General features: G+C 44.1%; 1 long non-coding RNA gene across 6 annotated transcripts; it reads left to right on the top strand.

The window, feature by feature from the left end:
• Positions 1-18,248: 18,248 nt before the first annotated feature.
• Positions 18,249-68,028, top strand: LOC148147162 (uncharacterized). 6 transcript variants are annotated; one of them, XR_015760074.1, is made up of 12 exons: positions 18,249-18,320; positions 21,033-21,115; positions 22,842-22,933; positions 23,836-23,922; positions 37,292-37,390; positions 38,640-38,717; positions 40,937-41,045; positions 61,196-61,300; positions 61,851-62,167; positions 63,374-63,798; positions 67,000-67,253; positions 67,572-68,028. It is a non-coding gene; the product is annotated as an uncharacterized LOC148147162 (long non-coding RNA). The 6 variants fall into 6 exon arrangements; XR_015760073.1 differs by having other exon boundaries at positions 67,000-68,028; XR_015760072.1 differs by lacking the exons at positions 63,374-63,798; positions 67,000-67,253; positions 67,572-68,028 and having other exon boundaries at positions 61,851-62,439.
• The last annotated feature ends 4,061 nt before the right edge of the window (positions 68,029-72,089 follow it).

The following is a 72,089-nucleotide window of genomic DNA, read 5'->3' as shown; positions in this document are numbered from 1 at the left end:
TATCTACTAATCTAACCTACAACTAACCAGGGTGTATATTTAAGTCTCTTACATGCTCGGGATGTGTTAACATCAGATATGATAAAACCCGTATTCGTGCGGGATTCCTCCCCCGAGGGGCCGCGGACCAGCCAGGTTCGTAGTCTCAATTAAATAAAAGCCCTTGTTAGGATAGCCGAAATATCTGTATTTATGTAATTCAAAAAGGGCTGCCATATTTTATAAAATAATTCGGTCTTTCGGTGCACCATATTTGTAAGGAAGTCAAGGGGAATACATTCCATAATTAGTCTGTGCCAATTTGAAAGTCCAGGGGGGCCCTCCGCCACCCAGTTCATCAAAATATTTTTCCTTGCACAGAAAGAAAGAATAGAAAATAGTCTCTTCCTGTACGTGTCCAGGGAGGGAAAGTTCGTAAAGCCCAAGAGGAGAAATACGGGGTCCACTTTTATTTCCGTTCCTAAAATTTCTGTCAGGGTACTTGCTACTTTAGTCCAATATCCACGGATCTTATGACAGGTCCATAAGCAATGTACAAGAGTGCCCACCTCTATTTTGCATTTAGGACACATTGGAGATGCTCCTGCCTTAAATTTTGCCAATCGAACCGGTGCTATATGGGCCCTATGAAGTATCTTCAGCTGGATAGCCTGGGTTCTGTTACAAATAGTAATTCTTCTAGCATTTTCCCAGATATCATTCCACGTTTCTGTGGAGATTTCTAGTCCCAGATCCTGATCCCATGTTTTAAGCAGATTATCCATATCTCCCGATACTTCATCATGTAGCAAATGATAAATATTACTGACGGAAGATACCCCCACTGGTCGTAGGACACTACATTCTCTATCGGATTTATAAAGACTATCTAATAACGTAGTCTTCTTCTGTATAAAATCTCGAATTTGGAAGTATCGAAAGAGGTCTCCATTGGGTAATCCGAATTTCTGACGCAGCTGTCCGAAAGACATCAGGACCCCATCTTTAAATAAATCCCCAAGACATGAGATACCCCTGGCTCTCCAAAGTTTAAAAGTGGCATCTGTTAACCCCGGTTGGAATCCCCATGCTCCCACTATCGGTGCATAGGGGGATGTTTTATGTGAATTACCCTCATTTTGCCGCATTATATTCCAAGCCTTGATTGTATTCAGTATTATAGGGTTTTTACAGTGATCTGTAATGATTTTCCTCTTGTCTGAGAATAAAAGGTTAATAAGTGGGTATTTTACTTGAGAAGCCTCGATGTCCAACCAGATTGATTGTGGATCAGACAAGACCCAATCAGCTATATAACTTAATAGGGAACTTAATTGATATTTCCTAAAATCTGGGAAGTCCAATCCACCCCTTGCCTGTGGAAGCTGTAGCTTCTTCAGCTTAATGAGGGGTCGCCTATGGTTCCAGATAAAGGAACTCAGCCAGCCGTATAATTTACATAAAGCTGTCCTCGGCAGCATCACCGGAAGCATTCTCATAGGATATAGGAGACGGGGCAGGATATTCATTTTGATTAATGCTATTCTACCCAGCCAGGAAATTGGCAGGTCTCCCCATCGCTGGAGGTCCTGCCTTATCCTTTCCAATAAATACACAAAATTAGCCTTATACAACTGACCAAATACTGGAGTAATAAAAATGCCTAAATATAAGAAACCCTCCAGGGACCAGCGAAAGGGAAAAAGGGAACCGTCCGCTAAGCGGGGTATCACAGCAAGGCCACCCATTGGCATAGCTTCCGATTTTGAAAAATTAATTTTATAGCCTGAGAATGCACTAAATGTATTAATAACTTGGATTAAGCGAGGTATGGACATCAAAGGGTTACTGAGGAATAGAAGAACATCATCTGCATAAAGGGTAATTTTATGTTTACCTGTACCAATCCTTGGGGCCACTATATTAGGATCAGCTCGTATAGCTTCTGCTAGTGGTTCAATTATTAGCGTGAATAACAATGGCGAGAGGGGACATCCCTGACGGCAGCCCCTACCCACACTGAAGCTATCCGAGCCTAATCCATTGGTAACCACAACTGCTTTGGGATCACTATACAATGTTGAGATCCATTTGGTAAACACCTGTCCAACACCAAACATCTCCAATGTGTAAAACAAATATGACCATTCGACCCTATCAAATGCCTTTTCCGCGTCTAATGAAACCACTACTCCTGGTATCTTTCCCTGATGACAAGCTTGAATCATATTCAGAGCCCTTCTAACATTATTGGATGATCTACGGCCCTTAATAAACCCCGTCTGATCCTCCTTTATAATATGTGGCAGTATCCTTTCTAATCTCAGTGCTAACGTTTTAGAGAGGATTTTAAAATCTACATTTAGCAAGGATATTGGTCTGTATGATGTACAATCTTCTGGGTCCTTTCCTTTTTTGAGGATAAGAGAGATATTTGCCTCTTTCAGCGAAGGCGGGAGACAGCCCTGACTATATGCATAGTTATACATGTCCATAAGTGGACCAACCAGTATTTCTGTAAATTCTTTATAGAATTCAGCTTGAAAGCCATCTGGGCCCGGCGTCTTACCATTTTGAAGGTGCCTAATTGCATCAACTATTTCTTGGGGTGTAAGAGGAGCATTTAGGACCGATACTTGTTCCGGAGTTAGGTCTGGAAAAGTCAACTTTTTTAAAAATGACTGCATCCTCTTCGCCCTATCTTCACAATCCTGTGATTTATATAACTCAGAATAGAATTTTCTAAAGGTCGCATTAATCTTTTTATGATCATGAGTCAAAATACCCGTACTTTCCTTGATAGACATAATCGTCTGAGGGGCCTTTTTTTTCTTTGCAAGAAATGCTAAGTATCTACCCGGTTTGTCGCCATATTCATATAATCTTTGCTATGCAAATAATATTTCCCTCTTAGCCGTTTGAGTAAGTGTAGTATTTAGAGCTGTCCTAAGAGCTGTAATCCTTTGCAATTTAATAATAGAGGGTCTATCAGTGTATGCTGTTTCAGCCGCTTTTAAGCGGGCTTCAAGCAAACGCTGTTGTTCTCCTTTTAATTTCTTCTGGGTCGCTGAGTAGGAGATGATCAAGCCTCGCGTGTAAGCTTTGATGGTCTCCCACATCATTGACGGGTTGCTAGCTGTACCTGAATTAATTTCTAAAAAAGTTTTAAATTCTTGAGAGAAGTACTTTACAAATTTACTATCTTTCATTAAGAAGGGGTCCATACGCCAATGCCGAGGGGATGTCCCACTGTTCCTCGCCTTAGTTTCCATATATACAGCAGCGTGGTCAGAAATTGCTATATTACCTATTTTACAGGATGATATGGAATTTAAAAAAATTGAGGGGGCAAAAAACATATCAATTCTGGTATGACATTTATGTGGATTAGATTAGAAAGAAAAATCTCTACCCTGTGGATGAAGACATCTCCATACATCTACTAATCCTAATTCTTTGTTCAGATCCATCAATTGTCTAGATCTGGGAGATACTCCTGCAGTACTCTTGGGAATCCTGTCTATTTCCGGATCCATAATACAATTAAAGTCTCCCCCTATAATTATATGACGGGCATCAAAAGCCATCAATTTTGAGAAGGCTTCTGTTATAAATTTAAAGGGGTGTGCCGGGGGGCAGTACAAATTTAAAATCCCATATTCCTCTCCATTTATGAGAGCTTTAATCAAGATATATCGTCCAGATTCGTCTTTTATCTGCTTTAGGATTTTGAAAGGGAAATTCTTCCGAACAAGAATAACAACTCCCCTGCTTTTTGAGCTAAAAGAAGAAAAAACGGCCTGATCAAATCCGCCCTGTCGTAATTTCAAGTGTTCTTTATCTGACAGATGCGTCTCCTGTAGGAGAGCTATATCAACTCTTTCCTTCTTAAGATTTGATAATATTTTCTTCCTTTTAAGTGGCGAATTACTCCCTTTGACATTCCAGGTGCACCACTTAACCGATTGATCAACCATAATCCTCTGGGCCAATCCTAGACCCCTCGGGAGGGGGAACCCTATCCAGAACATCCCGAGCATGGAACATGTAAAATTTACAAAAATAAACCCTCTTTAATACACCCACAACAATACAGTAAAAAACTATTTCTAAATAAAAAAAATATAAAACGTATCTAAGTGGAGACTTTCCCCCTTGTTCCCAGGGGGCATCACTTCCTCTCCAAAAATCCCTCATATCCTCTCCCAACCAATGCCCCACCCTTGATCCAGGCACTCCTCAATAAAGTGAGGAAAATTCAAATATAATACAAAGCTAGAGTTAACAGTGAGCACCCCACCCCCACCCCTACCAACACCTGGGTATATTTGGTAATGTTAATACCATATATAAACATATAACTATAAAATTACCAGTTCAACAAATAATAATTAAATATGATAATACAAAATAACGAAGGGAAAAACAACCCCGCTCCTAAAGACAGAGGTAAAATCGAATAAGGTAACCACCTCCCCCCACCAACATTAACCAAATCCCCCAACTTATATATACATATATATACATACACATACATATATATATATATATATATATACATACATACACACACACACGCATATACATACACCCCTCATATATACATAAAATAATAACAGAAAACAACTCCCAGGGGGGGGGTGGGGAGAAAATCAAATCCCTCTCCCCACCCCCCATAATAATATTAAGCAATAAGGTAAGAAAAAAAAAGGGAGGGGATATAAACCAAAACGGGGGGGGAAGGCAGACCAACATCCATTATGTCCTATAGTTTATCTAAGAGAGTCCAAGAATTCCTTAGCCTTTTCTGGTGATCCAAAGTTATATACAGATCCTTCATGGTTAAAGCATAACATCGCTGGGTAGCGTAAGGAGTACTGTACATTTAAGTCCCTTAAACGCTTCTTCGCCTCGTCGAATGCCTTCCTCTTTCGAACCAGAGCCGGGGAAAAGTCCTGAAATAGCATGATCTTGGATCCTTTGTAGATCATAGCTTGGGGGTATTTTCCGAGATTTCTAGAGGCTTCTAGGAGTATCTGCCTCTCCCTGTAGCTCTGCAGCCGGAACAGGACCGGGCGTGGGCGCTGGTTCGAGCCAGGCCCGCGTATTGCTACCCGGTAGGCCCATTCCACCCTTACCTGGCCTGATCCAGCTTGCAGATTTAAAAGTTGTGGCAGCCACTGCTCCAGGAATGCTGTAAGCTGGCCTTCCTCTTCCTGCTCGGGAAGGCCCAGCAAACGAATATTTTTTCGGCGACCTCGATTATCGAGGTCGTCAATATGATTTTCCAAGGTCCGGACTCGCTGCTCGAGAGTTCGGACCTGTTCCACGGCCGATTGAGCGGTAGTCTCGGAGGTCGCGGCCTTTAGCTCCGCCCCTCCGACTCGGCGTTGAATTTCTTCAATTTCACGGTCGTGCTTCTTCAGCGCGGCCGACAGCGACTCCCAACGATTCCTGGATTCGACGATAAAGGCATCGATCTTCGAGTCAAGCTTGGAAAGCATTTCTGCAAGGCTTGTTACTGTCGGTAAGTCCCCCGGGGCGGCTGTGGACGCCTCTGCTGCAGCTGGAGAGTGTGGGGGAGGGGTTCCTGCTTGCTGAGAGCTGCGGGCTCCCTTCCCTTTAGTCATTTTAACTTAGGATAAAGTGGCTTAAATGTAATATTACACCACTAATTCAGTTACTAAAGTATTATAAATGATTTATAAATGATTTGGTGAGCTTGGTAGGGGGTAGGTGACCCACTGTGCCCAAGTCTTGGGAGGAGCACTATAGACTCAGTCTTACTGGGTCGCCGCCATCTTGGATCCCCTCTATCCTCCTTTAAGATGTATGTTAAAATTATTCTCTTTAACCAAAGTTTTGATCATCCATGAAACACCTTAGGAGATTTGCCATTGTGAAAGATTCCATACAATGCAAGTAGTTGTTGTTATTGCCGTACATTAGGAGAAACAGGAAAGATGCATTCAAAATTCTAACAAGAAAGTCATTGACATGTGTAGTGTGCAGGCCACCAAATAATAACATCACATTGGGATGGGCAATAAACAAAGAAATAACTATTGCCTGTAAAAATAGTATAGCTATTACCATGGGTGATTTTAATCTACATGTAGATTGGTCGAACCAGCTCAGTCAAAGTAGCCTTGAGTTTATTAAGTCTATCCATTATAGTTTTCTTGAACAGTACGAAATGGAACCGACAAGAGAGCAATCTATCCAGGATCTGGCCCTGTGCAATGAGACAGGAATAATTAATGACTCAGAGTTAGGGATCCTCTTGAAAGAAGTGATCACTGTATGGTTGAATTTAGAATACATATGGAGAGTGTGAAGATAAAATCTAATACCTGGGTCCTGTGCTTCAACACAGGGAACTACAATAGAATGAGGGAGAACCTGGATAAAGTAGACTGGAAACAAAGATTTTCTGGTGGGACAGTTGATGAGCAGTGAAAGATTTTCAAATGCACTTTACAAAGTGTTCAGCAAGGGTATACTCCAGTGAAAAGGAAGGACTGTAAGAAAAGACATACTCTGCGATGGGTATCTAAGGAAAGCGATCAAATTGAAAGAGAAGGCATGCAAAGTGGCCAAAACCAGCCTGACACGAGAACTGGGAAAACTTTAAAGGTCAACAGAAAGCCACAGAAGAGCTATAAAGAAACGTAAGATAGAACATGAGAAAAATAAACTAGCATAGACTATAAAGACAGATAGCAAAATTTTATATTGAATGAGAAAAGAGTGGCTAAAGTAAATGTTGGTCCTTTGGAAAATGAGTAGAAACATTTAATTATGGGGTATCACAGTGGATGAAACTAATATCTTGCCAATAATTAGCAAAGATAGGCGAGGATTTGGAAACTATCATTATTACGGAACAGCTAGTGTTGGACTGTTGGAGGTAATCGAGCTAAGACAGAAAAGTCTTCTGACCCTGATGGAATGCATCCCAGGGTACTAAAGGAGACGCCAGGAGAAATAACAAATGCACTGGTAGTAATTTTCCAAAATTCACTGGACTCTGTGGCAGTCCCAGCAGATTGGAAAGCAGCAAAAGTGATGCCACGTTTTTAAAAAGGAGGTGGACAAAAGTGGGGAATTATACACAAGTTAGCTTATTCTCTGTAGTGGGAAAGCTGCTTTGGTCTATTATCAAGGAAGAAATAGCAGGGAATCTCGATAGAAATTGTCCCATTGGACAGACAGAGCATGGGTTCATGTAGGGCAGGTCATGCTTCACAAATCTTTTGGAATTCTATGAAGACATTTCGAGCAAGGTGGACAACGGGGACCCAGTGGATGCGGTGTACCCGGATTTCCAAAAGGCCTTCAACAAGGTGCTGTTCAAGAGGCCGTTGCATAATTTAAAGGTGCATGGCGTTAGGAGTAGAGTATTAGCATGGAGAGAAGAGTGGTTGACTAACAGGAAGCAAAGTGTGGGGATAAATGAGTATTATTCTGGCTGGCAATCAGTGACTAATAGTGTGCCTCAGGGTTGGGACTGTGATTATTTAGAATTGATACAGATGATTTGGAGTTGGCAACTACATGTAGGGTGTCAAAGTTTGCATATGACACTAAGATGAGTAGCAGAAGAAAGTGTGTGGAGGACTGTGAAACTTTGCAGAGGAACATAAATTCATTGAGTGAGTGGGCAATGGTCTGACATTTGGAATAGAATGTTCATAAATGTAAAGTCCTACTGTTTGATTGGAGTAACATTAAAAAAGAGATTATTACTTGAATTTTTAAGAATTGCAACATTTGCTATGCAGGGGCACCTGAGTAACCTTCTGCATGAAGATTGGTCACCATTAACAACAATCAATTCAAAAAGCAAATGGAATTTTGGCCTTCATTGCAGAGGTTGTATTCCAGCTATAATGGGTGCTGGTAAGGCCACACCTGGAGTACTGCATGTCGTTTCTGTCTCCTTGCTTGCTCAAGGATGTATCGGCACTAGAGGGGGTGCAGAAGAGGTTAACTAGGTTGATTCCGGAGTTGAGGGGGTTGGCTTAACAGAGACTGAGTAGATCGGGATTATATTCATTGGAAATCAGAAGAATGGGAAACATATAAAACAATGAATGGAATGGATAAAATAGAAGAAGAGAGAATGTTTCCACTGGCAGATGAAGCCAGGACAACAAGGGCATCACCTCAAGATTAGAGGCAGCAAATTTAGGACTGAATTGAGAAGGAACTTCTTGATGTCTATGGAATTCATTGCCCAGGGAAGTAGTTGATGCTAGTTCAGTCAACGTTTTTAAAGCTAAGGTAACTTTTTTTTAAAGAAATAACTAATTAATTAAGAGATATGGTGAGAACGTTGGTAAATGGTTCTGCGTCCATGATCTTAATGAATGGCAGAGCAAGCTCAAAGGGCGGGACAGCCTTCTGCTGTTCCTAGTTCTTTTGTTGTTATATTTTGTTGTTGACTTTCAGGTGCTGGTGTTGGATAGGATGGACAAAATTAAAATTCACAGAACACCAGGTTATAGTCCAACAGGTTTATTTGGAAGCACTCGCTTTGCAGCTTCTACATCAGGTAGTTGTGTGATTTTTTAACTTTGTGCCTCACTCTTGTAACTGATAAATAGCAACAAAAGCCATGAAGCAGTGCGCATGCTCCAAGCAACAATGGGCCCCGGTGATTGATGTCAGCGGAAGACCAATGGAAAGGCAGGGGCAGGGCTGGAGGACCTGGCGGGGCAATTGGTCCTCCGACCAATCAGAGTGAATGAGGGACGGGACTAGACTATACCACGTGATTATCCTCACGGTGGCCGCGGATGTGCGGGACGTGTGGAAGGAGAGCTGTTGGTAAAGAAAGAAATAAACAGCAGGAAGTGGGAGGGAAATGGTGTTGGTATGGGCTGAGAGGTTTTACATACATTTGGTGCACATCGGAAAATACAAATTTGAAACTTACAGTCCTGTTTTTGCAGTAAACGGGAAAATAGCCTAATCGTGTGATCGCCGCCATCTTTATTTGGGGCAAATATTCACTGGACACGTGGGCGGCCGCCAGCTTTGTCGGGGGCAAAGTTCAGAGGTGTGTATGTGCAGCCCTCCCTGGTAGAGAGACATAGGGCAGAATTTACCCAGAGCACATTCAAACCCAGAGAAATGGACGTTTTATTTCTAGATTTGTTTCTTCATCCATTTAAATGATTTGGATGTGAATACAGCCGGTACGGTTCGTAAGTTTGCAGATGACACCAAAATTGGAGGTATTCTGGACAGTGATAAAGGTTGTCTCAGAATACAATGGGATATTGATCAGATGGGCCAATGGGCTGCGGAGTGGCAGATCAGGTTTAATTTAGATAAATGTGAGGTGCTGCATTTTAGCAAAGTAAATCAGAGCAGGATTCACACTGAATTGTAAGGTCTTGGAGAGTCTTGCTGAACAAAGAGACCTTGTAGTGCATGTTCATAGTTCCCTGAAAGTAGAGTCACAGGTAGATAGAACAGTGAAGAAATTGATTGGGATTCTTCCCTTCCTTGGTCAGAGCATTGAGTAAAGGAGCTGTACAGGACATTGGTTAGGCCACTTTTGGAATATTGTGTGCAATTCTGGTCTCCCTCTTATCAGAAAGAGGCACTGAAACATGGAAGGTTTGAGAATTGATTTTTTTTAAGGATGTTGCCAGGGTTCGAGGATTTGAGTTGCAGGGAGAGGCATAATAGGCTGGGGCCATTTTCCCTGGAGTGTCATAGGCTGAGTGTGATGTTGAAGAGGTTTATAAAATCGTGAGGGGAATGGATAGCGTAAATAGACAAGGTGTTTACCCTGGGATGGTGGAGCCCTGAACTAGAGGATATAGGTTTAGGGTGAGAGGGGAAACTTCAAAAGGAACCTAAAGAGCAACCAAAATTGTAACATTTAAAAGGCATTTGAATAGGAAGGGTTCGGAGGAATATCGGTCAAGTGCTGGCAAATAGGAATAGTTTAGGTTAGAATATCTGGTTTGCAAAGATGGGTTGGACTGAAGAGTCTGTTTTTGTGCTAGACATCTCTGGCCGTGGGATCATAAAAGTGAACACTGCTCTGATTCACCTCTGGGCTCCTTGATGTCCACTTGTTCGTTATCTAGTTTCCTCAGTCTCACATGTATTTTTGCCATGTTTAGATTTTACTACTACGTTCACAGACCTTTTTGGAAATGGATTGTCCACTGCTGCCCGACTCCTGACCGTATGCTGCTCCATTACCAGGTTATTTTTTCCACAATATCGTTGACAGTCAAGAATTCTTTTTTCCAAAAGTGAGTGAATTTTTCTTCCATTTCTGACAGTCAAATTCTGCACCATTTTCATTCCCTATAATTCATATTGCACTCCCTGAAACATCATGTGTATTTGTCCTTCCACAGATACCAGTGATCATTGCCAAAGCCCTATTGCCTGTGGAGAGGATGATGTTTGACTTCCTTGTACAGCTGCAGTTTGAATGGTGAAGGCACTCCCACAACGTGGTTGGGTAAGAGTCATTACAGATTATTCACTCAGCGATAGTGCAAAGTAGAAGATATCTGTACAAATCAACATGTTTTTAATTTCACAAAAATAATGAGAACTTTTGACATAAGGGCACAGCTCGAGAATATTATGTCCAGTGACCAAAACCATTGCCAAATAAGCAATTTTTCAGGAATGCCTTAAAGGAAGAAAGCAGATCTTAGAGGGTGGGAATTCCAGACCGTGTTGCCTTGGAATCGATAGAAACAGTCACACAGCTGAACTCAAAAATAAACATATCATTGGGAGTCTAAACTAAAATGAGTTATTGAGATGTGAAAGGGTGTGTGGTGCAGGAAGATAGGAATGATTACAGCCAGGAATTAAGTCAAGGGTGTGAAAGTAAATTGCTGTTGCTTATAAATGGGAACCTTTTGATGGATCAGCATGTTCTGGTACAAGTGAACACTTGGGCGGTAGAGTTTTCAATATTCTGAAGACTATAGGGAGGGTGCTTGTGGGATTCTGGCCAGGGGTGGGTTTAGATAATGAAATCTAGAGTTAACAAAATGAATGAATGAGAGTTTCAGTAAATGAGCTGAGACTGTGGTGAGGTCAGGTGAGATCACTGAAGTCGAAATAGTGGTCATGGAGTGGGACTGGGCTATACCCTCACCTCTCCTCTGGAATTCAGCTGTTTGTCAGTTTGTGAATCGGGTCTGTGACAAGATCAGGAACTGAGTGGCCCTGGCAGAACCTAAACTGGGTGTCACAGAAGGTTATTGCTGAGCAGCTGTGTTACAGCACTGTTGATGACACCTTCCATCACTTCACTGCTGAGCGAGTGTCGACTGATGGAGGGAAATTGTCTGGGTTGGCTCTGTCCTGCGTTTTTGTGTTGAACATCCCTGGGAAATGTTCCACAATGTCAGTAGGTGCTAGTGATGGACTTGTTTTGGTGGGCAGCAATTTCTGGAGCACAGCCATCAGTATTATTGCCACAATGTTGGTCGGGCCGACAGCCTTTACACTACTTCTCCATTTCTTGATCTGATTTGAAATAAGTTTTCAACCAAGTTGATTCACATCTGTGATGTCAGGGACCAATATAGAAGGCTCATCCACTTGGCACTGCTGGCAGAAGATTGCTGCAAATGCTGTTGTCTTGTCTGTTGCATGGATGTGTGAGACCCTTCCATCAGTAAGGGTGGGGATATCTGTGATGCTTCCTGCAGTGAGTTGTTGAATTGCCCATCATCATTCCTGACTAGTTGCGGCAGAACTGCAGAGCTCAGATCTGATCCATTGGTTGTTGGATCACATAGTTCTATTTGGTGTTGCTTGCGCAGTTTGGCATGTAGGTTGGGTAGCTTCACCAGGTTGGCACCACATTTTTAGGTATGCCTGGTATTGCTCCTGGCATGCCCTGCGGAACTCTGCATTGAACCAGGGTTGATCCCCTGGCTTGATGTTAATAATTGAATGGCGGATATACCAGGCCATGAGATTTCAGATTGGGCTGGAGTACAGTTCTGCTCATGTTGGCACACAGTGAGACAGATTTTGCAGTGTCAAGAGGGCTGATTGTGTTGTTGTATTTTCCAGTGCATTGGTAGATGTAATGTGGTCCATCCAGTTTCATTCTTTTGTTGAGACTGTATTAATCACTGCACAATGAGTAATTTGATGGGCCACTGACAGGAATACAACTTTTCAAAAAAGGTTTTGTGATTTACACATGAAAGAAGTGAAACTACCATGGTATTTGAACAGATGAAAGACTCAAAAGACAATCAAGGTATTTTTCAATGGGATAATTGCAGTTACATCACACTAAATTTTTGCTATAAATTCTGTGCCTTAGAATTGTGCCCTCCACAATCACCTGATGAAGGAGCGGCACTCCGAAAGCTAGTGTGCTTCCAATTAAACCTGTTGGACTATAACCTGATGTTGTGTGATTATTAACTGAGAATATTACAGCACTACTAACAGGGCTGCATGTAAACAGGATCAGTCCAGTTAATCAATACATTCGGAAGGATTTCCTCCAAGTTTGATGACGCAATATTCGTCAAAACCGTCAACTTCAACCTGCAATGTTGTTATTAACAAAAACTTCAGGTTGACACAAAGCTCCCCACCCCACTGCAATGTGGTAACTGGGCCCGGCCCACGAATTGGAACTGGGCCATTTGTGGACTGTGATCTCAAAGGAAGCGAGCAAACGCAATTCTGACAGAGTAGTCCTCAAAGATGAGTAGCAGGTTTGAGACAAGGCAGGTGGTATATCATCTTGCAATTGGCTTAATTGCATTTCTTATTTACAGTCATGTTTTGCAAAGTATAAAGAACTATGTGTCTTTTTTTCATGGGTGGGGAGTTTTATTCTAGTGGATCACAGTTGCTGCCTCTCGCTCCCCAAGTCAAATCATAGGATCGATAACAAAACAATAAACTGCAGGTGCTGGAGATCTGAACCCCAGAAACAAAGTGCTGGAGAAACTTAGAAGTTCTGAGGGCATTGGTGAAGAGAAAAATAATGTCACATTTCAATTTTGGTGACTCTTCGTCTGAACGAACAAATGGTCATGAGACTTGGAGCTTACAATGCTTTATTCCCCTCCGAGATGCTGCTGGACCTGCGGTTCCCCAGCACTGTGCTTTTTATATTGAACTTTATTTACAAACAGATCGGAAAAATACTAATCTCCAAAAGTGAAAGGTTCATAGCAAACATGAGCATAGTTTCCACACTTGAGTTACACAAACACGTCTCAGTTTAAAAACAAGATTTAACTCCAAAAAGTATTCCATCTCAAAATTAGCTAAGTTACACCAGTAATAAAGCTCACCCACCCAATGAGGCACTTCAGCACAACATCCTGCAGTGTTGCACACAGCCACCTTTAGCAAAGAATGATCACATGTCACAAAATTGAAAGCCAAGAGCATGTCTCTTTAAAGCAGCTGAAGTCAAACTCAATTTTTGGAAGGATTGCATTAAACCTGATTGAACATTTAAATCTCAGAGCATAATCTTTGCTTTTTTAAACAAAGTGTGTGGGAAACATCCCACATCTTGCTAAAGGTTCAGTTCAGTCTGATACCGAGACCCAAAGGTCAGGCAAACATCACACTTTCCATTCACTTCTCCAAAGGGCTGACATCACATTTCTTCAGGATTTAAAGTATTTTATAAATTGTTTGTAAAATCATTTGTCACATCAAAGAACTGGACAATAAATGTCATTGTATACAATAAGAGTGAAGCCTGTGACAGCAGATTTAGCTTTGGAGGGCAGTTTATGTGCTTTCTAAATTCTGGGAGCACTTTGGGAGACTGCTCCCAGATGGTGATAGTGAGCATATCCGGAATATACTGTTTATATTTGGGAATCCATGGAAAATAATCTGTGGTTTCACTAATATTTGGCTTGCGTTGTTGGTGTACAGTAAACAATTCATAAAGTTACTTATGTATTGTTGTTGACTACCTGAATGGTGTTCAAATCTGCCAGGTTGCCTTCAATAGTGTGAATGCATCTATTGTAAATATTTGGAATATTCCAGAACTGCCCAGTGCTTGGCAAATTCAGGGGGACAAAAAAAAATCACTGAGTAATTTGAAATTATGAATCCAAGAGGATGTAACCACTGAAGTATACAATTCAAATAGTTAAATGGAGTGCACACATCTAAAATACCTGTTATCCATGGGAATGGATGGACTGACAGAATTGGGATCACATTCCTGGCTGCGGAGTGTGAAATGCGCTTTGATAAAGTCACCTGCATTTACCAACAATAATTTGGCAAGCTCGGAAATTTAAAAAAAAACAATATGAGCTTCATTGCTGCTCCAGTCGGGTCCCAAGCTCTGTGAAAAAAAAACAATGTTCAGGTTTATTGCATACACTCTGAAACACGTGTTCCTTCTACAGATCCTGCAAGTTTCCCCAATGAGCATAGTCCATCCACATGATTTTGCTAACTTTGGCCAACTCATTTCTTTCCGAGCCTCTATAACCTGAAGAGTGACCAGAAGCAATTACTCCACATATGTGGGAACATTACCGACGAGGATTTTTTCCTTCAGAATTGACTTCCATATATTCAGTGCCCAGAACAGATAAAAAGATTGTTACCTTTTATAGAGCAATGATTCAGTGGGAGAAAAACACCAACATTTTCTTGCTTAATAATCACACTGCCTAAATTTTAAACATGAACACTTCTTAATAGTTCACTAGATCCTAACGAAATATTTTGTGCGAAACAAATCACATGATACATAGTTATTCAGATAATAAAACAAGTTTGTTCATTGAAGAATCCAGAGGAAAAGGTCATGAAACAATGTGAGTTTGATAAACCTCAATCATCGTTTCAAGTGCACTCTCTGCATAAATTCTCCTTTTCCTCCTCGAAGTATTCAACTTCTTGAATAATTGAGAGAATGAAGTCACAGTTGTACAACACAAAATCAGACCCTTCAGTCCAACTTGCCCATGCTGACCAGATATCAAAAATTAATCTAATCCCATTTGCCAGCATTGGGATTAAACCCTTTCTACTGATTATCAGTTTATTTTACTTTATCAGCACTTGAAATACTGACATTTTTTTCTCCCAACATTGGTTAAAGAAATCATAAGTTCATTCATCCAGGTTAGTTTTGTAAACGTTCACAAAGAAACAAGTGAGAACAACATATAGCTGAGTGCAAATCAAAATACTGCAGCTGCGCGATATCTGGGAACACTCTAAACGTGAGGCACTGATACTGCACAAGTTTGTCAGCACGGTTTCAATTACTGACAATAATTTAGTAATGTCTTAGCCTTCGCATTGTAAAGGTAAATGTGAGATATCTGAATTTCATGAATTGGTTCCTATTGCACTTTGAGAAGATTAAACCAAGAATATTTTTTGTTGATCAAAGGAGAAAGTGATGACCAAAGAAGCTGGACATTGGTGTCGAAAAGTTTCATGCTGGAAAAGCACAGCAAGTCAGGCAGCATCCGAGAAGCAGGAGAGTTGATGTTTCGGGCATAAGCCCTTCATCAGGAATCACAGGCTTCAGAAAAATAACTGGCATAGACTGATACCAATGCATATGTAGAAGGGTCAGAACATGTTACTATCAGATTAGAGATTAATTTCAGATTTGGTACCATTCAGTGCAACATTTCAGTATGATATTTACATATGTACCTAAAGGGGAAGTTGTCTAAAATTATAAGCTCTAGAATGATTATACGATTAAACCTGGAAATAAAGCTGGTGAACAAGAATCGCAAAGTGAAGTCCCATCAGTATCACCTTGGGCAGTGTCAAGTAAGAATTTGAGAGCAGAGTTGCCACTTTGGTGTAACCTGCAGTCTGGCCAAATTGCAGCAAACATCTGTTCAATTTTATCGGCAAACTATTGAATGCAAAATCCTCCTTGCACAATAATGAGGCAGCATTCTGGGATGTCATTTTTAAAATATATTATTTTCAAAGTTACTCACAATTCAGAGTGATCACTTCGTGCTGTCTGCATAACACAGGACGAAAAGGAATTAACAAAAAAAAATTATAACCCAAATTCAGAGTCACTAATCCATTGATATTGCATGTGTCCAGCATTTATAAGTAATCAATTTTAAAAAATAAACACAGATACATTTAATAAATATACTGAAGTACAGTGAAGTTTCTTACTGAACAGTGACGGGATTGGACAGAGTCCGCATGGATTTAAGAGAGATGAATCATACTTAGCAAATCTACTGAAAGAATCTACAGAGTCAAATATTAAAGACAGAAATTGCAGGACATTTAGAAAAGCTTATGATTAAACATGGTAGACTGGGTTTTGTGAAAGAGAAACTATATTTGACAAATTTACGACAGTTCATCGAGGAGATAACAATCAGGGCTGATAAAGGGCAATCCAATGATGTTCTGTATTTGGATTTTAAAAATGTAAATGATAAGGCGCTACATAAAAGGTAATTGAACAATTTAGGAGCTCATGATATCGGGGTAATGTATTAGCATGAAATGAGGATTGGTTAACCACACTGGCTGTTGCTGAGTCCTCACTTGGAGTACTGTATACAATGTTAGCTCCCATATTTAATAAAGGATAAAGTAACATCGGAGACCATTCAAAAAAGATTACTTAGCTGCTTTGAGGACAAAAGGGTTGACCTATCAAGAACAGATAAGCAGGGTTGATCTTATGGAAACAGGATTCTGAGGAGCTTGACAGAGTAGATGTTGACTAGATCTTCTAGCACCAGTGGAGTCTCAAACCAGGGGACATTACATAAGGGAACATTCATTTTAGAAAAAGTAAATAATGTTTTTTCTCAGTGAATGGCTAGAATTTTCCCGCCCAAACAATTGTGAAAGTTAAATGTGGGAGGGAAATGGTTGGGTTACTCTTCGGAGGGTTGTTCTGGCTTGTTGGGCTGAAGGGCCTGTTTCCACATAGTAGGGAATCTGGGATTCTATCTCAAATTATTTTAAAAGAGGGCAGATAGATTTTTGAAATATTGAGCAGTTGAGGGCTATGTGGATCAAGCATAAAAGAGGTGTTGAGGTCTGGGTTGATCAAGCCATGATCTGATAGAATGGGGGAACAAGCTGAAGGCGATGAATGCCCTCCTCCTGCTCCAATTCCTTGAGGTTCCATTTCATGCTTTTTTGTCTCCAAAGAAGAGAGTGATACAATGTGCTAAAGATCTCAGATGTTGTGAAAAGGAGTGAAAAAGTGGTGTTTATGTACTGATTCAGATGGCATTGATTCATCATGAGTAGGAAGGCAATTCCCTCCATGAATAAAGGAAATCGACTGCAGAGCTCACACAAAGGGAATTCTTGCCCTCAGCAAACTCTCCCATCACATTACCCAACAAATCAGCTTAAGCAGGACACACTGCGCATGTTCTCGCCAACAAAGGACTCCGGGTGATTGATGTCAGCACCGGACCAATGAAAGGACGGTGGGCGGTATTGGATGACCTAGCGGGATGTTGGTCCTCCAACCAATCAAAGTGAATGAAGGGCGGAGCTAAACTAAACCATGTGATCACCCTCGCGTGCGGCGCGCACAGTCGCTGTAATGAATGCTCGGGAAGTTATGGAGAGAAAGGATACGGTAAGGAAAGAAATAAACAGGGAAATGGGAGAAAAACTGTTGCTATTAGCGGAGAGGTTTTACAAACAAATTGTGCACGTCGGAAAACACAAATTTGAACGTCCAGTCCCGTGTTTGCAGTAAATGAGGCGTGAGCGCCGCCATCTTTATTCGGGACAACGATTCACTGGACATGTGTGGAGCCGCCATCTTTGTAGGGGGCAAGGTGCAGCCAGGCGCATGTGCAGCCTTTCTCCAGTATAGAGTCATTGTGATCATAGCAGCCAATACTGCTCTGATTCATCTCTGGGCTCCCTCATCACCACTTTGTCAATATCTAGCTTCCTCAGTCTCGAACCATGGGTGTATTTTTGGTCTGTTTACTACTGTATTATGACTTTTATAGACCCTTTGCAAATGAGTTTTTCATTGCGGCCCAGCCCCTGACCATGTGCTGCTCGATTATCAGATTACTTTTTTCTTGAATATTTTTGACAGTCAAGAATTCTTTTTTCCAACAAGCAAGTGTCTTTTCCTTCCATTTCTGACTATCAAATTCTGCACCATTTTCATTCCCTGTAATCCATTTTGCACTCCATGAAACATCAACTGTGTTTCTCCTTCCACAGATACCAATGATTAATGCCAAAGCCCTGTTGTTTGTGGAGAGGGTGATGTTTGACTTTCTTGTACAGCTGCAGTTTGTGTGGTGAAGGTGCTCCCACAATGTGGTTGGGTAAGAGACATTATAGATTATTCATTACAGCAACAGTGATGATTTGAAAGTAGTGTCAAATCAACAACAGTTTGTATTTTTATTATCATGCTTATAATTTCACAAAAATACTATTGAGAACTTTAGACAGAAGGCCAGAGATGGACATATTAGGTCAGGTGACCAAAAGCAGGTTTTGAGGGATGTCTTAAAGGTGGAAAGCAGACCTGTGAGATTTTGGCTGCGACTTTCAGACCATGCTGCTTCAGCAACTGTAGAAACAGTCACACAGATGAAGTAATGAATTAACAAATGGTTGGGAGTCTCAAAGAAAATGGGTTGTCGAGGTCTCAAAGTGTGTGTGGTGCAGGGAGCTAGGGATTATCACAGCCAGGAATTAAATCAAGTGTGAGAAATTTAAATTGAGGGATATTGGCCACATGCTGGTAGGTGAGACTAGATTGGGTTGGGATATCTGGTTGGCATGGATGGATTGGACCGAAGGGTCTGTTTCCATGCTGTACATCTCTATGACTCTATGTTGTTGCTTATGAATAGGAGACTTTTGATGAATCAACAAGCAGATATTTAGATGTTCTTGAGATTACAGGGAGGTTGAATGTGGGAAGCTGGCCAGGGAGTGAGTTTGGATAATGAAGTCTAGAGATAACACAATGTGGATGAAAGTATATGAGCTGAGACAAGGGTGAAATCAGCTAGAAATAGTGATCTTGGAGTGGGACTGAGCTATCACCCTCACCTCACCTCTGGGATTCAGCTGGTTGTCAGGTTGTGAATGAGGGCAGTGACACAATCGGGAGCTGAGTGGCCCTGGTGGAGCCTAAAGTGAGTGTCGCTGAGCTGGCTGTTGCAGAGCAGCTGCTGCTTGGTAGCCCTGGTGATGACATCTTCCATCACTTTACTGCTGATCGAGTGTGGACTGATAGATGGAAATTGCCTGGGTTGGATTGTCCTGTGTTTTTGTGTTTAACATTCCTGGGCAATGTTTTGCATTTTTGGTAGATGCCAGTGCTGGAGCGGTACGTGGCTCGATGGGTGGCAAGTTCTGGAGCACAAGCCATCAGTATTATTGCCAGAATATTGACAGGGCCCGTAACCTTTGCACTACTTAACCATTTCTTGATGTTATTCAAACTGAATCGAACTGGCTTAAAACTCACATCTGTGATGTTAGAAACCACTAGAGAAGGCTGAGATGGATCATCCCATTTTGCACTTCTGGCTGAAGATTGCTGCAAATGCTGTCATCTTGTCTGGTGCATGGGTATGTGAGGCCCCTCCATCAGTAAGGGTGGGAATATCTGTGATGCTTCCATCAGTGAGATGTTTAGTTGTCCATCACCGTTCACAACTGGGTGTGGCAGAACTGCAGAGCTCCGATCTGTTCCATTGGATGTTGGATCACTTAGCTGTGTTGCTTGCTGCTGATGCTGTTTGATATGCAGGTAATTCTGTTTGATAGCTTCACCAGATTAGCACTTCATTTTTAGGTCTGCCTGGTGCTGCTCATGGCATGCCCTCCTTTACTGTCCATTGTGATGGATGAGAGCAGGATTTACAACCCCATGAGATTACAGATTGTGCTGGAATACAGTTCTGCTGCTGTTGATGTCCCACTGTACCTCATAGATACCCTGTTTGAGATCCTACATCTCTTTGTAGTCTGTCCCATTTAGAACGGTGATAGTGCCACTCAACACAGTGGAGGTTTTCTCAACTTTAAGGCAAGGCATTGTCTCCAAAAGGAACATGTGATGGTCGTTCTTACCGATACTGTCATGGTCAGACATATCTGCAGCTGGTCAATTCATAACAATGAGATCAAGTATGTTTTTTACCCTCTTGTTGGTTCCCTCAGCACCCGCTGCAGACTCAGTTGAGCAGCTGTGTCCTTCAGGACCTGGCCAGCTCAGTCAGTAATTCTGTTGCAGAGGTAGTCTCGATTGTGGACATTGAAATCCTGTACCCAGAGTACGTTTGACACCATTTTGTTGCCTCAGTGCTTCCTTCAAATATTGTTCAACACGAAGGAGAACTGATTCATCAGCCAAGGGAGGACAGTACGTGGTAATCAGCAGGAGCCATGAGACTCCCAGGGCGAATCCTCCCTGTCTGTACACCACTGTGCCACCACCTCTGTCTGGTCTGTGCTGCCGGTGGGACAGGACATATCCAGAGATTTTAGGAGAAATTGAAGACTGCAGATGCTGGAGGTCAGAGTCGAGAGTGTGGTGCTGGAAAAGCACACCAGATCAGACTGATGAAGGGCTGAGGCTCAAAACATCGATTCTCCTGCTCCTCTGATGCTGCCTGACTGTTGTGCTTTTCCAGCACCACACTCTCGATATCTAGGATGGTGATGGTGGTGTCTGGTCATTGTCTGTAAGGGATGATTCCGTGAATATGACTAAGTCAGGCTGCTTCTTGACTAATCTGAGGTACAGCTCTCCACATTTTGGCACCAAAAACTAGATGTTAGTGAGGAGGACATTGCACCATCGAGAGGGCTGATTCTGTGGTTGTAATTTCTGGTGCCTTGTTAGATGCCACATGGTCCATCCAGTTTCATTCCTGTGTTGAGACTTTGCAGTGATTAGTACAGTGAGTAGCTGGATGGGCTGCTGTCAGGTTGGCAGGATTTTATTTACCATTGACAATGGTTTCATGGAAATCAGGAGATTCCTAATTCCAGTAATTTTTTCGTGAATTCAGATTCCACCATCTATAAAGATGGGATTCGAACCAGGACTTCAGTCGTTTGTTTTAATATTCTGGATAAAAGCTAAACACATCAGGTTTGTTCACTCATTTTAAATATCACTAACCCTGGATTTGTTTCTTTGTAAAACACTGTCCATCATCCTGTCTCCTCTATCCTCCCCTCCAATAACATGAGTGAGGAGCACATGGAGTTTCTCTGTCACCATGACTGAGATAATCCGATCTGCTGCTTCCCTCCCTCCCACTAGCCCACCGAGCCAAACTGCCTCACGTGGTGTTCCTGGTTTTTGTCCTTAACCTACATCTTTCTCCAGTCTCTTGTTAAGCCTTATCAGAGCTCATCTTTACAATTTACCCAAAGCTTGCTAAACCACAGACTTTCCAACACTCTGTCTCCTCCTCCTCCTCACCGATTCACAGATATTGTTCCTTGTTCTGGCTGTCTGTCTTTTCTGGTTATGCCCTTCTCTCCCCTTCTTTGAAAAACTTCCTTTTGACCTCATGGTTTTTGGAAAATCCTGCTCCATTTCCACTCTCCCTTTCCTTTCTGAATTCCTTGCATTTGGTGTCCCTCCAGTATCTATCCTTGCTCTCTCCTGTATCTCACCTACATACTGCCAGGAGTTGATGTTGTGAAAAAGCACCATGTTAGGTTTCACATGTACATTGACACTGCCCAGCTCTCCCTCCCCACCATCCCTCTCCATTGTTCCACTGTTACTCAGTTACCAAACTGCTTATCACATTCCCACTACTTGATTAGCTGCAGTTTCCTCCAATGAAACATTGTAACGGTTAAACCCATTGCCTTCAGTTGTTATTCCAAACTCCTTTCTCTTACTGCTGAGCCTCTCCCTCTCCCTGGTAACTGTCTGAGGCAGAAATACGTTCTTCACAATATTGCTGTTATATTTGACCCTAAGGTGACCTTCTGATCAGACATCTGCACAATCCCAAACACCAGGGAATTCCAATCTCTTAAACATTGTTTGTCTCCACCTCACCCCAGCTCCATTGCTACTGAAACCCCTTACCCGCCTCTGTGTCGCCTTAAACTTGACGAATCTGAAGCAGAACCCTTGATTCCGCGACTGACCCAGAATCTGGTTCCAGACTCCCTTTTCAGTATTAACACTCGGAAACATCCACTCAGTATTTATCCTGTCAAACCCCTTAAGAATCCCATCTGTCTCAATGAGATCACCTCTCTTTCTCCAAAATCCAGTGAGTAGAGTCCCAACCTGTTCAGCCTTTATTTAAAAGATAATCTCTCCAAACCAGGGATCATCCCAGTGAATCTTCCCTGCTGAAAAATGTGTTGCTGGAAAAGCACAGCAGGTCAGGCAGCATCCAAGGAGCAGGAGAATCAATGTTTCGGGCATAAACCCTTCTTCAGCTTATGCCCAAAACGTTGATTCTCCTTCTGCTTGGATGCTGCCTGACCTGCTGCGCTTTTCCAGCAACACATTTTTCAGCTCTGATCTCCAGCATCTGCAGTCCGCACTTTCTACTAGTGAATCTTCCCTGAAATGCCTCCAATAAAGTGACACATTTCCTTATCTAAAGGGACCAAAACTGCTCACATTACTCCAGATATGGTGGTCTCACCACCACTTCCTCACGTTACTCTCAGGTATATACTCCAAACTCTCATACTGAAAACCCTCTAAACAAAACATTCCATTCCCCTTCCTGATGACCTGTTGTAACTATGTACAGTAATCCTGCGCCAGGAGGAGGGGATGGTGTGGGTTTCTAACTTGAACTGAGAGTGACAGATTGTATAAACTTGTATTACAGGATATTACAGGTGGACATTCAGATGGTAATCTCAGTAAATGTTCTGCCAAACTCTGAATTACTCAGTACATCAGGACCTGGATATTCGCATTGTGAGTATTGCGTTCCAGATCAATCCTATTTGCTGCTTAAAAATTCTCCTTTGAATCATCACATTTTCTCAAAAGGTCTCCCCAAACCATCATGTGTTATGTAATCCTTTTATAATGATGTGATGAGTATAAGGTTTATTATTCGAATGTGTAATTTTTGTATAAGGATGCCTCAGAGAGGGAGCAGAATATTCTTAAAGGGGAGAATAACCATTTTGAGGGGAGGCTGTTGTTTATTGGTATCAATGACATAGGAATAGAAGATTTCACATTGTTGGATCATTCAAATCTCTTGTGGGGTAGAATTGACCTTCATCAGAAGGTTGGATTGTACCTGCACTGAAAGGGAAGAGTTGCTAGTTCTATTCAGGAGGCATTAAACCAGTGAAGGAATGGAGGTAAACTCAAAAGAGTGAGGAAAGAGCCAAGTCTGCGGCTGGTACAGTTCAGGTGTCAAACAGTCAAGGCAGGCAAGGGCAAGGCACAGAATGAGGTAGGACTGAGCAGTTACACTGCATTTATTTCAATGCAGGAGGCCCGATAGGTCAGGCAGAGGAGCTCAGGGTATGGTTTTGAACATGGCACTGGGATATTACAGCAATTACAGAGGTATGACTTAGGAATGGTTAGGACCAGGAGCTTATTGTTCCAAGGTATAGATGCTATAGCAAGGATAGAAAGGGGGCAACAGAGCAGGGGGGTGAGATGGTTTTGATGAGGGATAACATTATGGCTGGGCTTCAGGAGGATAATCCTGGAAGTACATCCAGGCAAGTTGTGCAGGTGAAACTGAGAAATAAATAGTCAGCCGGGAATTGAGAAGCAAATTTACTAACAGATCACTTATCTGTAAGAATAGTATGATTGTATACAAGACTTGACCTTTTTTAATTCATTCACAGGATGAGGGTGTCACTGGCTGGGCCTCAAGGGCAGTTAAGATTCAACCATGTTGCTGTCGGTCTGGAGTCACATGCAGGCCAGACCAGGTAAGGATGGCAGATTCCTTCCCTGAAGGATATTAGTGAATCTCATTGTTTGTTTTTGCAACAATCAACAATGGACTCATGGTCTTTAATATATTCTTACTTCCAAATTTTTATTGGATTCACATTCCACTGTCTGCTGTGACGGGATCCAAACCCTGGGACCCAGAACGTTATCTGGGTGTCTGGATTATCCATCTAGCGATAGTATCATTAGACCATTTGGGAAGGGTGGTGGGGTCTGACTGTAGGTAGCGGAAATTGCAGAGGTTAATGTGCTGTATCTGGAGATTCGTGGGGTGGCAGGTGAGGACCGGTGGATTATATTCTTATTGTGGTTGGAGGGGTGGGGGGGAAGGTGGAGGTACGGGAAGTGGAGGATATGCATTGGAGGGAATTTTTGATCACGTGGGAGGGAAATGCAGTCCTTGAAATAGGAATCCTTTCTGGGATGTCCTGGAGTGGAATTGCTTTTCCTGGAAGCAGATATGGCAGAGGCGGAGGAATTGGGAGGACAGGTTCATGTTTTTACAGGGATATACTCAAGGGAAATCAGATGAGCAAAAAGGGAACATGAAATATCTCTAGGAAATGGTTTAAGTAGAATCCAAAGCGATTCTACAAATATATCAAGGATAAAAGAAAAAACAGACAAAGAATACAACTTCTTAAAGACCAAGAAGGCCATCTGTGGAACAACAGGAGGTGGGAGAGATACTATGCTACTCTTTTCTGGAGAGTATGGAGAACTTGATAGTTAACAACAGTGATAACTTGAAAAGTGTCCATGTTACAGAGGAGGTGGTACTGGATGTCTTAAATAGCATCAAGGTAGATAAATCTCTGGGTCCTGATCAGGTGTATCCCAGAAATTTGTGGAAAGCTAGGAAAGCAGTGCCCCTCCCTGAGGTATTTATATCATCGTTTGTGACAGGTGAGGTGCTGGAAGCCAGGTGTTGTTATTTTAAAAAGGTGGTAAGGAAAGGCCAGGGAACAAGAGAACTGGCAGCCTGAGGTCAGTGGTAGGCAAGTTGTTGGAAGGGATTCTGAGGGATAGGATTTACATGTATTTGGAAAGACCAGGAAAGATTAAGGATAGTCAACATGACTTTGTGTGAGTAATTCTCTCTTTCTAACTTGATTTGAGTTTTATTGAAGATGTGACAAAGATGATTGATGAAGACAGACTGTGGACGCTGTCTATATGGACACTGAACGATGTTCCACAAAGCTGACTGGTTAGCAAGGTTAGATAACATGGAATGTTGGGAGAACTAGCCATTTGGATACAAAACTGGCTTGAAGGTAGGAGGCAGAGGGTGGTGATGGAGGGTTGCTTTGCGGACTGGAGGCGTGTGAGCAGCAGTGTGCTGCAGGAATGGATATTCGGTCCTCAAATAAATGACTTGGATGTGAATATATGAGATATAGTCAGTGGTTTTACAGAAGACACCAAAATTGGAGGTGTAGTGGACAGCGAAGAAGGTTAGTTCAGAATACAACAGGATCTTGATCAGATGGGCCATTGGAGCAAAGAATGGCAGACGGAGTTCAATTTAGACAAATGCGAGGTGCTGCATTTTGGAAAGGCAAATCAGGGCAGGATTTATACACTTAATGGTAAAGTCCTTCGGAGTGTTGCTGAACAAAGAGACCATGGAGTTCAGATTCATTGTTCGTTGCAAGTAGAGTTGCAGATAGGCAGACTAGTGAAGGTGGTGTATGGTATGCTTATATTTATTGGTCGATGCATTGAATACAGAAGCTGGGGCATCATATTGTGGCTGGACAGGAAATTGATTAAGCCATTTCAGGAATTCTGTTTTAAGTTCAAAATCCCCTGTTCTGGGAAGGATGTTCTGAATCTTGAAAGAGTTCAGACAAGATTGACAAAGACTTTGCCAGGGTTGGAGGATTTGGGCTACAAGGAGAGGCTGGGGGTAATTTCCCTGGAGAGTCAAAGACTGAGAGGTGACTTCATGTAGATTTGTAAAATCATGAGGGGCATGGATAAGGTGAACAGCCAGGGTCTTTCCCCCCCCCCCAGGTTAGGTGGTTCCAAAACAAGATCACGTGGGCTTAAGTCAAGAGAGCAAAGATTTAAAAGGGATCTGAGGAGCAAAGTTTTCAAGCTGGGTGTGGTGTGTGTATTGGATGAGCTGCCAGATGAAGTAGTGGAGGCTGATACAATTACAACATTTGAAAGGCATCTGATTGGGTAATGAATAGGAAGGGTTTTGAGGGATAGGGATCAATAGCTGGGAATAGGATTCCATTAGTTTAGGATTCCTAGTTGGCATGGACAAATTGGACCAAAGGTCTGTTTCTGTGCTGTACATCTCTATGACACGAATAAATGAAAATAAGATGTGTTCCTCTTTTGTAGAGAGCTAGCAGAAGCACAGATAATTGTATTTGGAGCTGAGAAGGTTAAGCAGTGAGTTTGACCAGCTGCAAATTTGTGTCTAGGATATTTAATTTGCAGAGAGAAGGGAATTGTTAACAATGTCACAATTTTTGTAACTATTTCAGGTAATTGGCAAATAATATGTGAACATGTGAACATTATTTTATTCAGTAAGGTCTGAGCATCTGGAACAGTCTGATTGGCAGCTGGACACAGACTCAGCAGTTATTCATAAACAGATTTGGAATTTTACTTTTTAGGGGAAGATTTGGGGGGCTATGGGCAAATGGGAAGGGAATTGGGACAGATGTGCAGCATCTCCAGAGGGAGATAGTACAGTCCCAACGGGCTGAATAGCCCCCAGCCCCTGTGCTCTGTGATACTGCACCATTCACTGAATGATGAACCTCATCCCATGGCAGATAGAGGGAGGATCCCACCACTCACCTCACAATGGGTCTCGTGTGATTGATGTCAGCGCAGGCCAATAGGGGGCAGAGGGCCGTACTGGAGGACCAGGTCGTACCAGTTTGTCTTCCAACCAATCGGAGTGAATGAGGGCATCCTCAAGGCTGGAACTAAAGAAAGGCACATATCGCAGAGATTTGAGAAACTGGAGGACATGAGATAGGGAGCGTTCTGTGGCTGGTGAGGAATTATATAAATAAAGAAGAGTTGTGAGGCTGGATGAGGTGACAGTGATCGGGAGAGTTGAGGATGGAGGAATTTAGAGTTAGTAAGGGTTAGAGTCATAATGTTATTCAGCAAGGAAACAGGCCCTGAGGTCCAACCAGTCCATGCCAACCATAATTCCAAACTGAACGAATTGTACCTGCCTCCGCTTGGTCCACATCCATCCAAATATTTCCTATTTATGTACTTATCTGAATGTATTTTAAATATTGTAATTGTATTCACAGCTACCACTTCCTCTGAAAATTCATTCCACACGTATATAATTTTTTAAAACCCTCATGTCTTTTCTCAAACCTTTCTCATTTCTTCTCAAAATGGATGCACCCGAGTTTTGAATCCCCCTCTCCCCCGGCTATTCACCTTATCTACACTCTTTTTTTCTGATTTTATAAACCTCTAATAAGGTCACCCCTCAACCTTGTGCACGCCAGTGAAAAAAATTCCCAGCCTATCCAGCCTCTCCTTAGAACACAATCCCTCCATTCATGGCAACATGCAGGTAAATCTCTTCTGAACCTGCTCCAATTTAATAATATCCTTCCTATAACAGCACAACCAGAACTGGACAGAGTATTCCAGAAGAGGCCTCCCCAACGTCTTGTACATTCTCAACATAACGTCCCAACTCCTGTACTCACAGGTCTGAACAATGAAGGTAAGTGTGCTAAGCACCTTCTTAACCATCCTGTCTACATGTGACACAAACTTCCAAGACGTGAAGCCCTCGGTGTTTTCGTTCTCATATCACTACTCAAGGCCCTACTTTTATTGAGTGTGAGTCCTACCCTCGTTTGTTTTGTCAGGATGTAATATTTTGCATTTATTCCAATCCAAAAGTCCTTCAAGTATAAAGGCAGTAGGAGTATAATTAAGAGGGAAATCAGGAGGCAAAAAGGGGACGTGAGATAGCTTTGGCGAATAAGGTTAAGGATAATCCAAAGGGCTTTTATAAATACATTAAGAACAAAAGGCTAACTAGGAGAAAATAGAGATCAGCAAGGCAGTCTTTGTGTGGGGCTTCAGGCGATGGGCGAGATAGGGAAACAAGTACTTTGCATCAGTGTTTACTGTGAAGAAGTACATGGGCGATATAGAATGTGGGGAAATAAATGGTGACATCTTGAAAAATGTCCACATTACAGAGGAGGTGGTGCTGGATGAGTTGCTAAGGAGCTGGTGCAGGGGAAAATGATTCACATTTTTGGATCATTGTGATCTCCTCTGGAGTAGAGTTGACCTGCATAAGAAGGATGGATGGTACCTGATTTGGAAGGTGTCTAATATCTGGGCAGGGAGATTTGTTAATGCCACTCAGGAGGCATTAAACCAGTGAGGGAGTGGGTGTGATTGCAAATAGATAGTGAGAAAAGAGGTATGTCTGAGGCTGGTACAGTTCTGAGGTCAAATAGTCAAGGCAGGCAAGGGCAAAGCAGAGGATGAGGTCAGACTGAGTAGTTACACTGCATTTATTTCAATGCAAGAGGCCTGACAGGGAAGGCAGATGGGCTTAGGGTATGGTTTTGAACATGGCACTGGGATATTATGGGTATGACAGAAACGTGGCTCAGGGATGGATAGGACTGGCAGCTTAATGTTTCAGAGTATAGATGCTATAGGAAGAATAGAAACGGGGCCAAGAGAGGAGGGGGAGTAGCGTTTTTTATTAGGGATAGCATTATGTTTGTGCTTAGGGAATATATTCATGGGAGTACGCCCAGTGAAGTTATTTGGGTGGAACTGGGAAATAAGAAAGGGATGATCACCTTATTGGGGTTGTCTGCGTGGATTTCATCCGGGTTCTCTGGTTTCCTCCCACAGTGCAACGATGTGCAGAGTACATTGGATTATCCAGGCTGAATTTCCCGTAGTGTTCGGGGATGTGTAGGTTGGGTGGCCCTGGAAAATGCAACGTTACAGGGGGAGGTTAGGAGGCTCTGAGCGTCAGTATCGATGTGATGGGCTGAATGGTCTCATTCCACACTGTTGGGATTCTGGGATTCTCTGATAATTCTACTAGTTTTAAAATAGTTATAGAAAATAATAGACCAGATTGTCCAATTTAGAAACTTAACTTTTCAAAGGTCAATTTTGATGGCACAAGGCAAAAACTTTCATCTGACCCCTCAAACCTGCTCTGCCATTCAATAAGATCAGGGTTGATCTTTTCATGGCCTCAGCTCCACATTCCTGCTCTCTCACCATAACCCTTAATTCCTTTCCTGTTCACAAATCTACCTTTTGCCTTAAAGGCAAATAAAGTTGATAGCTCAACTGCTTCACTCAGCAGGGAATTCCACAGATTCACAACCCTTTAGCTGAAGAAGTTACTCCTAAACTCAGTCCTAAATCTGCTCCACCTTATTTTGATGCTATGTTCTCTAGTTTCACCCACCCCTGGTGAAAATAAACTCCCTGCTTCTATCTTACTTACTCCCTTCATAATTTTGGTTTTTTTCCCATCCAACCTCCCATTCTTCTAAATTACAATGAGTATAGAACTAGTTTTCTCTCCACATAGACTAACCCTCTCAACTCCAGGCCCAAACTAGTGACCCTCCTCTGCACCCCCTCCAGTGTCAGTACATCTTTGCTGAAGTAAGGTGATCAAACCTGTACACAGTACTCCAGGTGTGGCCTGTACAGCTGCAGCATCACCATCCCTCGAGCAAGGAAGCACAATATTCCGTTCACTGCCTTAATTACCTGCTGCACCTGCAAACCAACTTCCTGTGATTCATGCACAAGGACACCCAGCTCCCTCTGTACAGCAGCATGCTGCAAGTTTTCACCATTTTATCATCCAGTTTGCTGTTAGTTCGACCAAAGTGGATGACCCCACATTTCCCAATATTGTCCTCCATCTGCCAGATCCTTACCCACTCACTCAACCTATCTGTATCCCTGTGCAGACTTACGGTGGCCTCTGCACACATTGCTCTACCTCATCTTTGTATCAAATCTGAACTCTGACACCGTACACTTGGTCCTCAACTCCAAAACATTTGTGTAAATTGTAAACAGTTGTAGTGCCAACACTAATCCAAACGCCCATTTATCCCCATTCTTTACTTTTTGTTGGTTAACCCATCCTGTATCCATGCTAATACATTACCCTAACGCCGTGCAGCCTTTATCTTATACAGCCTTTCATGTGGCAACTTGTCGATTACTTTCTGGAAATCCAGATACACCACATCCACTGGGTCCAATGCATTTGTGATGTCCTCAAATAGTTCAAGTAAATGCGTTAAACATGAGCTGCCTTTCATGAATCCATGCTGTGTCTGCTCAATGGGATAGTTTCTGCCCGGATAACTCGCTACTACTTCCTTGAGAGGTTCAAGCATTTTCCCCACTACAGAAGTTAAACTAATAGGTGTTTTTTTTTAAATAGTGGCATCACATTTGCAGCTTTCCAATCTGTCAGATACGTCCCAGAGTCCAGCAAATTTTAGCGAATTATCATGAACACATTTGCTATTTTCCCGGCCATTTCTTTTAGCCCCTGGGATGCATTCCATCAGGGCCAGGCACCCCTTTTACCTTTAGGCTGTTACCTTTCCCAACACTTCCTCTTTACTGAGAATGATTGATTCTCTGTCCACATCTGCCATTGCCTCCATAGGCCTGTAAAAATGAGACAATGAGAGTACACAGACAGTATGTTCCTGTTAAGGCCAAGGATGGGAGGCGTAGAGAATGCTGCCTGTCGAGAGAAATTGAGGCTCTGGTCAAGAAAATGAAGGAGGGATATGGCAGGTACAGACAGCTGGGCTTGAGTGGATCCCTGGAGGAGTATAGAGACAGTAGGAGAATACTTGAGGGAAACCAGGAGGGCAAAAAGGGGACAAGCGATGGCTTTGGGAAATAGGTTTAAGGAGAATCCAAAGAGATTCTAGAAATACACTAAGGACAAAGAGTGATCAGGCAGAGAATAGGGACTTTCAAAGATCAACAAGACTGACTATGGAACCGCAGGAGGTTGGAAAGATTCTATATGAATATTACACATTGGTTTTTACTGAAAAACGATATGGAAGCTAGAGAATTTGCACAAATAAATAGTGATAATTTGGCAAGTGTCCATGTTAGAGAGGAGGATACTCTGAATGTCTTAAAATGGATAAAGGTGGATAAATCCCTGGGATCTGATCAGATGTATCCCAGAAATTTGTGGGAAGCTAGGGAAGTGATTGTTGGGCCCCTCCCTGAGATATTTGTGTCATCAATAACTACAGGTGAGGTGCTGGAAGATGTGTGCCATTATTTGAGAAAGGAGGTAAGGAAAAGCCAGGGAACTATAGAACGGTGAGCCTGAAGTCAGTGGCTGGCAAGTTGTTGGAAGGGATTCTAAGGGACAGGATTTTCAAGTAATTGGAAAGGCAAATAATTGGGGAGAATCAGCATGGCTTTGTGCATGGACATCGTTAACTCGGACTTCAGGAAGACACGATGTTCCACATAACAACAGACTGGTTAGCAAGTTCAACATCATAGAATACGGGGAGAACTAGCTAGTTGGATAAAAAAAAATGGCTGAAAGGTCATTCATCACAGAGATATACAGCACAGAAACAGACCCTTCGATCCAACCCATCCATGCCAACCAGATATTCCAGCCCAATCTATCCCACCTTCCAGCACCCGGCCCATATCCCTCCAAATCTTTCCTATTCATATACGTATCTAGATGCCTTTTAAATGTTGCAATTGTACTAGCCTCCACCACTTCCTCTGGAAACTCATTCCATACACGTACCACCCTCTGCGTGTAAACGTTGCCCCTCAGGTCTCTTTTATATCTTTCCCCTCCCACCCTAAACCTATGCCCTCTAGTTCTGGAAGCCCCCACTCCAGGGAGGAGACCTTGTCTATTTACCTTATTTATCCTATCCATGCCGCTCATGATTTTATGTACCTCTGTGAGGTCACCCCTCAGCCTCCGACACTCCAGGGAAAACAGCCCCAGCCTATTCAACCTCCCCCTGTCGTGATTTCGACCAGGAGCAGATTTGTCTCCAGGATATTTAGTTGACAGAGAGGTAAAGTAGAAAGTTTGTCACAATGTTTAGTAACTACATTCATGTAACTGGCAAATAATGCAAGGTTAAAATGAGAATATTATTTTACTGAGTCAGTTCTGAGCATCTGGAACAGTTTGAACAACAGCTGAATGCAGATTCAACAGTTACTGTCAAAACAAATTTGGAATTCAACTTTTTAAGGAAAGATTTGGAGGGCTATGTCCAAATGGGACGGGAGTTGAGACAGATTTGCAGCATCTGCAGAGGGAGAGAGTACAGCCCAAATGGGCTGAATAGCCCCCAGCCCCAATGCTCTGTGATAATGCCCCATTCACTGTGAATGATGAAGCTCATCCCAGGGCAGAGTCATCGAGCCATAGAGATGTACTGCACAGAAACAGACCTTTCGGTCAAACTCGTCCATGCTGACCAGATGTCTTAACCTAATCAAGTCCTATTTGCCAGCACTTGGCATATATCCCTCTATACCCTTCCTATTCATATACCCATTCAGATGCATTTCAAATGGTGTAATTGTACCAGGCTCCACCACTTGTCCTGACTGAAAATTCCATGCATGTAGCATCCTCTGATTGACAGAAGTTGCCCCTTAGGTCCCTTTTAAATATTTTCCCTGTCAACTTAAACCTATGCCCTCTCGTTCTGGACCTGTCTATTTATCCCATTCATGCCCCTCATGGTTTTATAAAACTCAATGAGGTCACCCTTTAGCCTCCAACACTTATGGGAGGATCCCACCAACATGACACAATGGGGCCCAGGTGATTGACAGCAGCTGCAGACCAATAGGAGAGGGTGTGGCCAGCAGGCCAACATGTGACCATGAGCTGTGCAGGCGCAGTGTCACTGTGAGGGGGGGCTCAGTGAGTGTGATGGGAGTGGCATAGACTGGGAGAAAAATGGAGTTTGTGGGTACTGGGGCGGTTTATAAACACACGGTGTAGGCTGCTTGACATGAATTACAAGCTCCCGCTAAATAAAAACCAGAAAAAATTGTGGATGATGGAAATGATAAACAACAACCAGAAAGTGCTGGAAAAGCTCAGCAGGTCTGGCAGCATCTGTGAAGACAAATCAGAGTTAACATTTCTGAACCTATGAACCTTCCTCAGAACTGATGTGACTGAGGGAAAAAATGTTGGTTTATATGCAGAAGGTATAGGCTAAAGAGTAAGTGATTGGGAATAGAGTCCAAAGAGAGAGAGAGGAGAAATTGGACAAAGGAGTGTATATCGATCTGGCTGGGGAAGGGTGAATAGCTGTTTATGGGGACTGTTAGTGGCTAATCACAGATAGTGTGTAATAGCAGGCTATGTAATAACAAGGCCTGGTGTGTGGGGTAGGGGGGGCTAGGATGCTAGGACGTGGGAGAGTTCAGGATCTAAAATTGTTGAATTTGATATTGAGGCCAAAGGGCTGACGGGTCCCCGAGTGGGTGATGAGGTTTTGTTCTTCCAGCTTCATTAACATGTGGCACTGGAAACACACAGCAGGTCAGGCAGCATCCAAGTAGCTGGAGAATCGACGTTTTAGGTATATGCCCTTCATCAGGAATGTGCGGTGTGGGAAAGAATGCTGAGAGATAAATAGGAGGGGGTGCGTAGGGCTGGGGGGGGGGGGGTGGAAGGGAGCTAGGAATGCAATAGGTAGATGCAGAGGTAATGGTGAGAGGGTGGAGTGGATAATGGGGAAGGAAGATGGACAGGTGGGTCAGTTCAAGAGGCCAGTGCCGAGTTGGAGGGTTGGAGCTAGGATAAGGTGGGGTGAGGGGAGATGACGAAACATTGATGCTGTGTGGTTGAAGGGTCCCAAGGCGGACGATGAGGTGTTATTCCTCCAAGCTTCGGGTGGCTTGATTTGGCGATGGAGGCAGCCCAGAACCTGCATGTCCTTGGCGGAGTGGGAGGGTCCGTTGAATATGTCGACCACAGGGCAGTGGGGTTGGTTGGTACATGTGTTCCAGAAATGTTCCCTGAAATATTCCGCAAGTTGGCGTCCTGTCTCCCCACTGTAGAGGAGACCACATCGAGAGCAAAGGACTCAATAGGTGAGGTGTTTGAATGTAAGAACTATCTCTGCTGAATGTGGAAGGATCCTTTGGTGTCTTGGATGGAGGTGAGGGGAAGGTGTGGGCACAGGTTTTCCACCTCTTGCAATAGCGAGCAAAGGTGCCTGGGAGTGGAGGATGGGTTGGTGGGGAGCGTGGATCTAACATGGAAGTCACAGAGGGAATGGTCTCTGAGGAATGCTGAAAGGGGTGGGGAGGGAAATATATCTCTGATGGGGTCTGATTGTAGGTGGTGGAAATGGTGGAGGATGATGTGTTGTACCTGGGTGGAATGTGAGGACTTGGGGGATTCTATCCTTGTTGCAGTTGAAGTAGTTGGGTTCAAGGGTGGAGGTGTGGGAAGTAGAGGAGATACGGTGGAGGGTATTGTTGACCACATGGGAGGGGAAATTGCTGTAATTGAAATACGGAGCAATTTGGTATGTTCTGGAGTGTTCTGCCAGTTTGTATCAAGCTTCACTGGAACATTGCAGTAAGTATGAGACAGGGATGTTTGCCAGGGAACAGGCTCGTGTGTTGAAGTGGCAGGCAACTGGAAGCTCAGGGTCTTTTTTGCGGCAGAACGTACATCAGCCACCATTTCCATCACATCCACTGAGATGCTGCCAGACACCGGTTCCTGTTCCCTCCATTAACAGCTATGCGCACTCCCAGCCAGATCGCTATCCAGTCCTTTTTCTTTCCAAATGTTCCTTTGGGCTCTGTCCCCACCTATTATTCACTCTTTAACCCCTATCTCCTTTGCCATTGCACTGGGAGCTAAATTGCTAGTTTTCAGAGATGTGTAGGTTAGGTGCAAGATAAATATTTGTCTTTACTATTCATCCTGCACTGACTGTGAGTTTTGTTGTGTGAATTCATTTTATGGGATATTAATTGAGACTGGGATCTCAGAAACAGGTTTTTACAGTCAGCAGAGACATCAGGACCTGAATATAATTGGCATTTAACTGTGAAAACAGAAAGGTTTGTCTGTTCTGTCTGTGAGAAAATATCTTCAATACTTTTGTCAAGCAAAAATCAGAGAGATGGACAAATTTGTGGCTGGATCACCCTTTGGGTGTGTGCTCTGTTCTGGGCCCTGCAGCTGAGGAAGGAGATATTGCCCTGAGAGGGAGCACAGATTTATCCAAATTGCACCTCATCTCTTTGCAGCAACTGTCAGATTTAGTCCCCCAATCACCCACTTCGTAATGTTAACCTGTAAACTCCTTATTTTCAGTTCTCTGCAAACTACCCACTAAAATTCCTTATGGACTCAAATTCCTTATGAACTAAAATTCCAGCATCTTTTCAGGTGGAATGTTCCAGATTCTGACAACTGAAAATGACAGGGCTGCACTGAGAGTGCTGCTTGGCTCAGTGAGTGTGTTTTGGAGTTGGGTGAAAACAGTGAGGTGAGACAGGGAGAAGGTGATGCTGAAACTCAGGTTTAGTTCAGGCCATTCAGAAATTCATATGCTCCCAATGGGAATAGCCAATTTTTATGAGATACCTGCTGAATATTTTGTAACAGGTTTTAAAGTATAACATGTCAGCTTAAGTAAAGGTCGGGGATTTAGATTATAATGGACATGCTTGAAGTGAAGAAAGGTTGCTAGCTCATTTAAGTTCTCGCGATGGGAGAACTAGCTGAATCTAGAGAGACATTGTTACAGGAGACCTCAGATCCGCGGTGTTCTCCTCTTGCACAATGTGGGAAATAAGGGATGCTTCCAGTGTCCCTGGCGACAATATGTGCAGGAAGTGTGCCCATCTGCAGTTACTGGGAAACTGCTTTTCAGATCTGAAGCTGTGAGTGGACTCACTGTAGCTCATCTGCAATACTGAGGATGTTATGGACAGCACGTTCAGTGAGTTAGGAAAGGGAATGGATGACTATCAGATCAAGTAAAAGGCTCAGGAAGGAAATGCAGGAGTTCCCAGTGATCATCCCATTATCAAACAGATACTGTATCCCGCTTCGGATTCTGCACCGAACGGAGGAAAGAGAGTAACGGGGATTCAATAGTCAGGGGTACAGATAGGCACTTCTGTGGCCACAGACATGAATCCAGGATAGTATGTTACCTCCCTGGTGCCAGGATCCGCGATAGCATGGATAGGTTATTGGACATTGTGGAGCTGGAGGGTAAACAGCCAGTGGTGGTGGAATCCTCTCACTATGCAGACCATGTATCATTTACATTCTCCACTGCTTCTCACTCATGTCTGCTTCAAAAAGAGGGAATCACTGAGAAACACGGAATAAAATGGGGTCAGAGTCTCTGGTATAAAACTGTTAAACACAATGCCCCCATCTTCTCCATATTGGTCATCAAGCACACAGACCCACTGCGATCATCTCATACCTTTTTGATATTAGAATAGATGATAGATGATTGGTTAATGTTTTGGGGAGGCAAATGAACAGAGAGGTTTAGTAGGAAATTCTGGAGCTCAGGGTGCAGGAATCTGAGTTAAAAATGGGCTATCCTCAAGGCTGGAATGACAGAAAGGCACTTAGCAGAGAGATTTGTGGGGATCGAGATTACAGAGATAGGGAGGATTGTGTGATTGGAGGATGTTACAGAGATGCTTATGATAGCAGAGATAAGGAAGAGTTGTGAAGCTTCATGAGGTGACAGTGATAGGGAGAGTTGTGAGCATGAAGACACCGAGAGTTAGAGTTTCAAAGGTATATATCATGGAAATGGACCCTGTGGTCTAACCAATCCATGTCGACTATAATTCCACCTAAACTAATCACACCTGCCTCTGCTTGGCCTATATCCCTCCAAATATTTCCTATTTATGTACTTATCCAAATATCTTTTAAGTATTGTAATTGTGTTCACAGCTACCACTTCCTCTGGGAGTTCAACCCATAAGTGCAAAAATAGAAAAACTCATGTCTTTTTAAAATCTTTGTCATCTCTTCTCAAACTGTATGCACCGGTGTCTTGAATCCCCCTCCCATGCAGCCATTCATCTTGTCTACACACTCCATGATTTTATAAACCTCTAATAAGGTCACCCCTCAACCTCCTGCTCTCCGGTGACATAAATCCCAGCCTATCCATCCTCTCCTTCTAAAACAATCCCTCCGTTCATGGCAACATCCTGGGAAACATCTTCTGAACCTTTTCCAATTTAATGACATCCTTCCTCTAACAGGGGGACCAGAACTGAACACAGTGAAGAGGCCTCACCAACATCATGTATAACCTCATGACAGTGTCCCAACTCCTATACCTAAAGGTCTGAGCAATGAAGGTAAGCGTGCTGAACACCCACTTAACCACCCTGTCTACATGTGACACAAACTGCAAAGACCTGAACCCCTCGGTTTCTTTGTTCCACATCACTACTCAAGGCCTTACTTTTAATTAGTGTAATTAATTAATGAGGCTAAAGGAGATTTTGTTTTATAAAATATAATATCTTACATTTATTCAAATTAAATTCCATCTGCCACATTTCAGCCCATTCACCCAATTGATCAGGATCCCTCTGTATTCGTGGATAACCTTTTGTTACTGTCTACCTTAACAGTTTTTGATGTCACCCACAAACAAACCATGCTTTGTGTATTCTAATTCAAACCATCTACACACATGACAAACAAAAATGGACCCAGCACCGATTCCTGGAGAACACTGCTGGTCACGGGCCTCCAGTGTGAAAAACAACCCTCCACTATCACTGTCTCCTATTGTTAAGCTAATTTTGTATCCAGTTGGCAAGCTCTTGCTGAATCCCATGGGATCGAACTTTACAACTTCGTCTCCCCTGCACAACCTTTTTAAAGACTTTACTAAAGTCCAAATAAACAATGTCTGCCACTCTGCCCTCATCGATCTTCTTGGTGACTACCTTAAAAATCTCAATCAAGTCTGTGAGACACCCTGTTAAGTAACCATGTTGAGTGTCCCTAATCATTCCTTAACTCTCCAAATACATGCAAATCCTATCCTTCTGAATCGCCTCCAACGGCTTACCCACCACTGAGGTCTATAGTTCCTGGGCTGCTCCTTATACCCCTTCATTAACAAAGGTACAACATTAGCCACTCTCCAGTCATCAGGCAGCTCACCTGTAGTTATCGATTATACAACTATTTCTCCATGGTGCCCACAATTTCCTCTCACCCAAACTGTTCCCGTCCTATCACTTCAGTCACTTGCCCTGTCTGATCAGACAAGAAAAGGTCAGGTGTTGCTTGCTTCCTGATAGGAACATTTAAATATTGATAAAGAACATTTCTTGAACTCATTTAACACATTCTTTACCAACCAAACCTTTCACACTATCGTAATCACCTACTACTATAACCTTATTGTTGTGACTGTATATCGGAGATCTCTCTGTATATTTGTTCCTTATATTCTCCCTGATTATTGCAGCGTCGAAAGTGCCATCCGACCAAGGTGATTTTTTTTTAAAGTTTGAAAACACAATTTTGTTTTTAAAAAAGCTTTCCTCTGCGATTTAAATATAAGTCTCTTTTTGTTTATTCACTCAGATGTGGATGTTTACCCTGAGGGCAGTTGAGAGTTAACCACATTGCTGTGGGTCTGGAGTCACATGTTGGCCAGACCGGGTGAGGATGACAGTTTCCTTCCCTAAAGGGCATTAGTGAACCAGATGGGTTTTTTCCTAACAGTCGACAATAGTTTCATGGTCATCATGAGCCTTTTCATTCGAGAATTTACTGATATCTGATGCCACCATCAGCCATGATGCTACCATCTAACCCTAATCCTCGGAACATTGCTCATATTACTCGTCTAGCAAGAATATCATCTGGCCATTGCCTCCCTTTTTAGCAATGTATTTTTTAAAAAAAGCTCCATCATTCTCCGTGTACAATTTGAGGTAAAATTACACACATGCAATTTCTGAAGCTGGAGGGGGATTACAGAGACAGGGGGGGGATGTGGGTCTAGTGGGGGATTGTTGTCCAAACATCACTGTGGTGTACATGGACTGCAGCATTTCAGGGAGGCCGTTCACCACCATTTCTCCAAGACACATAAAGGTGGCCAATAAATTCTGGTCTGGGCAGCAAAGGCAACCTCCAGTGAATAAAACTGAGCAGTGACCTCTCCCAGCTGACTTCTTGTGAAGGTATAAACCGCTCGGAAATGCAGCTTGGAGAAAAGAGAAAGAAACAGTGACATTTCACAGCTGTCCTCAGAGAGACCTCGCTCTGTGAGCTGCTCACAGCCGGGATCAGCTCAGTGGGTTTCAGTCTCTTGAAACATCAATTTTAGACGGTTTTATTATATTAATAGTGAGAAAGGTGAGGGTTTCTTTTTCATGTCTTTCGGTCTGTTGTTTAAATGTTTAAAATATAAAGCGTAAGCATTAAGTTATTCTCAGGCAGTATTTTTCGAGCAGTAAGACTGTGCCTTTGTCTTGGTCTGTAGATTGTTAAGGCGGAGAGATGGCCTGTTGTAGAGTGGTGTGCTGTTCCTGTCGGATGTTGGAGTCTAGAGAGAGTTTCAATGATCCTGATGATTGTGTCTGCAGGAAGTGTCTTTGCAAATCCTATCAAATCACATGGATTGGTGAAGGAGTGATTAAAGGCAGTGAGGAATTGACAGGGGTCAGGGGTGTGAGAGGTGGCAGTCTCAGGATTGCAGGATACTGCAGATACAGTCAGGTAGGTGGGTTACCTCCAGGAAAGCTAGGAGGGGTAGGCAAGTACTGCAGGAATATCCAGTGGTTATCCCCAGCTCAAACAAGTGTACTGTTTTGGAAAATGTAGGGGGTAATAGACTTTCAGGAGAATATAGCACTGACTGCCAAGTTACTGCGACTGAGACTGGCTCTAACATAATGTAAGGTATACCCAGTTCCACGCAAACGATGGTGATAGGGGACACTCTAGTCAAGGGCACAGTCTGCCATTTCTGCAGCTGACAGTGAGACATCAGAATGGGGTGGTGCCTCCCTGATGCTAGGGTCAAGGATGCCTTGGAGAGGGTGCAGAATATTCTCAAAGGGGAGAATAGCCAGTGGGAGGACATTGTACATTGGTACCATTGGCATAGGAAGGGGAAAGCATGGGGTCCTGATGAGCAGGGAGAATTGCTAGTTCCACTCGGGAGGCATTAAACCAGTGAGGGAGTTGGGGTAAACCTAAAGAGATAGTGAGAAAAGAGGTATGTCCAAGGCTGGTACTGTTCAGATTAGACTGTCAAGGCAGGCAAGAGCAAGCCACAGAATAAAGTGGGACGGACCAGTTACACTGCATTTATTTCAGTGCAAGAGGCCTGACAGGTCAGGCAGGTGGGCTCAGGGTATGGTTTTGAACATGGCACTGGGATATTACAGCAATTACAGAGGCATCACTCAGGGATGGATAGGACTAGCAGCTTAATGTTCCAGGGTGTAGATGCGATAGAAAGGGGGCAACAGTACAGGGGGAGTGGCATCTTTGATTAGGGATAACATTACAGCTGGGCTTCGGGAGGATATTCCTGGGAGTACATCCAGGCAAGTTATTTGGGTGGTACTGAGAAATAAGAAAGGGATGACCATCTTAATGGGATTGTATTATAGACTCTCTCCCAACAGTCAGCGGGGAATTGAGACACAATTTTACCAGGAGACCTCAGTTATCTGTAAGAATATTATGGATGCAATGATAAGGGGTTTTAACTTTACCAACATAGACTTGGAGTGCTGTAGTGTTAAGGGTTTGGATGGAAAGGTATTTGTTCAGTGTGTACGAGAACGTTTCAGATTCAGTTTGTAGGATGTACCTACTAGAGAAGGAACAAAACCTGACCTGTTTTCTTTATTCATTCACAGGATGAGGCTGTCACTGGCTCGGCCAGCATTTATTGCTTTGTTTAACCAGAGGGCAGTTAAGAATCAACCACGTTGCTATAGGTCTGGAGTCACATGCAGACCAGACCAGGTAAGGATGGCATTTTCCTTCCCCTAAAGTCATGAGTGAACCAGATGGGATTTCCCAACAATTGACAATGGATTCATTGTCGTCACAAAATTAATTTTTCCAGATATTTATTGAATTCACGTTCCAAAATCTGCTGTGATGGGATTCAAACCCAGGTCCCCAGAACATTATCTGGGTCTCTGGATTAATTGTCTAGCGATAATTTCACTCCGTCATCGCTGCCTCTTAGGAAATGAGGCAGGGTGAGTGACCGAGGTATCAGTGGGGCAGCACATCATCACCAAAGATCCCACAGTATTGTGGCTTAGTGGTTAGCGCTGCTTCCTCAGCACCAGGGACCTGGGTTTGATTCCAGCCTCTGGCAACTCTGTGTTGGAGTTGGCACGTTCTCCCCAGTGTCTGAGAGGGTTTCCTTCGGGTGTTCCAGTTTGCTCCCACTGTCCAAAGATGTGTAGGTTAGTTGGATGAACCATGTTAAATTTCCCATAGTGTCCAGATGCAGTAGATGCGGTTTTGGGATGTGCGGAGAAATCTCTGCCTGATGTGAAAAGATCCTTTTCGTGTCTTGGACAGAGGTCAGAAGGAGGACGTGGCCGCATGTTTTACATATCCCGTGGCGGCAAGGGAGGGTCAATGGTGTGGAGCGTGGGTTGGTGGGAGGGTGTGGGCCTAACAAGGGTGTTGCCGAGGGAATGGTCTCCGTGCAACGCAGATAGGGGTGGAGAGGGAAATATGTCTGTGGTGGTGGGATCCGACTTTAGGTAGCAGAAATAACAGAGGTTAATGCACTGTATCTGGAGATTAGTGGGGTGGAAGGTGAAGACTGCAAGGTTATAATCTTATTGTGGTTGAAGTGGTGGGATAAAGGTGGAGGTGCGGGAAGTGGAGGGTATGCATTGGAGGGCATTGTTGATCAAGTGAGAGGGAAATTGTGGTCCTTGAAGTAGGAGGCCTTTCTGGGATGTCCTGGGGTGGAATTGCTCCTCCTGGGAGCAGATATTGCAGAGGCAGAGGAATTGGGAGCACAGGATCACACTTTTATACTTGAGGGAAATCAGGAGAGCAAAAAGAAGACATGAAATAGCTTCAGGCATTGGTTTAAGTAGAATCCAAAGAGATTAAGCAAATATATCACAGACAAAAGTTTAACTGGACCAGAGAATAGGACCCCTTAAAGATCAACAAGGCTGTCTATGAAACCACAGGGAATGGGAAAGATATGCAAATATTTCATATCATTTTTTACTGGAGAAGGATATAGAAACTCGAGAGTTTGGAGAAATAAACAGAGATACCTTGAAAAGTGTCCATGTTACAGAGGAGGTGGTACTGGATGTCTTAAATGGCATCAAGGTTGATAAAGTCCTGGGACCTGATCAGGTGTATCCCAGAACTTTCTGGAAATCTAGAAGTGATTGTTGGGCCTCTCCTGAGATATTTGTATCGTTGATAGCGACAAGTGAGGTGCCATTATTTTAAAAAGGTGGTAAGGAGAGGCCATGGAACAAGAGAACAGTGAGCCTGAAGTCTGTGGCAGGCAAGCTGTTCGAAGGGATTCTGAGGGACAAGATATCCATCTATTAGGAAAGGCAAGGAATGATTAAGGAGTGTCAATGTGGCTTTGTACATGCATAATTGTGTCTCACTAACTTAACTGAATGTTTTGAAGTGACAAAGAAAATTGATGAAGCCAGGTGGTGAATGTTGTTTATGTGGACATTCAACAAGGTTCCACAAAGCAGACTGGTTAGCAGGGTTAGATAACATGGAATGCAGGGAGAGCAAGCCATTTGGATACAAAACTGGCTTGAAGGTAGGAGGCAGAGGGTGGTGATGGAGGGTTGCTTTGCGGACTGGAGGCCTGTGGGCAGCAGTGTGCTACAAGGATCGATATTGGGTCCTTAAATAATTGACTTGGATGTGAATGTGTAAGGTATGGTCAGTAGGTTTACAGAAGGCACCAAAATTGGAGGTGTAGTTGACAGTGAAGAAGGTTAGTTCAGAATGCAACAGGATCTTGATCAGATGGGTCAATGGCGCAAGGAATGGCAGATGGAGTTCAATTTAGACAAATGTGAGCTGTTGGATTTCGGAAAGGCAAATCAGGGCAGGACCTGTACACTTAATGGTAAAGTCCTGGGGAGTGTTGCTGAATAAAGAGACCTTGGAGTCCAGGTTCATAGTTCCTTGAAAGTCGAGTCACAGGTAGGCGCGTTAGTGAATGTAGTGTTTGGTACACTCCCCGTTATTGGTCAATGCATTGAATGCAGCTGTTGTGACGTCATATTGTGGTTGTGCAGGACATTGATTAATGCTCTTCTGGGATTCTGTTTTCAGTTCCAATCTCCCTGTTCTCGGAATGATGTTGTGAAACTTCAAATGTTTCAGAAAAGGTTTGCAAGGACTTTGCCAGGGTTGGACGGGTTGAGCTATTGGAAAATGCTGAATAGGCTGGGACTATTTTTCCTGGAGAGTTAGAGATTGAGAGGTGACCTTATAAATGTTAATAAAATCATGATGGACCTGGATAAGGTGAGCAGTCAGGGACTTTTTCCCAGGTTCTGTGGGTTCAGAACTAGAGGACACAGGCTTAAGATGAGAGGGAAAAGATTTAAAAGGGATCATTTTTCTCAATGAACAGAGTTATCAGAATCTAAAACATTCCACCTGAAAAGGTGCTAGGATTTGAGTCCATAAGGAGTTTACAGGTTAACATTATGAAGTGGGTGATTGGGACTAAATCTGACAGTTCCTACAAATAAATGAAGTGCAATTTGGATCAATCTGTGCTCCCTCTCAGGCCAAAAAAGACCCTGAGCTCCCGGTTGCCTGCCACTTTAACACATGAGCGTGTTCCCTGGCCAACATCTGTCTCATGCTTAGGTGCAGTGTTCCAGTGAAGCTTGATGCAAGCTGGCAGAACACTCCAGAACATACCAAATGGACCATATTTCAAGGACTGCAATTTCCCCCCCACATGTGGTCAACCCCAATGCCCTCCAGTGTATCTCCTCCACTTCCGACACCACTGCCCTTGAACCCCACCCCTCCAACCCTTAACTCACACACATTGTTATCACATTGCCTGCCATTGCACACTACCCACGATTAACCACTAATTGTCTCCGTTGACAGCTATTCCCCACCTACATCACTCCACAATTGGAGCTGCCAAGGACACAAACCTCTGGAATATCCTCCCTAACCCCCTCTGTCCTCCGTTAAGATTGTTGGGCCTCTCCTGAGACATTTGTATCATTGATAGCGACAGGTGAGGTGCCATTATTTTTGAAAAGGTGGTAAGGAAAGGCCATGGAACAAGAGAACAGTGAGCCTGAAGTCCGTGGCAGGCAAGCTGTTGGAAGGGATTCTGAGGGACAGGATATACGTGTATTTGGAAATGATTAGGGAGAGTTAAAGTGGCTTTGTTTGTGCAAAATCGTGTCTCACTAACTTGAGTGTGTTTTGTTTCTTGAAGATGTGACAAAGATGATTGATGGCAGCCTGTGAACGTTGTCTCCATGGGCATTGAACAAGGTTCCACAAAGCAGACTGGTTAGCAAGGTTAGATAACATGGAATGCTGGGAGAACGAGCCATTTAGATACAAAACTGGCTTGAAGGTAGGAGACAGAGTGGTGATGTAGGGTTGTTTTGTGGACTGGAGGCCTGTGAGCAGCAGTGTGCTGCAGCAATGGATATTGGGGCCTTCAATAAATGACTTGGATGTGAATATATGAGATATAGTCAGAAGGCACTAAAATTGGTGGGCAGTGTAGAAAGTTAGTTCAGAATACAACAGATCTTGTTCAGATGGGCCATTGGAATGAAAAATGGCAGACTGAGTTCAATTTAGATATATGTGAGCTGTTGTATTTTGGAAAGGCAAATCAGGACAGGACTTATGCACTTAATGGTAAAGTCCTGGGGAGTGTTGCTGAACAAAGAGACCTTGGAGTTCAGGTTCATTGTTCCTTGAAAGTAGAGTCGCAGGTAGGCAGACTAGTGAAGGTGGTGTACAGTATGCTTATATTTATTAGTCAATGCATTGTATACGGAAGCTGGGACGTCATATTGTGGCTTCACAGGACATTGATTAAGCCATTTCAGGAATTCTGCTTTCAGTTCGAATATCCATGTTCTGGGAAGGATGTTATGAAATTTGAAAGGAGTCAGACAAGATTTGCAAAAACATTGCCAGGGTTGAAGGATTTGGGCTACAGGGAGAGACTGGGGCTATTTTCCCTGAAGAGTCAAAGACAGAGGTGACTTTATGGAGATTTATAAATCATGAGGGGCATGGATACGGTGAACAGCCAGGGTCTTTCCCCCCCCCAGGTGAGGTGGGTCCAAAACAAGAGCACATGGGCTTAAGTTGAGAGGGCAAAGATTTAAAAGGGATCTAAGGAGCAACGTTTTCAAGCAGAGTGTGGTGTGTGTTTGTGGAATGAGCTGCCAGATGAAGTAGTGGAGGCTGATACCATTACAACATTTGAAAGGCATCCATGAATGGGATGGGTTTTGAGGGATAGGGCCCAATAGCTGGCAAATGGGACTCCAGTAGTTTAGGATTCCGAGTCGGCATGAACGAATTGGACCGAAGGTCTGTTTCTGTGCCGTCCATCTCTATGACACTAATAAATTAAGATGTGTTCCTCTTTTGTGGAGAGCTAGCAGAAGCACAGATAATTGTCCTTGGAGCTGAGACGGTTAAGCAGTGATTTGGACCAGGTGCAGATTTGTTTCCAAACAATTAATTTGCAGAGAGAGAGGAATTGTTAGCACGATCACAATTTTTCGTAACTACTTTCAGGTAACTGGCAAATAATGCAGAGTGAAAATGGGAACATTATTTCACTCAGTAAGTTCTGCACACCTGGAATAGGCTGAACGGCAGCTGGACACAGATTCAGCAGGTGTTCGCAAACAGATTTATAATTTTACTTTTTAAGGAAAGACTTCGTGGGCTTTGGGCAAGTGAGAGGGGAGTTGGGACAGATTTGCAGCATCTCCAGCGGGAGAGAGTACAGCCCCAATGGGCTGAATAGCCCCCAGCCCCTGTGCTCTGTGATACTGCCCCATTCACTGTGAATGATGAACCTCATCCCAGGGCAGAGAGAGAGAGGATCCCACCACTTACCTCACAATGGGGCCCGGCTGATTGATCTCAAACAAGTACACTGTTTCGGAAAGCGTTGCAGGTCACACTCTCAGGGGCATATCGCACTGACAAGCAAGGTACTGTTACAGAGACTGGTTCCAATGTAATGTGAGGTATATGAGGTTCCTGGTGATCGATGGTGATAGGAGATTCTCTGGTATAGGGCACAGACTGCCGTTTCTGCAGCTGACAGTGAGACATCAGAATGGGTGGTACCTCCCTGGTGCCAGGGACAAGGATGTCTCGGAGAGGGAGCAGTGTATTCTCAAAAGGGAGTATGATCAGTGGGAGCTCATTGTACATTAGTACCAATGACATCGGAAGAGGAAAGGATGAGGTCCTGACGAGAGAATATAGCAAATTATCCTGGAGGATAAAAAAGTAGGTATTCGTGGGTAGTAATATCTGGATTACTCTTTGTGCCGCATGCTAGTGAGAGTAGGATAGAGCAGATGAATGCGTGGCTAAGGATCTGGTGCAGGGGAGAAGGATTGCCATGTTTGGATCATTGGAATCTCTGCTGGGGTAGAATTGACCTGCATAAGAAGGATGGATTGTACCTGAATTGGAAGGTGTCTAATACCCAGGCAGGGAGATTTGCTAGTGCTACTCAGGAGGCATTAAACCAGTGAGGGAGTGGGGGGTAAACCTAAAGAGATAGTGAGAGAAGAGGTATGTCTGAGGCTGGTACAGTTGAGAAGTTAGACAGTCAAGGCAGGCAAGGGCAAGGCACAGAACGAGGTGGGACAGAGCAGTTTCACTGCATTTATTTCAGTGCAAGAGGCCCGATAGTGAAGGCAGATGAGCTGAGGATATGGTTTCGAACATGGGACTGGGATCTCATGGATATTACAGAAACGTGGCTCAGTGATGGATAGGACTGGCAGCTTAATGTTCTAGGATATAGATGCAATGGGAAGGATAAAAAGGGGGATGAGAGGAGGCAGAATGGCATTTTGGATTAGGGATACCTTTATGGTTGTGCTCAGGGAGGATATTATTGGGAGTATTTCCAGTGAAGTTATTTGGATGGAACTGGGAAATAAGAAAGGGATGATCACCTTGTTGTGGTTGTCTGCTTGGGTTTCGTCTGGTTGCTCTGGTTTCCTCCCACAGTCCAAAGATGTGTAGGATGGGTGGGTTCTCCAGGCTGAATTGCCCATAGTGTTCAGGGATGTGCTGGCCAGGTGGATTGCTCATTGGAATTGCAACGTTCTAGGGGTAGGGTAGAAGGCTAGATGTTCAGTGTGGATGTGATGGGCTGAATGGCCCGCTTCCACGCTGTCTGGATTCTCTGATAATTCTACTAGCTTTAAAATAGTTACAGAAAATAATAGACCAGATCTAATAGGTAGCCTTCTAAATTGGACAATTTCGATGGCACAAGGTAAGAACATGCAAAATTTGTTTGCGGGAGGTTATTTCCAGGGAAAGGGATGGCTGGAAAGGGGGAACATAAGAACATAAGGAAGAGGAGCAGGAGTAAGCAATCTGGCCCCTCAAGCCTGCTCTGCCATTCAATAAGACCAGGGCTGATATTTTCATGGCCTCAGCTCCACTTTCCTGCTCTTACTTGTAACCCTTAATTGCTTTCTTGTTCAGAAATCTAACTTTTGCCTTAAAGACATTCAAGATGAAAGCCTCAGCTGCTTTACTCAGCAGCAAATTCCACAGATTCACAACCCTTTAACTGCAGAAGTTCCTCCTGAACTCAGTCCTAAATCTGCTCCCTCTTATTTTGACGCTATGCTCTCTATTTTCACCCGCCCCCAGTGGAAATAACCTCCCTGCTGCTATCTTATCTATTCCCTTCATAATATTATTTTTCCTATGCAATCTCCCATTCTTCTAAATTACAACAAGTTTAGAAACAGTTTTCTCAATCTCTCCACATACACCAACCCTCTCAACTCCAGGCCCAAACTAGTGACCCTCATCTGCACCCCTTCCAGTGCCAGTACATCCTTGCAGAAGTAAGGAGACCGTACACAGTACTCCAGGTGTGGCCTCACCAGCACTCTATGCATTTTTTTTAGAATAAGTGGCATCACGTTTGCAGCTTGCCAATCTGTCGAAACTGTCCCAGAGTCGAACAAATTTTAGTGAATAATCACAAGAGCATCTGCTATTTCCCCCCGCCATCTCTGGGATGCATTCTACCAGGGCCAGGAGACCCATCTACCTTTGGGCTCTTAGCTTTTTCAACAGTACCTCTTTACTGAGAATGATTGATTGATTGTTTTGATGTCCACATCTGCCAATGCCTCCATAGGCCTGTGATAATGTGAGTACAGACACAGTATTTTCCTGTTAAGGCCAAGGCTGGTAGGTGTAGAGAATGCTGCATGACTAGAGAAATTGAGACTCTGGTCAAGAAAATGAAGGAGGGATATGGCAGGTATGGAGAGCTGTGTTTGTGTGACTCCCTAGAGGAGTATACTCTCGGGAAACCAGGAGAGCAAAAAGAGGACATGAGATAGCTTGGGAAATTGGTTTCAGGAGAATCCAAAGAGATTCGACAAATATACTATGGACAAAAGAGTAACCAGGCAGAGAATAGCAACCCTCAAAAATCAGTAAGGCTGTCTATGGAACCGCAGGCGGTGGGAGAGATTCTGTAAGTATTTCACATCAGTTTTTACTGAAAAATGATATGGAAGCTAGAGAGTTTGGAAAAATAAATAGTGATAATTTGGCAATTGTTCATATTACAGTGGAGGAGGTACTGGATGTCTTAAAAAGTAGAAAGGTGGATGAATCCCAGGAATCTGAGCAGGTGTATCCCAGAACTTTGTGGGAAGCCAAGGAAGTGATTGCTGGACCCCTCGCTCAGATATTTGTATCATCGATTGCCACAGACAAGGAGCTGGAAGATGGGTGCCAGTATTTGAGAAAGTTAAAAATCACACACCAGGTTATAGTCAAACAGGTTTAATTGGAAGTGTGCTTCCAATTAAACCGGTTGGACTATAACCTGCTGTTGTGTGATTTCTAACTTTGTACACCCCAGTCCAACACCGGCATCTCCAAATCATTATTTGAGAAAGGTAGTAAGGAAAAGCCAGGTAACTATGGACCGGTGAGCCTGAAGTCAGTGGCAGGCAAGTTGTTGGAAGGGATTCTCAGGGACAGAATTTACATTGGAAAGGCAAGAAAAGATTAGGGATAGTCAGCACGGCTTTGTGCATGGAAGTCATTAACTTGGACTTGAGAAAGACACAAGGTTCCACATAACAGACTGGTTAGCAAGTTCAACACCATAGAATACAGGCGGAGCTAGCTATTTGGATACAAAATTGGCTGGAAGATCAGAGTCATAGATGTACAACACAGAAGCAGAGACCCTTCGGTCCAACCAGTACATGCTGACCAGATATCCCAACGCAATGTAGTCCCACCTGCCTGCACCCGGCCCATATCCTTCCTATTCATATACCCATCAAGATGCCTTATAAATGTTGCATTCGTCCAACCTCCACCACTTCCTCTGGCAGCTCATTCCATACACGTACCACCCTCTGTGAAAACGTTGCCCCACAAGTCTCTTTAAAGTCTTTCCCCTCTCACCCTAAACCTGTGCCCGCTAGTGCTGGGATCCACCACCCCAGGGAAGAGACTTTGTCTATTTATCCTATCCATGCCCCTCATGATTTTATATACCTCTATAAGCTCACCTCTCAGCTTCCGACGCTCCAGGGAAAATAGCCCCAGTCTATTCAAAATCTATTCAACCCCCAGCTGAGCTCAAATCCTCCAATCCTGGTAACTTTCTTGTAAATCTTTTCTGAACCCTTTCAAGTTTCACAACATCCTTCAAATAGGAAGGAGACCAGATTTGTACGCAATATTCCAATAGTGACCTCACCAATGCCCTGTACAGCCACAACATGACCTCCCAACTCCTGTAATTAATGTTCTAACCATATGCTGCCTTCACTATCCTATCTACCTGCGGCTCCACTTTCAAAGAGCTATGAACCTGCACTCCAAGGTCTCTTTGTTCAGTAACACTCCTCAGGACCTTACCATTAAGTGTAGAAGTCCTGCTAAGATTTGATTTCCCCAAATGCCACTCCTCAGCCCATTCACTCATCTGATTAAGATCCCGTTGTACTCTGAGGTAATTGTTTTCACTGTTCACTTCACCTCAAACTTTGGTGTCATCTCACTAACTATGCCTGCTATGTTCACATCCAAGTCATTCATATAAATGATGAATAGTAGTGGATCCAGCACCGACCCTTGTGGCACTCCACTGGTCACAGGCCTCCAGTCTGAAAATCAACCCTCCACCACCACCCTCTGTCTTCTGCCTTTGAGCCAGTTCTGGATCCCAATTGGCTAGTTCTCCCTGTATTCCATGAGCTCTAACCTTGCTGAGCAGTCAGTGTCTTGGTGGAGGGTGCTTTTAGAACTGGAATCCTGTGGTGAGCAAAATGCTGTCAGGCTGGGTGCTGGGTCCACTTCTTTTTGTCATTTATATCAATGATTTCCAAGTGAATATAGGAGCTATGGTTAGTAGGTTTACAGTAGACACTAAAATTTGAGGTGCAGTGGACAGTAAAGTTACCTCAGAGTACAATGAGACTCCGATCAAATGGGCTGAGGAGTGGCAGATGAAGTTTAATTTTGATAAATGTGAGGTTCTGTATTTTGGAAAAGCAAATCAGGGCCGGACTTCTACACTTAATGGGAAGGTCCTGAGGAGTGTTGCTGAACTAAGAGATCTTGGAGTGCAGGTTCATAGTTCCTTGAAAGTGGAATCATAGATAGGCAGGGTAGTGAAGAAGGTGTTTAGTATTCTTGCCTTTATCGGTCAGTGCATTGAGTACAGGAGTTGTGACGTCATTTTGCGGCTGTACAGGACATTGATTCAGTCACTTCTGGAATTCTGCTTTCAGTCCTGGTCTCCCCACTATCGGAATGATATTGTGAAACTTGAAAGGATTCAGAAAAGATGTGCAAAGATGTTGCCAGGGTTGAGAGATTGAGCTATAGGGAGAGGCTGAATAGGCTGAGGCTGTTTTCACTGGAAAATCGGATGCTGAGGGGTGACCATAGAGGTTGATAAAATCGTGAGGGGCATGGATAAGGCAAACAGCTAGGGTCTTATTCCTGTTTAGGTGAGTCCAAAACTAGAAATCACAGGCGTGAGGGAAAAGATTGAAAAGGGATATTAGGGGCAAAGTTTCAAGCTGAACGTGATCCGTGTATGGAATAAGCTGCCAGAGAAAGAGTGGAGGCTGGTACAGTTACAACATTTAAAACGCATCTCATCTGGCAAATAATGCAGGTTAAAAATGTGAAGATTATTTTACTCACTAAGTTCTGAGCATCTGGAACAGTTTGAAAGACAGCTGAATGCAGATTCAGTAGCTCTTGTCAAAACAAATTTGAAATTTAACTTTTTTAAGGAAGGATTTGGAAGGTAATATCCAAATGGGAGGTGAGTTGGGACTGACTGGCACCATCTCCAGAGGGAGAGAGGACAGCCCCAATGGGCGGAATAGCTCCCAGCCCCTGTGCTCTGTGATACTGCCCCATTCACTGTGAATGATGAAGCTCATCACAGGGCAGAACCGTAGAGATGTACAGCATGAAAATAAACCCTTTGGTTAAACTGGTCCATGTTGACCAGATATCCCAACCTAATCTAAGTCCCATTTGCCAACACTTGGCACATATCACTCTACACCCTTCCTATTCATATACCCATCCAGATGCCAAATTTGTATAATTGTACCAACATCCTTCACTTCCCGACAGAAGATTCCATACACGCACCAACCTCGGTGGGAAAAACAATTGCCCCTCTGATCCATTTAAAATTCATCCCCTCTCATGTTAAACCTATGCCCTCTCACTCTGGACTCACCCACCCCAGGGAAACGACCTTGTCTAATTATCCTTCCCAGGCCCCTCATGATTTTATAAATCTCTGAGGTCACCCCTCAGCCTCTGATGCACCTGGGAGGATCCCACCACTCAGGTCACAATGGGGCCTGGCTGATTGACACAGCTTCAGACCAATAGGAGAGTTGGCGTGATCCTCCAGCCAATGGGAGTGAATGAGGGGTGGGTCCAGCAGGCCAACACATGACCATCAGCTTTGCAGGCGCAGTGTCACTGTGAGGGAGGACTCTGAGTGTGAAGGGAGTGGGAGAGAATGCAGAGACTGGGAGAGAGATGGAGTTAGTGTGGACTGGGAGGGTTGATAAACACTGTTTCAGTCTGCTAGAGCTGAATTAGATACTCCGGGTAAATTGAAAGAACTGTGGATGCTGTAAATCACACACAACAACTGAAAGTACTGGAAAAGCTCAGCAGATCTGGCAGCATCTGTGAAGTGAAATCGGTTCGCATTTTGGATTCGGTGACATCCTCAGGAACTGATGCTACTGAGAAAAAAATGTTGGTTTTTATGCAGAAGGTAGGGGTTAAGGAGTAAATGATAGGGGGGATAGAGTCCAAAGAGAGAGATAGGAGCAGTTGGACAAAGGAGTGGATAACGATCTGAGGGGGAGGGTGAATAGCTGTTTATGGGGACTGTTAGTGGCTAACCATAGGTAGTGTGTAATGCCAGGCTATGTAATAAAAAGGCCTGGTGTGTGGGGTAAGGGGCAAAGTCACTAGGACATGGGAGAGTTAAGGACCTAAAATTATTGAATTTGATGTTGAAGCCAGAGGATTGTAGGGTCCCTGACTGGGAGATGAGGTGTTGTTCTTCCAGCTTGTGTTAAAGTGTGGCGCTGGAAAAGCACAGCAGGTCAGGCAGCATCCAAGGAGCAGGAGAATTGACATATTGGGCATGTAAGCACTTCATCAGAAATGTGGGAGTTGGGGGAAGAGGGCTGAGAGATAAATAGGGAGGGGTGTTCGGGGTTGGGGGGAAGGGAGCTACGAAGAGACTAGGTAGATGTAGATGGGGTAGTGGTGAGAGGGTGGAATGGATAATTGGGAAGGAAGATGGACAGGTGGGACAGTTCAGGAGACCAGTGCCGAGTTGGAGGGTTGAATCTGTGATAAGGTGGGGGAGAGGAGATGAGGAAACCTTGATGCCGTGTGGTTGAAAGGTTCCAAGGTGGAAGATGAGGTGTTCTTCCTCCAGGCGTGGGGTGGCTTGGATTTGGGGGTGGAGGACACCCAGGACTTGCATGTCCTTGGCAGCGTGGCGGCGGAGGTGATGTAGCTGAAGTGGTCGGCCACAAGGTGGTGGGGTTGGTTGGTGCATGTGCCCCAGAAATATTCCCTGAAATATTCCACAAGTTGGCGTCCTGACTCCCCAGTGTAGAGGAGACCACATTGAGAGCAAAGGACACAATAGTTGAGGTGTTTGGGTGGGCAGGGAAATTTCTGCTGGATGTGGGAGGATCCTTTGGTGCCTTGGATGGAGGTGTGGGCACAGGTTTTACACTACTTGCAGTGGCAAGCAAAGGTGCTGGGAGTGGAGGATGGGTTGGTGGGGAGCGTGGACCTAACGAGGAAGTCACAGAGGGAATGGTCTCTGTGGAATGCTGAAAGGGGAGGGGAGGGAAACATATTTCTGGTGGGGTCTGATTGTAGGTGGTGGAAATGGCAGAGGATGATGTGTTGTATCTGGGTGGAAGGTGAGGAGTGGGGGGATCCCATCCTTGTTGGGGTTGGAAGGGTGGGGTTCAAAGGCAGTGATGTGAGAAGCGGAGGAGATACACTGGAGGGAATTGTTGACCACATGGGAGGGGAAATTGCAGTCCTTGAAATAGGAGACCATTTGGTATGTTCTGGAGTGTTCTGCCAGCTTGCATCAAGCTTCACTGGAACACCGCAGTAAGCATGAGACAGAGATGTTGGACAGGGAACAGTCTTGTGTGTTAAAGTGACGGGCAACTTGAAGCTCCGGGACCTTTTTGCAGCCACAATGTAACTCATCAGTCACCATTTCCACCACTGCCACTGAGATGCTACCAGGTTCCTGTCTCCTCCACTAACAGCTTTCCACCCTCCCACCAGATCGTTATTCACTCCTTTGTCTTTCCAAATGTTCCTGTCTCTCTTTGCACTCTGTCCCCTCCCTATTATTTACTCTTTAACCCTTATCTCCTGTAGTCCAAAGATGTGCAGGTTCAGTGAATTGGCCCAGCTAAATTTCCCGTAGTGTTCAGGGATGTGCATTAGTCCGGGGAAATGGAGAGTAATAGGGAGGGGAATGGGTCTGGGTGGGATGAACTTCAGAGGGTAGGTGTGGAATTGTTGGCCCGAAGAGCCCGTTTCCACGCTATAGGGATTCTACTTTTCCCAGCTGTCTTCGGTTCTGCTGAAGGGTCACAGAACCCGTGATGACCCTTGGTGTTTGCAGGAGGCGGAAAGGGGAGAGTGGCAGCAGAAACCGGATGAGATGTATCAGTGTGGACTGGGAGGGTTTAGTCATACTCTGTGCAGGTCGTTAATCTAAATTAGAAAATCTTGGTCCCATGTTTGCAGCAAAGGGGAAAACAGCTGTGGGCCTCAGGCAGGGAGAGGTCCTGGGTTATGGCCGCCATCTTTATTTGAGGCAAGGTACAGCAAGAAGCATGCACATGTCTTCTTTTGGGGGGAGCGGGGTGATTTAAAGAGGAGCGTTTACACATCAAACACATACCAAGAGAAGTGTTCGCCTTCACTATTCACCTTGCACTGATTGTGAGCTTTGTTTTGCGAATTCATTTTATAGGATATTAATTGAGAATAATTGAGACTGGGATCTCAAAAACAGTTTCTACAGTCAGCAGAGTCAGGATCTGAATATCATTGGCATTTAACTGTGGAACGAGAAAGGTTTGTCTGTTCAGTCTGGGAAAATATCACCAATAGTTTTGTCAAGCAAACAGCAGAAAAATGTTCAAGTTCCTGGTCAGATCACCCTTTGGGTATGTGTTCAATTCTTGACCCTGCAGCTGTGGAAGGAGGTATTGGCCTGAGAGAGGGCACAGATTTATCCAAATGCCAGATTTAGTCCCAGTCACCCATTTCATGATGTTAACCTGTAAACTCCCGACTTCCAATTCCCTGCAAGCTTCTCATTGAATTTCCTTGTGGACACAAATTCCAGCACCATTTCAGGTGGAACGTTCCAGATTCTGACAACTGTCTGTTCATCCAGAAACTGCTGAAGTCCATGTTGACTCTGGGGTTACAAAGGGCTGAACTGAAAGATGAGATGCTGGTCCTGAGCTCCCATTGAGATGCATTGGAACAGTACAGGAGGCTGAGGGCAGTGTAAGTGTGAACAGACAATGAAAATGACAAGGCTGTACTGAGAGTGCTGCTTGGCTCAATGAGAGTGTTTTGGAGTTGGGTGTAAACAGAGTGAGGTGAGACTGGGAGAAGGTGAAGCTGAAACTCAGGTTTGGTTCAGGCCATTCAATAATTCACGTGGTCCCAATGGGAACAGCCAATTTCTCAGAGATACCTGCGGAGTATTTAAGTTTTTAAAGTATGACATATCTGCTGAAGTAAAGTTTTTTTTATTATAATGTACATGTTTGAAGTGAAGAAAGGTTGCTCACTCATTTAAAATTTCTTAATGGGTGTAACGAGATGAATGTAGAGAGATGTTGTGATAGGAGACCTCAGACCCGTGGTGTGGTCCTCTTGTACAATGTGGAAAATAAGGGACGCTTCCTGTGTGCCTGACGTCTATGTGTGCTGCAAGTGTGTCCATCTGCAGTTACTGGGAATCTGCTTTTCAGACCTGGAGCTGTGAGTGGACTCACTGTGGAGCATCTGAGAATGTTATGGACAGCATGTTTAGTGAGTTAGTCACACTGCAGGTGAGGGCTACACAGGCAGAAAGGGAATGGGTGACCATCAGATCAAGTAAAAGGCTCAGGAAGGCAGTGCAGGACTCCCCAGTGGTCATCCCCTTCTCATACAGATACTGTATCCCGCTTGGGATTCTGTAAGGGCGGGAATGGGTGGGGTAGCTTCTCGGGAAATCAGTAACAGCCAGGGTCATGCCACCACAGAGAGCTCCGCTGCACACAGCGGGAGGAAAGAGAGGAAACACGGCTACAGTGACAGGGGATTCAACGCTCAGGGTTAGGGCGGACACTGCTGTGGCCACAGACGTGAATCCAGGATGGTATGTTACCTCCATAAAGCTTGGATCCGCAATATCATGGAGCGGCTGCAGGACTTTCTGGAGCTGGAAGTTAAACAGCCCGTGGTGGTGGAACACACAGATACCAACGACATCGCTAAACAGAGGGATGAGGGCCTGAAAGCTGGATATAGGGAGAGCAGAGATGCATTAACCGAGCTGGAAGTTTTTGTTGCAAATGTTTCGTCCCCTGTCTAGGTGACATCCTCAGTGCTTGGGAGCCTCCTGTGATGCGCTTCTGTGATCTTTCCTTTGGTTGTCAGTTCCAGCTGTCCGCTGTAGTGGCCGGTGTATTGGGTCCAGTTCGATGTGTTTGTTGATGGAGTTTGTGGATGAGTGCCATGCTTCTAGGAATTCCCTGGCTGTTCTGAATTCCTAGAAGCATGGCACTCATCCACAAACTCCATCAACAAACACATCGACCTGGACCCAATATATCGGCCACTACAGCGGACAGCTGAAACTGACAACCGGAAGCGGCAGGGACAGGCCACTATAAATGCCGGAGGAAACACCACAGAAGCGCTTCATAGGAGGCTCCCAAACACTGAAGATGTCACCTAGACAGGGGACGAAACATTTGCAACAAAAACTTCCAGCTTGGCGAACAGAACCACAACAACGAGCACCCGAGCTTCAAATCTTCACACAAACTTTGAAGAGATGCATTAAAATGTAGCTCCTGAAATGTACCAGAGACGATAACCCCATTTTATTTTGTTTAGACTTACTCCCAGTGCCATGCGCTAGTGAGAGCAGGAATAAGAGGGTAGATCAGCTGGATGTGTGGCTGGGGAAATGGTGTACCAGAGAAAGGTTTAGATTCTTCAGGCACTGGGACTGTTTCTGGGTGGGACCTATACCAGCCTGACCGGTTACCCCTGGGCAGAGCTGAGACAAATCTGATGGGGGCTTTTGCAGTTCCATTGGTGAGGTTTTACCTAGTCTGGTGGGGGTTGGGAACTAAAGTGTCGGCTTAGATGGGTCAGATTCAGGTCAGGGAATGGGAGGTAGAATATTAGTGATGTAGTCAGCAGCTCAGAAAGCCAAAGAAAAGGAAGATTAAACGAGGATTGAGTCCCTCTTCAGCCATCAGTCCTCTCAGAAATGTGAGTCAACAAAATATGGAACTGTGTACATGTCTATGACTCTATGTGCTTCAGCAAAATGGTGGAAATCTGCAATAAGAACATAAATTGCTGGACATCCTCAGCAAGTCTGTCAGCATCTGAAATGGTGACATGCAGGACTTCTGCAAGGCTGCAATGTTTCCTACATCTGTCACCATTTCAGATGCTGCCAGACCTGCTGAGGATGTCCAGCACTTTTTGTTTTCTCTGTTGTCGAGTACTGAAAGGGGGGATTTGTAGTTGAGAAATTCACATTGAATTTCATGTTCAGTTTTGATAGTTACTGGATCCGTGCCGATCTGGATTCATTGGCCTTTTCATCTGGAAGGAAAGGTGTGCATTCTGCCTGTGGACGAATATCTCAAATGTCAGTGTGACTGGAAAAAGTACTGAGACAGCGAAGTCCATGTTAGCGTGGGGACTGTGGAGAGAAATTTCATTGTTTTTTGAAAGTCTAAAAAATCATGGCACATTTCCCAGGAACAGTTAAGCCACAGATTGGTTTTGTATGAGGGCAATTTACCATGAAACCAGAAAGACAAAAGGATTCCTGCATCATGGAAAAAGCTATGAAAATGGGATTGTTGTAACGGAGTGAATTATCGATCATGGATTGTAATCCATTGGTGTTGTCACGTCGGTTCCAGTGCCGTGGGGAAACACTGGAAATGTGATGGATGCAGTGTAGGTTTCAGTTATTCAACTGGAAAGGTGCAGAAGAAATTTACAAGGATGATGCCAGGTCTCAGGGGTCTGAGTTACAGGGAGAGGTTGGACTAGCGAGGACCTTTTTGTTTAGAGCAGAGGACACCGAGGGGGAATAATTTACAGAAGTGTATAAGATCATGAGAGGCATGGGTAAGGTGAATGCACTCAGTCTTTTTCCCAGGGAACGAAAGACTGGAGGGCATCAGATTATGATTAGAGGAGAAAGAATAAAAGGGAAACTGAGGGGCAACTGTTTTACACAGAGGGTGGTATGTATATGGAATGAGCTGCCAGTGGAAGTGGTTGAGGTGGGTACACACAACAGGTAAAAGGCATTTGGACAAATACATGGAAAGCAAAGGGTCAGAAGCAGATGGTCCAAGTGCAGGGAAATGGGGTTAGTGTGGATGGACATTCTGAGCGGCATGGGCCAGTTCGGGCCAAAGGGCCTGTCCCTGCTGTAGGATTCTACAATTCTAAGTGTATTTGTTATTTCTCCCACTAACTCTGTTGGTATCCTGAGATGTATTCCATCAGGGCAATGAGACTTGTGTACCTTTAGCTCCATTAACTTGCCCAGCCCTAACTCTTTCATGATAATGGTCGTTTCAAAGTCCTCACCTTCCTCGGTATGCTTATCAATTACTGGCATGTTCTTCGTATCCTCCACTGTGAATACTGACTGCTGTGTACTCATATTCCTGAACCCTGCTGGATAGGAATAACTGGGCACAGAACTCTGAGAGGTCTTCTTTGAGTCTTTATTGATGAGACACGGCAGTTACCTGGATAGTGTACATGCAGAACACCTCCAGGCAGCATCAGGTAACTCCCCGCCTGTCCGATGTGCCGCTCCCATTCTTATACCTTTGTGGTTTGGGACTTTGAATACAGACTGTCTCTCAGTATTATCTCCATGGCAACGGTCAGTTAGAAAGTCTAGTTCAGTTTAGCATTTGTGGTTAAAACACACGCCCCTCCCCCCCACCCCTGTGGCTCCCTCAAGTATCTGACAGGCACTTCAGTTTCAGTGGGGCTGTCTATCAGGATTCTGATATGGAGGAGCCGGTGTTGGGGTGGGGTGGACAAATTTATAAATCACACAACAGGTTATAATCCAACAGGTTTATTTGGCAGTACAAGCTTTTGGGGTGTGCTGTGATTTGTAACTTGATCAGGATTATCTCTATGGTAACAGTTAAGTGCTTCAACAATTACAGAGGCCATATGTTCCCAACACAATAGATTCCCCTCTAGCCGTGTAAACTGCTATTCTGGCCCTGGGGATAGCTACTCATCACTTTTCTCCCCCAATCCCTTTGAAGTTTTTGTAATCTCCTAATTTTTTCTTGGTGTCTTTGCCAATTTGTATGCCTTCTATTTCACTTTGACACAGTCCCTTATTTCCTGAGCCACCCATGGCAGATTACTCCTTTTCCGACAATCCTTCCTTTTCACTGATATGTGCTTTTGCTGAGCACTTCGAAAAATTCTTTGATATTCCTCCACTGTCTGTCAACTGTTCCACCGTAAAGTCTTTGCTTCCAGTCTGCATTAGCCAACTCCTGCCTCATCCTATTGTAGTCTCCTTTGTTTAAGCACAGGATCTTGGGATTTGATTTAATCTTCCCACTTTCCATCTGTGTTCTAAATTCAACCATACTTATCACAAGTCTTTTATCCGATTACGAGGTGAGGCGATGTTTCCTGGGTGTTTTGGGTTTCATTGTCCGAGACCTTGGCTTTGTAATAAAATACAGGATTGATATTCACAACGGAGTATTCTGGACGCTGTGAATGTACGACACAATCTAAATAAATCACTGTCTCCCCTCAGTTAAAATTGCAAAATCATTATCTCCTACATGCTTCCTCACTACCTAAGTTTGGAATGCTAATCCACCTAACTATCCTGCTTTTTCCGAAAATCTTTGGTGAAGCGGCACAGTGGTTAGCACTGCTGCCTCACAGCGCCAGAGACCCTGGTTCAATTCCCACCTCAGGTGACTGACTGTGTGGAGTTTGCACGTTCTCCCCGTGTCTGTGTGGGTTTCCTCCCACAGTCCAAAGACGTGCAGGTGAATTGGCCATGCTAAATTGCCCGTAGCGTTAGGTAAGGGGTAAATGTAAGCGTATGGATGGGTTGCGCTTCGGCGGGTCAGTGTGGACTTGTTGGGCCGAAGGGCCTGTAATGTAATCTAATCTAATCTAATCTAAAGGTGGTGAGTTTTGGATTCAGCTTTCCAGTTATTACCGTAAGAAGATAAGCCCTGGGCACAGGAGAGGCAATGCAGCCCTTCGAACCAGCTCCACCATTTAATACGGTGATGATTGAGCTCACCTCGGTCTCAGCTGGATTTTCCCACCTGTTCTCTCTCACCCTTCAAATCATTGCAAATTAAATATCTGTATCTCATCGTTAAATTTGCTCATGTCCTCGCATCCACTGCATTTTGAATAGCGAATTCCACAGGTTCAAACACATCGAGATAGGTATATTCTTCTTCATGAGAATAGAATAGTCCCTAAAATACAGAAACAGTGTATTCACCCATCGAGTGGACACCCTATGATGAGCATCCCATTTAGACCCATCCATTCCCTGTAACTCTGCATTTCCCATTGTTAATTGCCTAACCGGCTCATGCATGGACCCAGTGGGCAATTTGGCATGACCAATCCACCTCACCTGCGCATCTTTGGACTGTGGGAGGAAATTGGAGCACCGAACAAAACCATGCAGACATGGGGAGAATGTGTAAACTCCACACAGTTGCCTAAGGCTGGAATCAAACCCGGGTCCCTGATGCTGTGAGGCAGCAGTGCTAGCCACTGAGACACCTCTGCTTGAAATCTGCTGCCCCTTATTAACCTCCCCACCATGCAATTGGCTGAATGTGTATTTCTTGCATCAGAAATCGGGTTGTCTAATCGGATGTCTCAGTAAAACCCAGTGTCAGCCCATATGTCCTGTGTGTCTGAATTGGGATCCTATACACAACACCCACCAGCCCACACTTTCTTTCACTTTTCAGAGACAGTTTTCCAGAGGCTTCATGGGGACTACAACTCCCACAATCCCTGAGGCAGGGACCACACGTGTGCGGGGAAAGCCAGCACTGCACATGTACAGAATGTGGGTGAGTTTTGGAGCAGTTGCTTTGGGGTAACTAGTGGAAAGCATTTCACACTTTGGCTGGCGAAGGGACGCATCTGCTTGTAGTATTGATCTGTAGGGGGGTCAAAGTGTCACTACACCCACTTGGGACCAAGTTCCATTCGCAACTTGTCATAACGCTGGGAGTCGACCAATGAGGAAACAAAGAAGGATCTGACCCATTCTCCCAGCCTGAACGTTCCTCTTCTGTCCAGGATCTGCCACCTCCCTTTCTGTTTCCTTTTGTTTCATTCTGCTGTTATATTATTGACTTGCAGCAACTGAAGGGAAAGGAAGTGAACCCAGAAACGGTGCAGAGTCTAACCAGGGACGGGAAGTGGTGGCATGGATCTGTTTATCAGTTACTCCATGAGAATGGGGAGGGTGTACATTAGGGGCAGCAGAGTCAGAATGATGGGAGAGAGTAAGTGGGCTGGAGGGTTACAGCTTTGGGGGAACAAAGGGGAAAAAATTCCGGAGAAACGAGAATTGTCTGTTCTGAATTTCTAATCTGTACCTATTCATTTATACAGGGTGCTAGATGGTGAAGATTTGCAGACTGAAATCTCAAAATCATGTGCCAATCATGATCGAGTTATCCAGAATTTGACAAACCAAAGATGTGGAATTACTCGGCCAAAATCCTGCAACACTCTCCCTCCCAGCATTGTCGGTCTATCTGCGCCAAATGGACTGTGATTGGTACAAGACAGCAGCTCACTACCATCTTCTTAAGGGTACCTAGAGATGGGGAGCAAATGCTGGCTGAGCCAGTGATGCCCATATCCTGGAAATGGTTTCTATCTCGAGTTGCTGAAACCCGGTTGATGTTACTGCAGGATGATGAGGGGTGAGCAATTCATCAACTTCACCAACACATTCCACCCTGACCTTAAATTTACCTGGACCATCTCTGACACCTCCCTCCCCTTCCTGGACCTCTCCATCTCCATCAGTGACGACCGACTTGACACTGACATTTTCTACAAACCCACCGACTCCCACAGCTACCTGGATTACACCTCTTCCCACCCTACCTCTTGCAAAAATGCCATCCTGTATTCCCAATTCCTCCGCCTCCGCCGTATCTGCTCCCAGGAGGAGCAGTTCCACCATAGAACACACCAGATGGCCTCCTTCTTTAGAGACCGCAATTTCCTTTCCCACGTGTTTAAAGATGCCCTCCAACGCATCTCATCCACATCCCGCACCTCCACCCTCAGACCCAACCCCTCCAACCGCAACAAGGACAGAACGCCCCTGGTGCTCACCTTCCACCCTACCAATCTTCGCATAAACCAAATCATCCGCCGACATTTCCGCCACCTCCAAACAGACCCCACCACCAGGGATATATTTCCCTCCCCACCCCTCTCCGCCTTCCGCAAAGACCGTTCCCTCCGTGACTCCCTGGTCAGGTCTACGCCCCCCTACGACCCACCCTCCCATCCTGGCACTTTCCCCTGCCAACGCAGGAACTGTAAAACCTGTGCCCACACCTCCTCCCTCACCTCCATCCAAGGCCCTAAAGGAGCCTTCCACATCCATCAAAGTTTTACCTGCACATCTACTCATATCATCTATTGTATCCGTTGCTCCCGATGCGGTCTCCTCTACATTGGGGAGACTGGGCGCCTCCTAGCAGAGCGCTTTAGGGAACATCTCCGAGACACCCGCACCAATCAACCAAATTGCCCCGTGTCTCAACATTTCAACTCCCCCTCCCACTCTGCCGAGGATATGGAAGTGCTGGGCCTCCTCCACCGCCGCTCCCTCACCACCAGACGCCTGGAGGAAGAACGCCTCATCTTCCGCCTCGGAACACTTCAACACCAGGGCATCAATGTGGATTTCAACAGTTTCCTCATTTCCCCTTCCCCCACCTCATCCTAGTTTCTAACCTCCAGCAACTCGATCCCCTGACTTGTCCGACCTGCCCAGCTCCTTTTCCACCTATCCACTCCACCCTCTCCTCCCTGACCTATCACCTTCATCTCCTTCCCCACTGACCTAGTGTACTCTATGCTACTCTCTCCCCACCCCCACCCTCCTCTAGCTTATCTCTCCACGCTTCAGGCTCTCTGCCTTTATTCCTGATGAAGGGCTGTTGCCCGAAACGTCGATTTTGCCTGTCCTCGGATGCTGCCTGAATTGCTGTGCTCTTCCAGCACTACTGATCCAGAATCTGGTTTCCAGCATCTGCAGTCATTGTTTTTACCTACCGGATGATGAGGGGTGCTGCGTGCATCCTCCAGGAGGCAGCACCATCACATTACCCCTGCCTACATCCACACAGCAACACCGCAACATCACTGGAACAAAAGGCAGTGAAGCCAAAGGAGGACTTCGATATAGTTCTTCGAGGTAAAGTCATCAAAGGGGATTGGAACACAGCAGGGACAGGAGACTGAGCTGGATGATCAGCTGTTTCCCATTGAATGGTGGAGCACAATCGAATGGCCTCCTGCTGCTATCTCCCAGGTATGTATATAGCCATGGAGCCCGGGTAGGAAGAAGTAGGTAGGGCAGGGATTCTCCAGGAGATTGCATGTCCACATTAGTTTTCAGTGAGGGATAGTTTGATGGATTTTATTTAACATTTGTCTTTTACATTTAAAAAAAACAAATTTGCTAACCTTGTGTTAAAGTTTATTCCACAATAAATAAAAGTAAAAGAATTGAAAATATCTGAATATAACAGTTTTTAAAATTTCAAATGCCCTTTAGAACAAAATCCTGTCTCTTCCCGGACACCATCACCTTCCAGTTACTCAAACTCCAGGGAAATATTCCCTCCCCGTCTGAACCTTTGGTTTGATTTAACTGTTTTTCAGTTCTCATACTGTGAGCTGTGAAGCGTTCCTTATTCCCCATTTCTCTCACACAGCTGAGCAACCTTCCCACCATCAACATCATCATTACACCATTTTCGTTCACATATAATCACCAGCAATAAACCATTTGTGTAACCAATTGAATATTTATAAACAAAGCCCATTATGGGCAAAGCAAACCATTACAAGTGGGAAGGGACTAAATCAAAGTAGATTTGGGGGGAGGAGGGGGCAGTGATGGAGATAAAGCACTGTATCCCATGTGGTGCCCACCTCCATCTAAAGGCATCGAGAGCATTGATACACAGCACATGCTCCTTCTCCAAGGACACTCCGCTGTTAAGCCTTTATCCTTAATCATAGAATAGAATCCTAACAGTGTGGAAGGAGAGCATTGGCCCATCAAATCCCACCGACCACCTGAAGAACATGTCAGCCAGTACACTCCATCCCTGTAACACTGCATTTCCCATGGCTGATCTACCTAGTCTGCACATTCCCGGACACTGTGGGCAATTTAGCACGACAGGTCCACCTAACCTGCATATTTTTAGACTGCGAGGAAACCAGAGCACCTGGAGAGGACCCACACTATCATGGGGAGAATATGGGAACTCCACACAGGCCGTTGGCCAAGGCTGGACTCCAACCTTGTACCTGATGCTGTGAAGCAGCCGTGCTACAATCAGAATTTAAATCAAAACAGACGATCCCTGCTCATTGTCACATTGCTGTTTGTGGAGCCTTGTGCCCAGAGAGACACCCTGAGGTTCAGAAAGTGGCAATATAAATTCAGTCAGCACCAGCCCAGTTAATGTGGTTAACAACAACATCGATACTCCAACAGTGTCATCATGTGCAAGGTCCAGTCCTGACTCTGATGAACAGTAACTCCAGAATCAGAGACCTGCAGTGATGTGTGAACTCTACCCCACACGGAGCAGGGGGATGACCACTTCCCTGTGTGCACTCACTGGGCTGTCAGTCATGTTGAAGACTCAGCAAATCCCTTGTCACACAGAGAGGGTATCAACAACTACCCAGTGTGAACCCGCTGGGGTCTCAGCAGGCGGGATAAATCACTGAATCCCTTCTGACACACTGAGCATCTGAATGGCCTCTCCCCTGTGTGGGCTCGCTGGGGTCTCAGCAGATCAGAAGACTGAGTGAATCCTTTCCCCACATGGAGCAGGTGAATGGCCTGTCCCCTGTGGGAATGCACTGGTGTCTCTGCAGGAGAAAGATTTGAATGAATCCTTTCTCTCACACAGAGCAGATCTAAGTCCTCTACGCAGTCTCTGGTGCCTCATCAGATTGCAAGAGCGAGTAAATCCCTTCCCGTACATGGGGCAGGTGACCAGCCTCTCCCCAGTGTGATTGTGTCAGTGAGTGTCCCACTGGGAGGGGTAAGTGAATTCCTTCTCACAGTCCCCACATTTACACAGCCTTGCCCTGGTCCTGTCACATTGGTGTCTTCCCAGATCACAGGACGAGTTAATCCTCAACCACATGCACAACACGAATGGTTTCTCTGGGCTGGGAATGCTGCTTTCCCCTTCCATATTCTGTATAATGTTTAGGACCTGCGGAATTGGGTGTGTTGTTAAAGCTGAGTTTCCCATCTGTGAACTCTCTCTCTGTAAAACAAGTTTATCTCCTTCATTACTACAGCTCCCAACACCAGCTCTCCCTTCAGTTCTCCTGAAATTCTAAATTTGGACTAATGCAATAATGTGGCTTTCTCTCACTTGTTTCTGAAAGTAAATTAGGATGATTTTGAATAACTGAACTTTACTAGCCAAACTTGTTCCTACGCTATCATTTGCGACTTTTAACCTATGGGAAATGTGTTACCAGCTTCAATGACCGTTATAATGCTCTGACCATGGCTATGGAGTCAGTATAAGTCAATTCTAACAATTATAAATAGCTTGTATCTAAACAGGATGCCCCCACAACAGTAGGTGCTCTGACACTCAATGTCTGTAAGTTCTTTTTCTTATAGCCCCGCATGTGTCCAGCAATCTGGCAATACAATTGAAGACATTTTATATAGTAACCTTACAGTCTCAATTGCCAGTTCCAATCCATGAAGCAGTCAGTAACACGCCCCAGTGAATTGAATTCTATTAGCAGCTTTGTCCTGTCAGGAGAGATTGAGGAGCATGAAGCTGTCTTCTCTAGAGGACGGAAATATGAAACACTTGAACAAAATTCTTCAAGAGCTCAATAGGATAGATATAGGACGATGTGCTCCCTGGCTGTGTGTCTGGAATGAAATAAGCACTAACTGCGGTATCTTTTCCCAGCATCTCCTTTAGCTGTATAAATGTTCAAGATTTATTTGGTGCTCTCATTCCACTCTTGTTGACTCCCATTTGTAACTGCTGTAATGTTGGTGGCCGTAAAAATTGGTAAAATTTGAATCAATCTATTCGAAAACCTCTCTGTGTCTGTGTCTCACTTTTGTTCACTGAGACCCTCATTCAATCTGACCTCTTGACAAACCCTGCCCTGATATTTCCCTGGAGGGCTCAGAATGAAATGTTCACAGAAATGTTATGGTGCAAAAGGAGGCTGATTGGCTCATCAGCTCTCCAAAGGATCATCTCACTGAATGCTATTCTTCTACCTTTACCCCATAAACCTTTCCATTCGTCCTCTTCCAATAACTGTTCAAGTCGATTGTCTTCATTGTACCTGGCTCCACCACACTCTTTGGCAGTGCATTCCAGGCCATAAACTTTCTCTGCATAAAAACGTTTTGTCTCATGTCACATGTGCTTCTTTTGTCAATCCCTTTACATCGGTGCCTTCTCATTATTATTTCTTTCATGCATGTGAACAGTTTCCCACAATCAACTCTCACTGGATCCCTCTTGGAGGTACCTGTACCCACCTGGACACCCGGAGTGCTGAATATCATATCTCCCTGTCACAGAAGACCAGTGAAAGACCATTCAATTGTTCTCATTGTGGGACTGGGTTCAGTACACCATCCAGCCTCACTGTACTCCAGCAAATACACACTGGGAAGAGGCCATTCACCTGCTCTGCGTGTGGGAAGCAATTCACTCAGATATCCAGCTTGGTGAAACACCGGTGAGTTCACAAGTAACCACAGCGATTGGATTTATTTTGTTTGTTCATGGGATCACGGCATCACTTGCCAGGGCAGCATTTGTCATCCATTCTGACTGCCCAGGAGATGGTTCAGAGTCAACCCCATTATTCAGGGTCTGGATTCACATGTAGGCTGGACCAGGTCAGAATCAACAGTTTCACAGGCCCAATGACATGAAGAGTTGATTTCTGGCCTATTATTTCAGAAATGATAATGAATAATGTTTGCAGTTGAATTAAAAGTGAAAGACCAAAATGGGTTTTATTCTGATTGAGCACGTCCTCCTGTTTTCTCAGGTGTTATTGACAGTCTCATTCCCCTCGCACCAGAACCTGATCCAGAGAGTGTTACAGAAAAGGCAGAATGGTCAGCTGCAGCTGGTCACCTGACCGGTCACTGGACCCGAAAAGTTCACTCTCCACAGATGCTGCCAGATCTGCTGAATATTTCCAGTAATTTCTGTTTTTTGTTTCTGATTTCCCAGCATTTGCAGATGGTTGATTTTTCGATATTCATCTTGTGTGTTGCAGAGGAGTTTATTGATGAGTTTGGAGAGTTTTGAAAATTGCAAGTTAGGCCACAAATCAGCCGTGATCATATTGAAAGGCAGAGCAGGGTTAAGGGGCTGAATGGCCACCTGCTGTTCCAATGGAAGTTATCCATCTGCAGCTTGTGGCAACATTTCCCCTCACTGCTCACTTCACATCCATGTCGAACACACTGTTACTGACTGAACAGACCTCCTGTGTTTGAACTCAACCTGATCATGCCAGTGGCTCCCCCTCCTGCCACCCGGTTCTGGATTAGTGGTGCTGGAAGAGCACAGCAGTTCAGGCAGCATCCGAGGACAGACAAAATCCGAGGACAGGTCGGATTTTGCCTGTCCTCGGATGCTGCCTGAACTGCTGTGCTCTTCCAGCACCACTAATCCAGAATTTGGTTTCCAGCATCTGCAGTCATTGTTTTTACCTCCTGCCACCCGGGTTTAACTCTCATCATGGAATGCTGTCTTATATTCCTGCGGGAATGTCCACAAAGGACTCAGCCTGTAGTCTGTATCCCCTAGGATCCACAAACACGGTTTATTTCATCCTTCCTCTATCATTCTGGCTATTGAACTCTCGGTTTCAATCCAATCTCCTGTCATGCTCTTCAACATGCCCATGTGGGTGGACTAGAAGCAGCTGGGATTTAATGAAGGGAAGTGGGATTAGGCAGAAGCACGAAGAGAGACGACAGCAAAGGATGATCTCATTGTAACGGCAGAGTTTCTCTGTGACCTAGTGAGTGATGAGGCACCTGAGATTGAATCTACCTCCCCCCACAATCAGGGATTTGGGAAAACACTCAGACACTGACCTGTCCATCTGATTGTTAACACAGACAGATAGACATAAATAAATACTCACATTTAGATAGCACCTTTGATATACTGGGGAAATGAAACATGCTTCCAACCCAATGATTTCAACCTCAACTCTCTGAAAACATGGGCACAAAGCTTCCTGCTTGTACCAGGTTGTCTCTCAGCCTCCCTCTTTTATTGCGAAAAGAGTTTTAAGCTGTTTCGCCTTTCCTGGTGATTGTAACCTCTGTGTCCTTGTAAGATGTATGACTGAACCTTATTTTCCTATTCCCTGTGAGCAACACGAGCAGCAGAAACAGGTCCTGACCTGTGAGCGGTTTCGGTTGGAGTATTTGTATTTACAAATCCATTCCTACCCTCGCATACAGTGTGAAATTGCTGTAAAACTGAAGGAAAGGAGTGAGTGAGCACGCACAGAAACATCAAGGCAGCATGTGTACCTGAGCTGAATGAATCTGGCATGAGGAAAACGTGACGACAATCACAACTAGTTAGAATCACAGAATCCCATAGGTGCAGAAAGAGGCTATTTGGCCCATCGAGTCTGCAATTACCTGCTCTCCCACCCTACCCCCATAATCCCACATTTATCATAGCTAACCTTACCTGCCGAACCTGCACACTACAGTCCATGTTAACATGGTCAATCCAGTAAAGCTGCACATCTGTGGGCGGGTCACAGATTACATCCAAATGCTCGGAATTGTGGATGAAGGCTCACAAATACTTGACTCTTACACAAAAGCTCTGCTTTTCAGAATAAAATCTGGGGGAAACTGCAGCCAGAAAGATTTCCAATTATCTCTGGAGGAAGAGAATTCAAAACTCGTGCCACTGACCCAGGGGGTGCAGTGAAAGGTTATGAGCAAGGTGGGGGTGAGATAAGGACAAAAAGACAGTCTGTCACACGGGGAAAGGCAGGAGAGATTAAATAGCAGAAATGGTAGTCCCTCAAGGCCACGGGGAATGGAGTTAGGGCTGGGAAAGATACCAGTAAACAAAGTGTGCAGCTGTCAAAGATATACTTTGAAAAAACAGATAATAACAACATAGAGGGCAGAGTACACAGTCTGAAATTGTTGCTCTCATCGGTGAGTACAAAACGTTGTAAAGCCTAGGTAGTTGTATTACAAGCAACACATACAGGATGGGCCAAGTGGCCACGATCTGTGCTGTAAGTCTCTGATTTTTTTTCTGACATTTGGAGTTCAAGTCTGATGATGTTAATAAATTTTCAAATTGGACTGGAGTTTAATATTCTGGGGAAATGTCAAATAAATCACATTGATCACATTCTGTAGATCTTAGTCCATAACCTTGCATCTTCCAGCATTTCAGTTACATCCATGTCCTGCTGGTGGGACAGGACATACAGGGATGGTGATGGTGGTGTCTGGGGCATTGTAAGTCTGGGACTCTGCGCATATGACTGTGTCAGGCCGTTGGTTAACGTGTCTGCGTTCAAGCGAACCCAATACGATACTGGCAGGGTGAGAAACTACATTTGGATCTCCTCTGCTCACCAGTTCCTTTCCTTTCTGCTTTTTTTATATTTCTTTCTCTCTCACTCACCCCCTTGCAGTCTCTGACACAAATGTCTCAACATTGAATCATATCAAGATAACCCTGTATTCTATGCCTCATTACTTTCTGAATAAGCCTACCATGGGGAACCTTATCAAACACCTTGCTGAAATCCACATACACTACATCCACTGCTCTGTCCTCACCAATGTGTTTGTCACATCCTCAAATAATTCAATAAGGTTTATGAGGCATAATCTGCCGTTCACGAAGCCATTTTTACCATCTCTAATCAATCTATACGTTTCCAAATAATCATAAATCCTGTGTCTCAGAATCCTCTCCAATAATTTGCTCACAACTGATGTAAGACTGACTCATCGATTATTCCCAGGATTATGTCAATTGCCTTACTTGAATAAGGGAATAATATTTGCCACCCTCCAATCATCTGGTTTGACACCAGTGGACAGTGAGGATGCAAAGATCATCGCCAAAACAGAGTAATCCCTTGCCTCCCTTCCCATAACAATCTTAGTTATATCCTTTCTGGCCCAGGGGACTTATCTATCCCCATGATTTTCAATATGATCAGCACATTCTCCGCCTTAACATCGACCTGTTCGACCATATCAGCCTATTTCATGCTGTCCTCACAAGGACAAGTTCCCACTCGTGAATACGGAAGCAAAGTACTCATTAAGGACCTCCCCTACCTCCTCTGACTCCTGGCACAAGTTTGCTTCACTATAAGGTGTATAAATGTGGAATTATGTCTCAGCACTGAATTAATGTAAAGATATTGCAGTGTACAATCACTCGATTACTTTGAATATTGACCTGTATTTTAACTGAGAGAACACAGTTGAATTGAATTGATTTTATTATATTTCACTTCATGCTAACATTTATTGTATTTCGAACCACAATAAGAGTTTCCTTTATATAAAACTTAAAATTCATCGCACGTTTATGTACAGAAAATATAATTAACATCTGCTTGTTCCTTCCTTTACAATGGCTGTTCATTTTGAATTTGTAAAAGTTGTACATTGTTGAAAGGAAGGGAAATTGTCTTCAGCTGAATATTCACATTGAATGACTGATGCATCTTTAAAATCAAAGTACAATGATCACACAGTTTTGTCAATGTGTTTTTCAAAGAACTGTCATGAGATTCCTGTTTATTTAAGACCACAATTCTATTGTTATTGTAAAATATTGTTTATTTTCCAGTCCATTACACACAGAAAGTACCTAATTAATTCCCATTCAAATTACTACAATAAACAACTGATTAGTTTTCATTTGAGTAACCACATTAAACATAATATTACAGTCCTGCCTGTCGTGAGTGGGGAAAGTATGTAAGGAGCTTGTGTAGTTGTGGTAGTGTCTCTATTACTAGACCCGAGGAAAGGTTTCAAATCACACCTCCAACAGAAATATATCAAGAGCTGGACTGAATGTTGATTAGAGAGTATCTAAGCACAGATTGAATTGCTTTTCAATACAACATTAGACCTGCTTTACATATTATATCAGTAATCACAAAATCTGATACTTACTTGTGTCAGGTTACCAAGAATTATGTGTACAGGTATCCCCAACTTTTGGAAAGTTCGGTTTTGCCACTTTGCTTTTACAAAAGATTTACATTTGTCCCTATTTTCTCTAACTGAATGAAATCTGAAGAGGATTTTCACTTTTACGAAGAAAGGGGAGATGTTTCCCATATAAATTAATGCTTCTTCGATTTACGCATTTTCAGCTTATGAAAGGTTTCATAGTAATGCTTTACTTTCGGGTAGTGAGGATACCTGTAACTAATTTTGTTGCTTATAAATTCCCGGAGAATATTTGAAAATGTTGCAGAATTAAAGATTACGATGTCTAAGTAATGAGATTTGATCTCTTTTTTTTT

This window comes from Chiloscyllium plagiosum, unplaced genomic scaffold (assembly GCF_037043375.1).
Source record: "Chiloscyllium plagiosum isolate Xiang-an unplaced genomic scaffold, Cpla_swu_hap1 HiC_scaffold_18, whole genome shotgun sequence".
Classification (NCBI taxonomy): domain Eukaryota; kingdom Metazoa; phylum Chordata; class Chondrichthyes; order Orectolobiformes; family Hemiscylliidae; genus Chiloscyllium; species Chiloscyllium plagiosum.
This window is presented reverse-complemented; position numbering and strand designations above follow the sequence as displayed.